At 43.8% G+C, this 72,089-nt stretch overlaps 2 protein-coding genes across 3 annotated transcripts; one reads left to right on the forward strand and one right to left on the reverse strand.

Moving 5' to 3' along the window:
* The first annotated feature begins 19,551 nt into the window (after nucleotides 1-19,551).
* LOC124677981 lies at nucleotides 19,552-52,672 on the forward strand. Of its 2 annotated transcripts, none has more exons than XM_047213915.1 (5): nucleotides 19,552-20,218; nucleotides 22,451-22,542; nucleotides 22,782-22,835; nucleotides 51,982-52,074; nucleotides 52,542-52,672. In XM_047213915.1, exons 1-4 carry the CDS (start codon nucleotides 20,047-20,049, stop codon nucleotides 52,009-52,011), a joined length of 348 nt encoding a protein of 115 aa, XP_047069871.1. In that variant the 5' UTR covers nucleotides 19,552-20,046; the 3' UTR covers nucleotides 52,012-52,074; nucleotides 52,542-52,672. The 2 variants fall into 2 exon arrangements, with proteins under 2 accessions (XP_047069871.1, XP_047069872.1); XM_047213916.1 differs by having other exon boundaries at nucleotides 52,546-52,672.
* Nucleotides 52,673-55,348: 2,676 nt separating this feature from the next.
* LOC124671500 (glycine, alanine and asparagine-rich protein-like) lies at nucleotides 55,349-61,819 on the reverse strand. The gene is made up of 2 exons (XM_047207868.1): nucleotides 61,796-61,819; nucleotides 55,349-55,960 (listed from the first exon to the last, which is right to left on the reverse strand). Exons 1-2 carry the CDS (start codon nucleotides 61,817-61,819, stop codon nucleotides 55,349-55,351), a joined length of 636 nt encoding a protein of 211 aa, XP_047063824.1.
* Between the last annotated feature and the right edge of the window lie 10,270 nt (nucleotides 61,820-72,089).

Here is a 72,089-nt window from a genome sequence, read left to right on the forward strand (position 1 = left end):
CCCATAGGAATGTTATATATTATTTTCAGATTTTTTCATTTTTTAAATATGCTTTGTGTGGGTTGATCCTATGATCCCACCACTGGTAGAAAAATGGCCTTTAGTCGCGGTTCGCAACTGCCATTAGTCGCGGTTGCGCAACCGCGACTAATTAAGCGCGACTAAAGGCCCCCCCCTTTAGTCGCGGTTGCTTACGAACCGCGACTAAAGGCCCGTCCACGTGGGCGGCTACCGTGCGCCTGGGCGAAGGACATTTAGTCGCGGTTGGTGTCCCCAACCGGGACTAAAGGCTATTTCGTTAATTTTTTTTAATTCATTTGGATTTCTAAATTTTTTTTCACTCCTTTTTTTTTTCCAGAATTTCTCTTATTTCAGTTATTTGCATAGCTTAGTCTCTATCTCTAACTACACTTATCTCTACTCAAATTACTTACTCTTGGTCAAACTTCCCGCTCGGTCACCCATCCTCCCACTACTCCACCTCTAGCACGCTTAACATCCGAGTTCCATTCCGTTCGCATCCAAGTGCTTCGCGTGCATGTATGTGATAGTAGTATCATATCAATCCTATTAACATGTTGATCGATGTCACATTTCTTTAGTGTTTGAATTTCAAATAATTCTTTTAATAAACAAAATTAATGATGTAATAATAATATTGAATAAATAAATAAACATTAACTTTTTAATTTGTATTATTTTTAATTTTATTAATTAATTAAATATTTTTTTTGCCAAACCTAAAATCTAAAAATTTGAAAATCTAAAAATTGGGTAAAAATGATAGTAATCTTTATGCAGAATGAAATTATTAATTTTAGGTTTTAAAAAATTAAAAAAATATATAATACTTAATTTATAGAAAAAACTAAAATCTTCCTGCTTTTGTATTTCCATTTGGAATTTTGAGAATCTAAAAATTAGCTAACCGGGTAAACCCCGGTGAATTCGGATGTAACTTTTTCCCAGGATTTTTTTGATATATTATACGTTTTTTTCGACGTCATATGCAAAAGTTATTGCGGTTTTACCATTTTTTAAACTTTTTTTGCAAAAAAAGTGGAAATTCGAATTTCTTAATTTCTCCGAATAGTAGGTTGCATAACATACAAGAATCTGAAAACAATTTTTTTTTTGAATTTTCTATCATTTTCTTTTGTATTTTACAAACCAAAAAAAGGCGATCCACGGGGGGGGTGCGGGGTGCGTGGGAGTACAAAAACTCGGAAAAACCTTTAGTCGCGGTTGGGGACACCAACCGCGACTAAAAGGTACCTTTAGTCGCGGTTGGTGTCCCCAACCGCGACTAAAGATCTTTCCGCCGGCCGCATCCTTCCATAGCCCTTTAGTCGCGGTTGGTGTTACCAACCGCGACTAAGGGGTACCCTTTCGTCGCGGATGGAGCATTAGTCACGGGTTGCCTCCCGAACCGCGACTAAAGCCCCCTTTAGTCGCGGTTCGAATATTTCCGGGACTAATGGGGGTGGACGGAAGCCTCTTTTTCTACTAGTGCACCTAATAGGAAGATCCTATACAAGTCTCTCCCGAATAGATCTTAATGTTTTGGTATGTTTATCTTAATAATTGTGAAGTCCTGCGAGATGGTTCAGTCATGGTTGAACAACAACATCCACATAGTGTACGACATTAGCCTATATGGTTTTTGTAGGACGCATCACCCACATCTTTTTCGAGTCTATATGTTCAGTATATAACACCTCTTGTTCTTCATTCATCTTTCGCTATCCCATTTGCGTGTAGTGTCACCTTGCAGTGTGTACAACTGCAAGTTAACCCCTAAAGGTAATATTTGCTCCAAAAAACAAGTAATTCTATGAAGTTCTCAAAATCTTGTTCGCAATGATCTTATACCATACTTTCGCAAAAAAAAAAATCTTATACCATAGCATATACTTCCCAAGGATTTGATAAACCTAGGTCTCTAGGAAAAAATAATTATACTACATCAGTAAACCAGATCGAAGCTATCACTTGTCATAGGCCTTCATTCATTTGCTTGAGATCTTGATGCCCTAATCCAGATCGAAGATATCACGAGTCATGGTTCTAGCTGTTAAGCCACCTGCGGGAGTATGTACTTGAGTATACTAGCTAAAAGTGTTTGTCCCTTTGATCTTGTTGCCATCAATCATTCAAAACTTACAAGGAGGGTATTATTTGAATTTTCACCTTTTTAGTGACATACTGGCTAGATTTTTGCTAATTTACGTACTATGAATAACTAGGACAAAGCCCGTGCGTTGCTACGGTTCGGTTTCATTGAATACTTTTTTTTTGATCCATGGAAGTAGACCGTCCAACGGTAAACAACATTATAACATACCCCTTACATAACGAAGATCATCTTAGTAACATAACAAAAAACCTTCAAAATTAAGTACGAAATTTTATCAGCTGTTGTTGACTTGTTTTTAGTAAACCTAGCAATCTGTGACACTATTTGTGCCACCTTGCATCCAAAATAAGGGAACCACTAAAATGCAATGTGCATTTTCAAATAACAATAAAAACCGACCTGAAACTCGCAACTCAGTTCTCTCTTCTACGCTTTAGTTCAGTTGACTTCTCTTGTTCCTCAATCCACTACTCCATCGACCTTGCATTTTCTAGATTTGCCCTTTTTTTCCAAAATGTGCTAGGTTTTCCTACGTTTCCAGTGAAAGCAACATCCCCCTTTCAGTTAGAAAGTTGATTCGAAGGTGTATCCTAAATTCCATCAATTGGTTGATCATGATTTAGCGAATTCGACGAAGTTGATGTTCTATATTGGCTTGGCCTAGATAGCATGAATGATGTGCGCGGGCAGGGCAGCAACATTGCACGCAAGCGTCCGCGATGGTTTTTGTCCAGCCCTCTTTGTCCGACTTGTCGGTCCCATGGTCGCCGCTAAGGTTTCATGTGTGGAGTCATCTTTCAGCTGCATCACGAGTTCTCGACAAGTGCCTTGTGCACGGCCACCCAACAAATAATTAGGTGCTTATTTCCCTAGACGTCAGGACGTACGTGGTCTGGTTACGGAATCGCTGAGACGCGAGTGTCATAGTTTAGACACAGATGAGACGAAATTATCTCAAGTATCAGACACTTGCGGACGGTGGCTGAAGGCAATGCCATGGCGGCGGCGATCAATTAACTCGTCGAGCGGTTAAGGGCTTGCCGCTCGAGGCTTCATGTAGTAGTACACATGAATTAGGATCGTACAACAGAGCTAGCTAGTTAGGCCTTCTTATTCGTGTGCAGTTGTGCACGATGGCATTGGACCATATATGCAACAGTCGTAGTATACATATTACTACCATTAATCGTGCCGCAATTAGTACTGCCCTCGGCCAGTACTTCGTTGATGGCGGGTATGTCCGCTCGGAACGCGTCGATCGTGGCATAGCTGTTTGCGAGCACTTTGATGGAGTTGGACGTCGACAGGATCACTTGCTGTGAGCGCGGGCGGGAAGCCGTCGTAAAGCTCGACCTTGTTGAGACATTAGCCAACCAGAGGATGCCAGACACCTCAGCGGCGGAAGGGGAAGGCAAGAATTCCTCGCGTTTTTCACTCATGGACAGGGTACGAACAGAAAGAGTGGACGACTCGTGCAACTCGCTTTATATGGCAGCGAGGCGAGGCGAGAGGAGCCTGCACCCGTGGCTCCGTGGCTTCTATGGAAGCGATGGAGGGAGAGGTAGACGAGGATGGATTTCGTGATGGTTTCGGTTGATAATTTCTGACGACACACGCCGGCCAACTTCACAGCGGACTCGCCATGGCCGTGACTCGGCAATCACCCTACCAGCTGCTCCTGCGGAAATAGTGGAAACGCATCGCCGCGACCCGGACAACGCCCCACCAGCTTCTCCTGCGGCAACAGCGGACAGACAAGCCATGGCCGCGACCCAAGCCGCCGCCAGATTCGGGAGAACGATGGGAATTCCACAGAGATTCGGATCTAACAAAAAAACACTTTAGCATGTTAGGCCTAGGAGAAAAATTATTTGGCCCGTTTGTGACACCAGGCAGCCACCTATTGCAATTTAATAGTAAAGATGTACCGTAACAACCCTTGTTGAGCAGATCTGGCAGGATCTCTAGCCATGGCCGGAGGTTAGCTGGTGCTAGGAGCATTATGGTTAGAGAGGAGTTTTTTAGATATCTTTAGTGTATATTGTACGCGATGGCTCGAGTCTCTTGCGAATTTTGTTGCTGCCTAGACTGTGCCTAAATTATGGACGCTAGGATTCATGTTTTTTTTTTCAAGAAAAGAATCTGTACCGGTTTCATAGGGGCATTAGTACCGGTTGAGCAACCGGTACTAATTATCCGGCACTAAAGGCCCCCCCCCTTTCGTACCGGTTGCTTACGAACCGGTACTAAAGGTGCCTCCACGTGGGCACGGAGGAACCCGTGGGGCTGGAGACCTTTGGTACCGGTTCGTAACACGAACCGGTATTAAAGCCTATTTCGTTTAATTTTTTTTTCCATTTTTTCTAATTATTTTTCACACCCTTTTTTTCACGGCCTCTTTTTTTTTATTTTTTCAGAATTACTAGTATTTCCGTTAGTCTCTAACTACACTTAATCTCTAGTCAAATTACTTACCCGTAGTCAAACTTCCCGGTCGGTCACCCATCCTCACACTACTCCCGCACTAGCACGCTTAACTTTCAAGTTCCATCCCGTTCCACTTCCAAGTGCTTCGCGCGCATGTATGTGATAATAGTATCATATCAATCCTATTAACATGTTGGTCGATGTCACACTTTTTATCGTTTGAATTCCAAATAATTATTTTAATAAATAAAAGTAATGATGTAATAATAATGTTGAATAAATAAATAAAATTAACTTTTTTAATTTTTATTATTTTTAATTATTTTTAAAAAAATTAATATTTTTTGCAAAACCTAAAACTTGAAAAATTGAAAATCTTATAATTTGATAAAAGTAATAGTAATATGTTAGGACTCAAAAAATCTTACAATTAATATTTTAATTTAAAAAAATAAAAATATATAAAATTTTAAATTTACGGAAAAAAACTAAAATCTTCCTGCTTTCATATTTTCATTTGGAATTTTGAGAATCTAAAAATTGGCTAACCGGGTAAACCCCGGTGAATTCGGATGTAACTTTTTCCCAGGATTTTTTGATATATTATACGTATTTTTTCGACGTCGTATGCAAAAGTTATTGCGGTTTTACCATTTTTCAAAACTTTTTTGCAAAAAAAGTGAAAATTAGAATTTCTTAATTTTTCCTAATAGTAGGTTGCATAACATAGAAGAATGTGAAAACATTTTATTTTTTGAATTTTTTATCATTTTCTTTTCTATTTTACAGTGTCAAAAAAGGCGATCCACGGGGGGGGGTGGAGCTGCGTGGGGGAGCAGAAAAACCTTTAGTACCGGTTCGTGTGTCACGAACCGGTACTAAAGGTCCTTACGAACCGGTACTAAAGGTCTGAGCAGTGCAACCGGTACTAATACACCCTTTAGTACCGGTTCGTAAGGAAACCGGTATTTATGGCTTAGATGGATGAGAGGTTTTCTACTAGTGCAAGTTCCAAACCAACCATAAAAAGATAGTAGGACAACCTCATCTTCTATCCACCAAAACAAAACAAAAACCATGAAGGAAGTATCAACATCCACTATACCAAAGCGAGTCACAAAAAGTTACAGACTTACGCTACGGTCCACTACATGTAGGATGCTAAGCGAAAAGAGAGAATGCAGGTCACCAGCAGGAGGTTGCAAGGTCCGAGCTATGCATCTATCCTTCTTCTCACAGGATTCTAGTCATGCTTCTGCCCAAAGACCTTCTATGCAACCTACGCCATCTTTGTAGCTCCGTGTAGTAGAAACTTTTACAACCAGTTTTTGGCAATTTTGGCCATGTTTTAATGAATTGACAGACAAATAGAATTACATTTATAGGATCCCAGGCCGAATTATTTGAAAAGACCACAAATTTCTTGTTTTCCAAACAACCCAGATAACAACCACATACCATATAATAATAAAAGCTTATCTATCTCTACCAGTGTGGGTATTAAACCAATTTCTATATAGACTGATTAAATAGACCCGTCGAACAAACTGAAACTTCATTTGAAATAGCGGTCCTGGGGGACATTAGGAAATAATTATCTTTCGTTCCAAGCAAGATCCCTCAGTAAAAGACTAATGTAACTTACTGATCCCTATATATACACTAACAACACTCCAAATATATATTGCTGCTGAGTCTCGTGATCATACAAAGACTCACAAAGTTCCACTTTTTCCACAAATTTTTCTTATGGTTCTCCTTAGTTAGAATCCTATTTCTAATCACCAACGAAGAGAAAACTTTGATCCTCAAAGGGAGCTTGAGGGTCCACATAACTTTATAATGTAAATTAACTTTCCTAGCTAGCAAAAAGGAATACATTGATTTGATAGAAAAAGTTCCAGATTTTGCTAGTATCCATAATACTCTATCCGGTACATCAGTTAACTGAACTTGGCTACAATCATCCAATAGTTTCATCCTCATTTCTTTGTTTTATTCATTTAGAAGCCTCCTAAATTTCAGGAAATCAAAGCCTCTAGTAAAAACAATATAAACTTCAACAAAATTACTATAGAAAAGATTGTGAAGACGTGGGAAACTTTGATAGAGTGGCTTGACCAATCCAACCGTCCTCTCAAAAAAGAGTTTTTCTACCATCACCTAGTTACTATCCTCTTACAATAGCTATTAACGATATCATTGATCGACACTAAGCCTAACCAAATTTGAGAGTGAGAAGAGAGTGAGAAGCACTTGGTTTGCATTGAGTGAAAGTACATTTCTTCAGATACTTTGCTCTAACCAACTCTTGCTAGAAAACATCTTTGTTTTGCAACCTCCAAATCCATTTACATAGGAGGATAACATTCCCGAGGTGCAGATTTGGAGGCCCAGATTTGTCACCAAAGGCCTCCTTGGTATTTTGGCTGGCAAACGTTCGACCATTTAACTAAATCATATTTCTTAACATTTAATTTTACTTACCAAAGCATACGAGCCTAGAAAGAAATCACATCTTTTCAAGATCCTTTAGGCGCAAAAAGTAAAGACACCATGTAGCTAGAAATATTACTTAAAGAAGCTTCCAATAAAATAAGCCTAGAACCAATTGATGTGATATTGGCCTTTCAGCTAGAGTTCTTCTTTTCTACCCTTTCCTCAATATCCTTCCAATCACTATCAAATAAACATTTATAATGCATAGGGACCCCCTAATATTTTAAAGGGGAATATCAATTTTTTACAATTAAAAAGGTGGGCATGCAATCTTGTCTGTCCACAGCAACACTAAGGAAATATATTTTACTTTTATGGAAAATAATTTTTAACCCCATAATTTGTTCAAAATTGCAAAGGATAAACTAAATATTTCTAGCGCTTTCCAAGATGTCTTCAATCATGAATATAGTATCAGAAACTTACTAGATGATGGCTCTTCACTCATCCAACAAATCAACAACCAAACCAATAATTAGTCTGTTTTTCCGAGCTCTCTTTATCAAGATAGTTAAACCTCATACGTTATGTTAAATAAAAGCGTAGAGAAATGGTCCTCTTACCTTAGGCCCTTTTCTCGTTTGAAAATAGGGACCTAACACTGGTAGAAAAATGGCCTTTGGTCGCGGTTGGCAACTGCCATTAGTCGCGGTTGCGCAACCACGACCAATTAGGCGCGACTAAAGGCCCCCCTCTTTAGTCGCGGTTCCTTACGAACCGCGACTAAAGGCCCGTCCACGTGGGCGGCAGGCGAGCGCCAGGGCGGAGGACCTTTAGTCGCGGTTCTTCTGACCAACCGCGACTAAAGGCCTCCGCAGGGTTTAGGGTTTAGCCCCCTCCCCTAAATCTGGTTTGTTTTTAATTTGTATTGTTTTATTTCTTTTGGGTTTTAATTTTGAAGGAGTTTCACATATTCTACCGTACTACATACATGCATATGAATGTACAATTTCAAACAAATTTGAAATTAGAACAAAAAGAATTCAAGAGGAATATACAATATATATTCGATATCGGATGACCATATACAATTTTGAACAAGTTTCCATACATATTTAGTGCATATAAAGTTCTACGTCCTCTACATAGTGTTCTCCTCTAGGATCGATGACTTCCCTCGCGAACCATCCAGCTAGTTCCTCTTGAAGTGGTCGAAGCGAGCTTCGGAGTAAGCGTCGTCCGGAGGTTATTCCTCCCGATGTTGTTCTCGAGACGGCTGCCGCTCGGTGGTGTATCTCCGGATCCTCTCACAAACATAGTATCCACATAGATTGGTCCCCGGTGGCTGAATATCCCCGGTCGCAGCCTTTGCCCTTTTAAAATGTAGCTCTTTTTTGAATTCACCGACCTTTTGATCTACGAACCGTCTCCAAACCCTACGAGGCAAGGAAAATTAAATGAACAAGAGAGTTATTAATTAGTTACTTGATATTAGGAAATGATGAACGAAAAAGGCTGATCGATATAGAGCGCAAACGAATGAAAATAGTTACTTTTGCATCATTTTTCTCATGTCGGCCCAATGCTTCGGATCCATATTCGGAGAGTCGTGGACGAGAACCGTGGAGTTCTGAATTTGAATTACTAGCAGAATCCGGTGGAACCTGCGGACACGATACATGCACGGTCATGCATAACTCATCGATTAGCCACATACCATGCATGGAGTAAACAAAAGAGAATGTGCTCAAGACAGAAACACTCACCCAAAATGGTAAGGAAATAGAATATCACTTTTGAGTTCCTGTTTTATAAGAAACCGCCATAGGTCATCCTCCACGTCTTTGGGGTGGTGTTCTAACACATATGAATTAACGATTTGTGGGTCAATGAACCCAACATCATGGACGCGCCTTATTCGCATTTCCCGCTTCTTTATTCTGCATAATAGCGTACACAACAAGATAGTTAGGACAATATATATATTTATAGTGCAGGCAATGAATGAGATGGGGTAGAAATTAATAAATCACTTACAGAACATAGCAACTGATGATAGATTTGTCGAGCTCGCGCAGATTGAACAGCTGGAACAATTCACTCCGATGAATTGTTATATAGTAATGTTTGAAGTGACGCTCAGGTCTAACTTCCGCATAAATATAGTCTTTGGCATTTTTAAGTTGTATGTAAGCCTTGTACCAATTTAGCAGACCTATCATTTGTCGAGGTAGATCCTCTTCCTGCGCAGGCTCGACGAGAGGCCCATTCCGCACATATGTAAATACTACGTCCTTCATTGCCACCTCATCAAGGCCTAACGCTACACGAAGAGTCAGACCTAAGTCTGCCGCTTGTTCTTTGGCTCTCGCTACAGTCAATCCCTGTGCTGCCGCAGCTGCTATGACATCAGGGGCATCGTTCGAACCTGCGGCTTTCACTATGAGCGGGGCGATCGACTGTTTACTTTGTTCCCCGAGTTGGGCAACTTGTTTCCCCCCGACCGCGAGTGCTTGACTACGAAGTTCACGTTCATAGTCGTCAGGCAGATTCTTCGCGGCTCGGGACGGTGTGTTCAAAAATGACTTAGCCCAGCTCTTTTCCTTGTCGAGAAAATACTTGCTTGGGCTCGGGCTCTCTTTTGTTCTTGCAGTCCGCCTGCCATTTCTCATGCTGAGCAGCCACGGCCGCTGCATTTTGCTCCACACTAAGTTCCCAAGGCCTCGGGGTGAGAGGCTTTAGTGATGGCTCTGGTATCTTTGTGGTTGCAGGTACATAAGGCTCCGGGTTAATAACCCAAGACTGCCTCTGCTTCTTCGCCGGAGGTGGATTGGGGGCTGGCGTCTGATCACCCGCCGGACGAGGACTGGGGGGCGGCGTCTGCTTACCCGCCGGAGGTGAATTGGGGGGCGGCGTCGGCTGACGTGAAGGAGGTGTAGGTGAACCACCACCACCGCCGCCGCCACCACCACCGGAGGGGGGTGGACTTGTTCGCCTTGGCGCCTCGCCTGGAAACTTGATAAACTTCTTTTGCCATAGAATGAACTGGCGCTTGAAATCTCCAAGTCTTCTCGCCCCTTCAGGTGTAGCAATGTCAATGTCCAGGTCCTCAAACCCTTGGACTATGTCCTCCACCGTGACACGAGCATAGCCATCTGCAATGGGGTTGTTGTGGTGGAGTGCTCCAGGTAAACATGGTAAAGCACTGGTGATGGCTACCTTCATGGACATGTTCCCGATAGGATAATACAGATGACATTCTTTCATCTCCTTTATATCGTCCACGGGGTAGCGAGGAGGCTCCGGTGCAGTAATTTCGACCACCAGAGGCTCCGGTGCAGTAATTTCAATCGTCGGTGCACCAGCCGGTGGGGCCTCCGTGGAAGCCACGCTGCTTCTTCTCTGCTGCTGGCTTCCGAGATCCATTGGATGATCTTCATGCTGCGCCCGAGATGCATCTCTTTCGGCTACTAGTAAACTCACGGTTTTCTTCATCACATCCATTTTCCATGCCAACCGCGCCACAACATCTGCATCCCGATCCATCTTTCTCTTACGGCTTCTGTAACCGTACGGGTCATCGTTACGGGGAACCCTATTTTCCACGGAATGTGCCCCATGCCTCGTACACGTCCTCCGTGTTCGGGATTCCCGAGGGCTTTCGTCGGCGCGTCGTTCTCTCGTTGAACTTGATCTTCCCCTCTTGAGCATCCCTCATTGCCTCAATAAGCTTTTCGGTGGGTTTAATTATTTTGCCCCGGTAAACACACTCTCCTGTCTCCGGGTTCAGCGATCCCCCATGCCCGTACCACCAGCTTTTGGCCCTTGGGTCCCATCCCTCCGTACCTGGACGGATTCCTCGCGCCCTCAGCTCGTTCTCCATCTTCTCCCACCTAGGCTCCCAAAGGCGATACCCTCCTGGCCCCATAATATGATTGTACTCCTTCTTAGCCGCATTTTCCTTATTTTTTTCGATAGTTCAAGGAACTGCTCCGATTTCTTTTGCTTCACAAATTCTGGCCAGTCATGTTTCGAGTTTCTCATATTGTCCTTTGAAATCCGGAGTCTTGTTCTGGTTGACATAGTCACGGGCTAGATTTTGCTTGAATTTCCGGAATGCATCGGCCATCTTTCCAAGAGCGAACTGTTTGAGTAGCTTCCTCCTCTTCTTGTTTTCCGCAATCTTGTTACCCTCCTCATCCAATTTGTGGTATTCCGGAGGTAGGACGACATGTTGCAGAAGCTTTTGCAAGCAATCTTTTTTTGTTCTCTTATCGACAAAAGTGAAACCAAGACGTGCCTTCTTTGGCTCATTCCACTCCTGGACGGTGATCGAGACGTTGTCTCTAACAACGGCTCCGCATTGGTTGATAAACTTGGTGGCGTTCTTCTCGGGCTCCAGCGGCTTGCCGGTTGCACTGTCGACAACCTCGATGGTATATATTTCTCCTTGTTTCAGCGTCTTGGTTGCGCCACGCTTTGACGACGTACTCGATTGTTTCGATGATCCGGCCGAGGGCTAAAATAAGAAAGAGAGTCGCGCGCGTTAGTACACACATATTTATTCAAATCAGTTAGTTTGTATCACCAGAGGCTCAATGTATATATATACCTCGGCGCCGGAGGTGGTTGCTACTTCCAATTGAAGATCGTCGTTTATCGATGTTTCTTCGGCATCATCTTGCTGACGGCGCCCTTCATCTTCACCGTCAAGGTTCAGATAAGAAGAGATATCATCTTCTTCTTCTCCGGTCGGCACATATGGAATATCGCCGTTTATGATGCCGAACATATGGTCTTCAGCGTCCAGATCATAGTTGTCCAGAATCGGGTCAGCTCTATCGTCCGCCATATGTCAGTCCTGAAAACATGTAGTAAAAACAAATTAATTGTGTATATGCATTATCACATCTCTTCTACATATAAAGAGAGAGGCGGTGACCGAGAGGGCGGTGGCGAAAGGGGGACGCAGTGACCGCGCGCGTGACCGAGAGACCGGTGGCGGTGATCGAGAGGGCGGTGGCGGTGTCGAGGACACATAACCCTCGCCGCCCCCTCTCGATCCCAAAATAAAATAATTCTTGTTAATTAAGTTAAAAAAATTGTTAAGTTAAAATTTTGTTAAGTCTAAATTTTGTTAAGTTAAAATTTTGTTAAGTCTAAATTTTGTTAAGTTAAAATTTTTCTTAAGTCAAAATTTTGTTAAGTAATTTTTTTGTTAAGTTAAATTTTTGTTATGTCAAAATTTTGTTAAGTCAAGATTTTGTTAATTAAGTATACAAAATTTTGTTAGTATACAAAATTTTAGTTACAAAATTACTATTTAGAACTATTATATTTTTAATTAGAGTTAATTTAAGTTTAATTAAGTTACTTAAAACTATTTTTCATTTAAAGTTACAATTTTTAAGTTAAATAAAAATTTGAAGTTACAAATTACATAAAACTATTTTTCATTTAAGTTACAATTTGTAAGTTACAAATTTGATGTTTTAATTTTTAAGTTAAAAAAATCAAAAAAAAAGAGAGAGGAAGCGCCGGCCAGGGCGCTCGGCTCCTCTCTCTGTAACGTCGCGCGCAGGAGGCCGGTCTGGCCGGCGGCGGCGCGCGGCGCGGTGGCCGACGACAGCGTCAGGCGCGGCGGCGACGGCGTCGAGCGAGGGCGCGCGGCGGCGCGGTCGGGCGAGGCGACGGGCGCGGCGCGCGCGTGGCGTCGGCGCGCGCTGCGGCAGGCGGCCGGGCGGCGTACGTGTAGGCGCGCGCGCGGCGACGACGTAGGGCGGCGGAGAGCGGCGAACGACGACGGCGAGGGCGGCGCGGCGGCGGCGGCGACGACGGCGAGCGCGTCGGCGGCGACGGCGGCGGTGCGGAGAGAGATCGACACGGCGGAGAAAGGAAGAAGTGAACCGCCAGGGCGCGCGCGCGAATTTATAACGGCGACCTTTGGTCGCGGTTGGGGACACCAACCGCGACTAAAGGGGTACCTTTAGTCGCGGTTGGCTACCCCAACCGCGACCAAAGATCATTTTTCGCCGGGTTTTAATTTCCCGCGGAAAAATAACCTTTAGTCGCGGTTGGCGAGGCCAACCGCGACTAAAGGTATTTTTCAAATATCTTTTCTTTTTCAAAATGTTAAAAGTACATATAATATATCAATAAATTCAGAAAAATAAAACTAATTCATTTCAAAATCTGAAAAATACAAATAATATATCAAAAAATTCAGAAAAATAAATCTAATTCATTTAAAAATCTTAAAAATACAAATAATATATCAAAAAATTCAGAAAAATAAATCTAATTCATTTAAAAATCTTAAAAATACAAATAATATATCAAAAAATTCAGAAAAATAAAACTAATTCATTTCAAAATCATAAAATACAAATAATATATCACAAAATTCAGAAAAATAAAACTAATTCAATTCAAAATGTTAAAAATACAAATAATATATCAATAAATTCAGAAAAATAAAACTAATTCATTTCAAAATCATAAAATACAAATAATATAACAAAAAATTCAGAAAAACAAACTAATTCAATTCAAAATGTTAAAAATACAAATAATATATCAAAAAATTCAGAAAAATAAAACTAATTCATTTCCCGCCACTTTCTTCCCGCCAGTTTTTTCCCGCCTCTTTCTTCCCGCCTCTTTCTTCCCGCCACTTTCTTCCCGCCACTTTCTTCCCGCCAATTCTTTCCCGCCTCTTTCTTCCCGCCAGTTCTTTCCCGCCTCTTTCTTCCCGCCTCTTTCTTCCCGCCAATTTCTTCCCGCCACTTTCTTCCCGCCACTTTCTTCCCGCCAATTTCTTCCCGCCTCTTTCTTCCCGCCAATTTCTTCCCGCCACTTTCTTCCCGCCTCTTTCTTCCCGCCACTTTCTTCCCGCCTCCTGTCTTCCCGCTCCCATTTTTCCCGCCATTTCTCACTACATATATGTAGCCCGGCAGCCAGCATTATCACATCTCTAATCTCTCATCAATCTCTCATGGCTTCCACCGCACCCACTCTAACCTACCAGCAGGTGGAGGAGCTTTGTGCCTCGAACTACCCTTGCCCACCGGGCTACCGCGTCCCCGCCGGCTGGAGCCTAAGCGCCGGCGGCGTGCCGGTCCCTCCCGTCCCTCGAGTGCTCGCGCGTCGGGCGGCCATCACGAACCACTACTACCTCGACCTCACGCCGGAGCAGCGGATGAATCCCCGCGGCATCCCGATAACCATCATACTTGGGACGCCTTCTTCATCAATCGGCGTGAGAGGGCGCTCGCCGGGTATGAGGAGGACGGTCCGCCTCCCGGGAACTTCCACGAGGCCGGCCGTCGGCTATGGTGGTACGGCCGGACTCTGCAGAGCGTCATGGACTACATCACGGCCAGCGATATCCCCCGCCCGCGCTACCCTCTGTTCCAGCCACGAGCGCCGCCCGACGACAGCAGCGACGACGACGGCGGCAACCTAGAAGGCGACGACTACCAATACAACGGCGGCGGCTATGAAGACTACGAGTATGCATATTATACGCCTAGGCAGGAGTATGACTGAATCACTCCAAATTTCATGTATCATCAGTGCTATCTCGAATCAATCGAATCATTCGAAAATGGACACGAAAACACATCACGGATAATATAATTCACGTGATCCATTCAACAAAGTTTGGTACAATAAATTATTACACATCATTTCTTCCCTTGTGTCCCTGCTTGCTTACGATTGTGCCGTATCCATGGAGCATCCTCATCATTTAACTTAATGCTTGGGTCGGTGTTCACTTTGAAGGGCGGAATTTCAGCAAACATATTATAATCTTCTGACATGTCTGTCTTGTCCTCCACTCCCACGATGTTTATTTTCCCTGAAAGAACAATGTGGCGCTTTGGATCATCGCATGATGTATTGATCGTTTTCTTATCTTTCTGTTTCCTCGGTTTGCTACTCATGTCCTTCAGATAGAAAACCTGAGCGACATCTTTCGCTAGGACGAATGGTTCGTCAAGGTAACCAAGATTGTTGAAATCCACCATTGTCATTCCGTATTGCTGGTCCACCTTTACCCCACCTCCTGTTAGCTTGAACCATTTGCACCGGAACAAAGGGACCTTGAAGGAGGGTCCATGGTCAAGTTCCCATATCTCCTCTATGTAACCATAATATTTTCAGCAAGTTTTCAAATGCCGAGTCAGCTACACCTGCCTGTGCCTTCCATTTCAGCAAATCCAGTGTGCAGCCCAGCTTTTTCAGACCATCATCGCATCCGGGGTACAACGCCTTTCTGTGATCCTCTAACATGCGATCCAAATTCTCCCTCTCCTTTTCAGTTTCGCAGCGACTCCGTGCATCAGCAATGGTCCGACCAAGATCATCAACGGGCTCATCACGTGCCTCTTCTTGATCACCTTCCCCTTCACCTTCCCCACCTTCAGCATCATCCATGAAAGTATCACCGAAATGATCAAGATAGCTCTCATCGATGTCATCCCCTTCTTCATCTTCTTCCATTATAACCCCTCTTTCTCCATGCTTGGTCCAACAATTATAGCTTGGCATGAAACCATGCCGAATCAGTTGCAGGTGAACTTCCCTTGAGGAAGAGTAACCCTTCTGATTCTTACAGTCAACACCTGGACAGATAACAAAACCCCCCTGCTTGTTCGCATTAGCCACTACGAGGAAATCTTTCAAACCCGTAGTGAATTCTCCGGAGAGTCGGCTAGCGTACATCCATTGCCGATTCATCTGCATTATTATAATACAAAATATATAATTAACCATCATGCATTTGTTAAACTAAATACAAATTAAACAATGAACTACACACATATGCATATTTTATCAATGACACATATATATGAAAGGTTCAAGTTGTTGCTAACCGCGATCGAGGAGGAAAAAATAAATGAGGAAGCTCGATCAAGTGTGGCTCCGACACTTCATATCATGTTTGTTTCATGCTCTTGGGACATTTCATCAAACACCTTGTGTGCATAAGAGGAGCCAAAAGCAAACCCTACACCCCCTTGTGAAGTTTGTGAAGAGAAGTGGCACCAAATGGCTAAGTGCTGTGGGCTGAGTGGTATATATAGGGGAGGGGCTTTAGTCGCGGTTGGCCTGGCCAACCGCGACTAAAGGCCTTTGGGCCAGGCTCGAGGACATTTAGTCGCGGTTGGCCTGGCCAACCGCGACTAAAGCCCCTCCCGTCCACCAGCTGGCCACCGAGGGCGCTGGGCCCAGGCCTTTGGTCGCGGTTCGCCACAAGGGCCGCGACTAAAGGTCTCATTGGTCGCGGTTCTTGCATATCCGCGACTAATGGGGCTGTCCGGAAGGCCTTTTTTCTACCGGTGTAACATATCATTGACCATTATACACACCGTCCCATTATTAACAAAAACCTTGGTCCATTTGATAATCAGGGACCGATTTCATGTCCAAAACAGAGAACATAAACTAAAAATTAATTTTGTCGTACACTTTCTCGAAATAAACTGGAAATCTCGCTATTCAATACGATAATATCATAACATGGAAATTTTGGATCAACAAGATTTTTGAGTATATCCACACTGATAGGGTCATCACCATATGTAACATTGAGTATTCTCACCCGCATTCTTGGTTGTACATTGTTCCTTATATTTAAAGTTAGCTTGAGGCACAACTTCTATCTCTTCTTCTGGAATTGGAATTATTGAGTTAGCAAGTTTCTCAGATTCTTCCTTCTCATTTGCTGGTTCTTAAAGAAACTAGGAGAATGTTTGCATGATTTATGAAAGAATATCAAAGCCAATTTAGAGATTTCCAATTAAATATTCTACCTTTCAAGTTGCTAAGAAAGTCTCAACACATATTTGACCAATATATATCATCCCAACACTCTTTGTTTCTATCATCGAAGTTGTACTCCACCCACCCGCCCGCCCAACTAGTTGGAAGGCACATGCGCCCACCACTGCCCCTGGACAGGACGCATCTGCATCCAAAATCCTCTGCTAGTTTTGAATCCACCACGACCCTTCCCCTCCAGTCGCCCTGCCCACCATGAACACCTTTGCGTACGAGCTAGAGCCGAGATTGGGTATGTGTGGTACACTCTTTAAACCTCCTGGAGTAGGCCACTCAACTTGCACTGCTGCCTCTGCCAAACCCGGGTCCGTAGCGCTATGTGGAAGCACTACCCAATCTCCCCGAAATTGGGTTATCTTCGTTTTCCCTAGATCCCACTTTGATTGAATAATTTTTGATAGGAATGAAGGTGGGTCATGCAATGGCGTTTTCGACACAGTCATGCCCGCCATACTCTCACTTTGGTAACCGCCATGGGCTAGCCCATCCATTTCAATATGCACCTCCCGCTCAGCCTTCTCCCCTCATCGGAAATGCCATGTCAATCCGCCACCACGTACACACAACACACAAGCCATGGCGCTGAAATCCATGGAATCTGAGTGATAGGGTTAGAGATCACCTTGGGATATATCCCATGCAGTACGGACGAAAGGAAAGAACGATTCCCCTCCTCGATAATCGGTAGATAGGGTGTGTAAGGGCCGACAGGGGTGTGCGCCCTTTCGGCAAGGATTCATGTGCTCTTAATTAATAATGTTTATGTGTGTAACTCATTGTGGGATCTACTGACTGCGGTTTTAGAAAGCGCAAATGGATCTTGGGATCCAAGGAGGAAAAACTATGAAAAATTTGAGACATCACAATATTATGATATCAAGATGACACAAATTTAACGTTCTCTATGATGTACAAGAATTTCATATATTTTGGAGGATTAGAATTTTTAAGAAAGCACGAATTAATGATTTGTAGGATTGTGTCCTATATGAATTTACGAAAGGGTTACTTTATATTACATTTGTGAAAATTTCCATCCACAAAAATCTCTTAGAAACAATCTTTTCTACTACATGATAAATTCAAAGAAAACGGAATCATCTAATTCAAATGACTACGAGTTAGCAATTCTGCATGTTTCCTATTTTTTCGTCTATGTTTGTTAAACAATCGTAATATATACTTCCTTCGTCTCGGTTTAACAGGCACGCGCGCAATTTAAGACAAACTTTGACCATTAATTTGATCAACAAAATATAAATTTTATGTCTACAAAATCTATATCATTAGATTCATATGCAAGAAAGCTTTCCAATGATACGATTTTTATGACATATATTTTATATTTTATTGACCAAAATAATGGTCAAAACAATTTCTAAACTGCGTGCGTGCCTGTTAAACCGCGACGGAGGGAGTAAGAAGGACTATTTGTTTCTCACCGTCACATCCATGCATAGTGTAGATGAGCATAGCTAGTTAATTAGGTGATGCTTTCTAACTTTAGGTGACGCCAGATGGCCAACTAGGATTCTTCTTGCATGCCTGTTTCAGTTATACGCGCGAGACAAATATTCTACTTTCTGCATGCGACAAAAGCTAGAGATATGCAGCAACTGAGTACTCACCAAATCAGCGTCAAAATCCATTGGAGAGAAAAAACGCTCCAGCTAGCTCCACACAAGTCCTCTTTCACTACAACATGGTAGGGTTTTAGGGGCACATTTTTAAGGGCACATTTTTTTTTGCCCTAAAAAGCTACAAATCAAGGCATATTTTTAAAGTGCCCTTATAGGACATACCAATAAGGGCACATTTTAGATGTGCCCTCAAATATATACCTTCTAGGGCACATCGAAAATGTGCCCTAAATGGTATGATCTATGAGGGCACAAATCCATGCGCCCTAAATAGTTTTTGAGGCATATATGAAATGTGCCCTCGTAGGTACACCTATGATGGCACATATTCAATGTGCCCTAATAGGTATAGCTATGAGGGCACAAATCCATGTGCCATAATGTATATACTTTTCGGGGCACATTTTCAAAATACCCTAAAAACACATTGCATATAAAGTATTTCCAAATATTATTTAGCAACAAAACATTTAATTTTAGTTTTTTCCCTGCAAACATAAAAACATAGTTTAGGATAAGATCTCACTTGCAAAAACACTGTAGCTATACCACTTGCAAGTATGCGTGTATGAGAAAGGAAAAAACATTGCGAGTTTTTTTTTTGCGAATTAAAACATTGCGAGTTGTGCGTACACTTGTTAATAGCTAAACCACAAGTTTCAAAATTCGAAAACGTGTGCCAACTGCATGCTTTTTTTTTTTGGAAATTAAACGCTGCGCCGGATACCAACTGCATGTTACGCGCTCGCTCGAAGTCGAAGCGTACAAAACCAAAAGAACAAAACACACCTCAGCTCCCTTTGACCCAGTCCACCATGACCCCCGCTTCTGCGATCTCTCCGTCCCAGCCGCCTCTCCCGCATCTCGCCGGCCGCCCCGCCGCTCGCTGCCTCAGCTCCGGCGCATATACCCCGGCCGATTCCCTCGCCGCAACTCCGGCGCCTCGACCCCGGCCGATTCCCCCACTGACCCCGCCACTGATTCGCTCCAAACCTGCCGTCAGGCGGAACCCTAGCGCCGCCACTGCCGTCGAGCGGAACCCTAGCGCCTAGCCCTCCGCGAGCTGACCGCCCTCGCCTCCGCCGCCGCCGCCTCCGTCTCCGACCTCGACTTCGCATACCAGCTCTAGCTCGCCGAGGCCATCCAAGCATCCCTCCTACTCGATGCCAGCTCCAGTAACCCCTCCTCCTCCTCCTCCTCTTAGCCCGCCCCCGCCCCTGCGCCGCCGCAGCCCTCGGACGCCTCGATCGCCCTAGCGGTCCACGCCGCCGACCTCGCGCGGGCCGAGGAGGACCACCGCTTTGCCAACGCCTGCCGCGTCTACCACGCCCGGGCCACGGCCTCCGCCTGCGTCGCCGCCCACGACGCCCTCTTCGCACGGGAACTCGCCCAAGTCCCGGAGGACCGGTGCGCCCACGACAGCGACAACATCGAGCGCCCCCTTGACCTCGGCGCGACCAAGCCCCTCTTCCGCGTCCTCTTCAAGGGCATGGCGAGCAAGGAGATGGTAAAGCCGCGGGACCGGGACCCCGGCCTCACGGTGCTCGCCGTGGCGCTATGCGGCTCGCGGGGGAAGATGGTGCTCAGGATACAGAAGCCCATGGAAGGGTTCGCCGGCGGACGCATGATGCTCGAGCTGATGGCGCTCACGGAAGGCCTTCAGGCGGCGGTCCGGTTGGTGATCCAAAGCCTCACTATCGTTACCGACTACGGGGTGCTGCACAACCATGTATGCCATATGATGCAAACCCCTCTGAATCTTTGCATTCATCATCTCTTTTACTACAGCGACTAACCCACCTCTAAATCTTTACATGTATCGTCTTTTTTACTGTTTCTTATCAGTTACTTGAAGGGCTCAGATTTGTGTATGCTGGTTAATGCAGGATGTTCTTGTCACATTGAAAAATCGATCTCATTGTAGTATATATTTTGCCGATGCTGTTTAGGATAATGGATAGTTTCAGTGGCTGTTAAACTGTATTGTTTTACTAATGGATTGACATTTTGGAGGTTACATACAATGTTCAGAAGAATAATCTGGAGGAACCATAATCCATAATCTAATGATTCTATCATCTCATAATTGGATAATCCCATATTTAGCTAATATTTAAGAACTGGGGTCGTAATCCATTTCCATTATATCATGGCAGAACTGATATGTAGTGTTCTTATTGCATGGATATACAGTTAGACTCTACACCAAAAGAAGATCCCCTTCTTTAGCTAAATGTAAACCTAAATTTGTAGCGCTGTTTGGATTGGATGTTCCATATTATTTGTTTTACAGACTTGGGTTTCATTATATGCTGCATTTGCTTATTATAATGAGCTGAGCTGAGTCCGTCTTGTTCTCTATTCTACATAGTGGAGTAGAAATGAACTAAAAAGTTTATTCATGCACAAACTCACTGGTAGAAAAATGGCCTTTAGTCGCGGTTCGCAACTGCCATTAGTCGCGGTTGCGCAACCGCGACTAATTAAGCGCGACTAAAGGCCCCCCTTTAGTCGCGGTTGCTTACGAACCGCGACTAAAGGCCCGTCCACGTGGGCGGCTACCGTGCGCCTGGGCGAAGGACCTTTAGTCGCGGTTGGTGTCCCCAACCGGGACTAAAGGCTATTTCGTTAAATTTTTTTAATTCATTTGGATTTCTAAATTTTTTTCACTCCGTTTTTTTTTTCTTTTTTTCTTTCAGAATTTCTCTTATTTCAGTTATTTCCATAGCTTAGTCTCTATCTCTAACTACACTTATCTCTAGTCAAATTACTTACTCTTGGTCAAACTTCCCGCTCGGTCACCCATCCTCCCACTACTCCACCTCTAGCACGCTTAACATCCGAGTTCCATTCCGTTCGCATCCAAGTGCTTGCGCGCATGTATGTGATAGTAGTATCATATCAATCCTATTAACATGTTGATCGATGTCACATTTCTTTAGTGTTTGAATTTCAAATAATTCTTTTAATAAACAAAAGTAATGATGTAATAATAATATTGAATAAATAAATAAACATTAACTTTTTAATTTGTATTATTTTTAATTTTATTAATTAATTAAATACTTTTTTTGCCAAACCTAAAATCTAAAAATTTGAAAATCTAAAAATGATAGTAATCTTTATGCAGAATGAAATTATTAATTTTAGGTTTTAAAAAATTAAAAAAATATATAATACTTAATTTATAGAAAAAACTAAAATCTTCCTGCTTTTGTATTTCCATTTGGAATTTTGAGAATCTAAAAATTAGCTAACCGGGTAAACCCCGGTGAATTCGGATGTAACTTTTTCCCAGGATTTTTTTGATATATTATACGTTTTTTTTCGACGTCGTATGCAAAAGTTATTGCGGTTTTACCATTTTTAAAACTTTTTTTGCAAAAAAAGTGGAAATTCGAATTTCTTAATTTCTCCGAATAGTAGGTTGCATAACATACAAGAATCTGAAAACAATTTTTTTTTTTAATTTTCTATCATTTTCTTTTGTATTTTACAAACCAAAAAAAGGCGATCCACGGGGGGGGGTGCAGGGTGCGTGGGAGTACAAAAACTCGAAAAAACCTTTAGTCGCGGTTGGGGACACCAACCGCGACTAAAGGGGTTTCCGCCGGCCGCATCCTTCCATAGCCCACCAACCGCGACTAAAGGGGTACCCTTTCGTCGCGGATGGAGCATTAGTCGCGGATTGCCTCCCGAACCGCGACTAAAGCCCCCTTTAGTCGCGGTTCGAATATTTCCGGGACTAATGGGGGTGGACGGAAGCCTCTTTTTCTACTAGTGACTAGTAACTGTTCTTGTAGTTCATCGAGAGACAATGGCTTAGCGTTGCAATGTTGGGTTCTGAACTTTCAGCTTTCAAATCTTTTTGTTGATCTTCAATACATCCAGTATAACTCTGCTAGGAGTATACTTCTATTGCATATACTCCTTGCTCAATATTGGTTGTTTGCTCGTACAGCAGCGAGAGAAAGCTCGGTTCATAATTCAGTGAAGTCGAGATCGCAATGCATCAACTTCCTGGTTACCTCGCTCAAGAAGAACCGACAGAACGTGAGTCCTCTTGAACTTTTGCTCCTGACTTTCTCATTTATTTCTTCATCAGCATCTAGTGATATACGTAGACTAGCAGGCAATACTCCCTTTCGAACTTTTGAAATCTGCCAAGGAGTATTCGAGTATGCAAGTTAGGAGCATGCAGTGCTTGTATTGTGCTCTGCTTGTAGGAGTACTCCCTTTCAATATTTGCAATTACTCCTTGTTAAATTAACTGAATTAACAATTGAATTCAGATTACTCCTGTACTTGTGCAAGGACAGGAGAAAGTTGGATGCACTCCTGTACTTGTGAGTGTGCACTTGTGAACTGCAATTTACTCTGCATTTTTTGAAACTTTTGCATAATTTAACCTAGCATATTCAGTAGCTCACTTGTTTCTTTGGTGCCGCTGTATATTGTTTTACTTGATGTTTATTTTTGTTAGCAAAAGAGACTTGTTCTTCTTACTCATCCTTTAGTTGTTCATTTTTGACAGGACAAGGTTTCATTGGCAGACCACTATCATGTCCTCTCTTTTCCTCTCTCTGTAGCATAAAATGTTGGAGTACCTGTGATTGTTCTAAATTTATTTGTGCTGGAATGCTTGTGCTTAAATGCCTGATATGATCATGTGACCCCTGATACATTGTCCCTGTGAACGATTGTTTTCCTTCTTCGAGAATTATGAGCCTGCTGCAAATCACTACACATTAGCATGATTTGGTTACTGTCAAACTAGAGTATCTGCTCTTATCTGCTTGTGCTTGTGCAAATCTGATGATGATGCTTGTGTTTGTAAGAACTATGCTTGCAAATCTGCTAATGTTCGTGCTTATGCTTGCTTGCAATATTCACTACTAGGAAAAGGCTTATAGCAGCACTCCTTACCGCCGGCGAGTACGTTTTGAAAATGCCGGCGGTAAGACCTTCCAGGGTGGCCTAACCCTACCGCCGGCGAGTTGAACGGAAGGCGCCGGGGGTGCGGGCTTTACCGCCGGCGAACACGAAATGGAAAATGCCGGGGGTAACGAGGGGCTGGGCGGGCCACCCAGACAGCACTTACCGCCGGCGTTTTGCGCCAAACCGCCGGGGGTAGCGGGCTGTACCGCCGGCGAACCCGATAATGGAAATGCCGGGGGTAACGAGTGGCTGGGTGGGCCACCCATCCTGCACTTACCGCCGGCGTTTGTGGGCCGTATGTGCCAGCGGTAATAGGCCCTACCGCTGGCAAACGCACATGTAGGCGCCGGCGGTAACCTGGGATATGCCATAAATCGACCAGCCACCTACCACCACCTTCACACATTCATATGCTATGGCAAATCAACCCAAACACTAGTTAGCTCATTCCCCCACCCATTTTAGCTATTTCAACCAATAAAATATGATGTATTTGAGCAAATCATGGACTACCTAGCCCCTCTAGCATGATTTGCATAATCTAGATCTAGATCTATCTCCTCCCACCACCTTTTCCACTAGATCTAGCTAGAGCTCTCCATTTCTTAGATCTCTAGATCTCTCGAGCATAAAGTCGACGTGTGGCCTCTCTCCGGTGCTTTTGGACGTCGTGTCAACTAATAGGTATATAACTAATTAGTGGAATGTTCATGAGTTGTTGAAAAGTCGCGGTTATGTCACTAGTAAAATTGCAAAAGGCGCGGTTCCATATATGTAAATGCATTGTTTTGCATTTGTTTACGCGTGCAGGAACATTGAGTTGACAATGTTTTGCCGGAATGTTGATTAACTTCCGTTCCGGCGAATTTTGGAACTCCGAGCATGACAATATTTAGCAAAGGTCATGCCGAATTTTTTCCGTGAAAACCGAGACGGCGGTGTAATCAATTATCTTGTCTTGTAGGCGGCGATGGTCATCGAGATGAGGGAAAGCGTCGTGGATAGATACGTGGAACGCGCGATGGCCGACATGTATCTAAAAAAGCGAAAGGATATAATGTGTCCTTGTCGAAGATGCAAGCTAGGATCGTTGTTTGACCCCTTGTCAGGCATAGTGAATCAACACCTGCTCGGTATAGTTTCATGGAGGGGCATACTCGGTGGATGAGTGATGATGGAGGTGATGATATCGATGGTGATGGAGATGATGATGGTGGAGATGATGATAACGAAGGTGATGGAGAGGATGCCCCACACGACAATGGAGACGAGGTTGAAGAGGATGGCGCACACGTTGATGGTGATCAAGAAGGCCGGGAAGAGCATGCGGCCGACGAGGAAATGAGTAGAAATACCCCGCTAACCGCGGCCGTGCAGGACCGTCATGTTCAAGAACTTCTTCTCAGCAACACATCGACCGACCCCAAAATCGCTGGTAGACGGAAGGCTAAGCTATATCAACTCGAGGTAGACTCGAGAACTCCGTTGTACGATGCAGCTCGTGGGACGGAGGAGAGCCGTCTGAGATACGCTCTCGATATTATGGAGATGAAGGCAAAGCACAAATGGACGGACACAAGCGTGGACGAACTCTTCGGATACTTGAAGATCCACTTTCCTAAAGATAACACGTGTGCCGGTAGCCTACAGGAGGCCAAGAAAATCGTGTGCCCTCTCGATTTACCGCACCAGAAATACCACGCATGCATTAGTGATTGCGTAATATATCGGAACGAGCATGCCAATATCGATACATGCCCACAATGTGGCGAATCTCGATACAAGAGAGGGACAAAAAAATCTCCTCGAAAAGTTGTGTGGTACTTCCCGCTCACGCCCCGTCTGCAGCGGTACTTCGTGGACCCCAAGGAAGCAAAGCTCATGCGCTAGCACGCGGAAAGAAAGGAGGCGGTGATGCGTGATGTAGAACGGGTTGAAAACCCAGTGCTAACACACCCTTCGGATGCAAGCCAGTGGAAAACATTAGACGATGAGTATTACGAAGAATTCGGGAAAGAACCAAGGAACATCAGGTTGGGTGCGAGCACCGACGGACTCAATCCGTTTGGGAACCAAAGCGACAAGCACAGACACTCGGCCCGTGTTTGTATGGATGTACAACCTCCCTCCATGGCTATGCTCGAAGAAGAAGTACATACACATGAGTATGCTAATCCAAGGGCCGACGCAGCCAGGGAGCGATATCAACCTGTATCTGGAGCTATTGAAGGAGGAGCTAGTCACTCTGTGGGAGGAAGGGATAGAAACTTGGGACGCCTACGGACAAGAAACTTTTCGTATGAAAGCCGCACTGTTGACGACTGTGCAGGACTATCTTGGATACGGATATATCGCGTGCCAGGTGTGCCACGGACACAAGGCATGTGTGAGATGCATGGAAAAGACGCCGTTTTTACAGCTGGGTAAGGATCCCGGGTCTTCAAAAACCGTCTACATGAGGCATCGAATGTGGCTTCCCAAGAATGACCCGTGGAGGAAGCGTGGAGACCTGTTCAATGGGAAGGATGAGGTCGAGGGACCTCCACCTAGGCGAAGCGGCGAAGAGATAGATACTCTGTTGAAAAGCTGAAAGAGCGCCCTCCGGCGGGTAAGATAAAGATCCAGAAGCGGAAGAAAGGAGACAAGAGAAAGAAAAAGGAACCCGGGCCGCTCTTGGGGGTATGGAAAAGGAGGTCCGTGTTTTGGGACTTGCCGATCTGGAAGATCCTCGGTACGCCTCATAGCCTTGATGTCATGCATATCACGAAGAACGTGTGCGAGAGCTTGCTTGGCACTCGTGCTCAACATGCCGGAGAGGACCAAAGACGGATCGAAAGCAAGACACGACCCGATGGCCCTTCATATCGAAAAGAGCTTCATTTTGCGCAGGTTGACCAGGAAGCGAGGAGGAGGAGACGGATGGTCGCAAACGCAAAAGGGTGGCCAGGCAGCGCGAAACTCCTCGCCCCTCCTGCTTCACTCTAAATCCCGATGAGCTCGAACAATTCTTCAAGTGCCTGCTAGAAGTCAAATTTCCCCTAGGCTACGCAGGGCTGATACGCAGATGGCTCGACCTGACGAAAAAAATCTTCAGCGGGATGAAGTCTCATGAGCTGTCATGTCATGATGACGCGGATACTTCCGGTTGCTATCCGAGGGATAATGGAACCGCACGTTCGTGCGACGCCGGCCGACTCGTGTAACGTCTTTGACGTCATCACTCGAAAGTCGATAACCGTCAAGAAACTCGGGAGGCTGCAGGAAGAGATCGTCACCATCCTATGCGAGATGGAGATGTACTTCCCGCCCGCATTCTTTGACATCATGGTCCATCTGCTGGTGCATGATGACCCACAAGTATAGGGGGTGTATCGTAGTACTTTCGATAAATAAGAGTGTCGAACCCAACGAGGAGCAGAAGGTGTTGGCAGCAGTTTCGATGAGGGATTCACTGTAAATGCTCACAAACAAGTATTCAAGGGGTTTTGATGTAACCAGATAAATAAAGTACAAGTAAATAAAATGCGAGAGAAATAATTGCAGCGAGTGGCCCAATCCTTTTTAGCACAAAGGACAAGCCGGTTTGTTTACTTATAATGACCAAGCGTTCTTGAGGACACACGGGGATTTTAGTCTAGTGCTTTCGCTTCATGTGGCTAATAATCTTCATTGTTTTGATAAGTGTTGTGTGGGTGAACCTATGCTAATGCACCGCCCTTCCTAGGACTAATACATACTTGTGATTATACCCCTTGCAAGCATCCGCAACTACAAGAAAGTAATTAAGATAAATCTAACCACAGCCTTAAACTGCGAGATCCTGCGATCCCTCTTGCATCGATATACTAACGGGGGCTTAGGTTTCGTCACTCCGGCAACCCCGCAATTAGCAACCGAATACAAGATGCACTCCCCTAGGCCCATAAATGGTGAAGTGTCGTGTAGTCGACGTTCACACGACACCACTAGAAGAATGACACCACAACTTAAATATCATAACATTGAATATTACTCAACCATAATTCACTACTAGCATTTAGACTTCACCCATGTCCTCAAGAACTAAACGAACTACTCACGAGACATCATATGGAATACAATCAGAGGTGATATGATGATGAATAACAATCTGAACATAAACCTTGGTTCAATGGTTTCACTCAATAGCATCTACAACAAGTATAGAATAACACCGGGAGAGTTTCCCCTATCAAACAATCAAGATCCAACCCAAATTGTTACAGCGGTGACGAGGTGCAGCGGTGGTGATGGCGGTGTAGATGGTGGAGATGATGATGATGATGATGGAGATGATGTCCCGCTCGATGACGACGGCGATGGCGTCGATTTCCCCCTCCGGGAGGGAATTTCCCCGGCGGATTCCTGCCCGCCGGAGAGCTCTTTTCTCTCTGGGTGTTCTCCACCCCGCCGAGGCGGCTGCAACCCTTCGTGAGGTCCTCTCTCGTGGCTTAGGTTTTCGGGACGAAGGAGTACGCGAAGAAAAGGAGGCGAAAGGGGCTGTGGGGCCCCCAGACCACAGGGTGGCGCGGCCAGGCCATGGGCCACGCCGCCCTAGGGTCTGGGCCCACATTGGCTCCTCTCTGCTCCCCCTTCTGGCTCCCTCCGTCATCTGGAAAAATAGGAATTTACGTGAAATTCCCTTCCACAGTTGATCTTCCGAAATATTGCGTTCTGACGGTGCTTTTTCCAGCAGAATCCTGGCTCCGGTGCTTGATCCTTGATGTCTACGTTCCCCCTCCTTTCCTGTAGACAGTGTTGGGCCTCCAAGAGCAGAGGTTTGTAGAACAGCAGCAAGTTTCCCTTAAGTGGATTACCCAAGGTTTATCGAACTCAGGGAGGAAGAGGTCAAAGATATCCCTCTCATGCAACCCTGCAACCACAAAGCAAGAAGTCTCTTGTGTCCCCAACACACCTAATAGGTGCACTAGTTCGGCGAAGAGATAGTGAAATACAAGTGGTATGAATGAATATGAGCAGTAGTACGGCGCCAGAAAAGTGCTTGCTGGCGTGCAGTTGATGGTAGTAATATTGCGGGAAGTAAACATGCAGTAGTAACGCAGCAGTAGTAACTCAGTAAAACAGTAAACAAGCAGCGATAGCGATATTTAGGAACAAGGCCTAGGGATTACACTTTCACTAGTGGACACTCTCAACATTGATCACATAACAGAATAGATAAATGCATACTCTACACTCTTGTTGGATGATGAACACATTGCGTAGGATTACACGAACCCTCAATGCCGGAGTTAACAAGCTCAACAATTAATGTTCATATTTTAGTAACCTTATAGTGTAAGATAGATCAAAAGACTAAACCAAGTACTAACATAGCATGCACACTTGTCACCTTCATGCATATGTAGGAGGAATAGATCACATCAATATTATCATAGCAATAGTTAACTTCGCAATCTACAAGAGATCATGATCATAGCATAAACCAAGTACTAACACGGTGCACACATCTGTCACCCTTACACACGTGCAGGAGGAATAAAACTACTTTAATAACATTGCTAGAGTAGCACATAGATAAATTGTGATACAAACTCATATGAATCTCAATCATGTAAGGCAGCTCATGAGATTATTGTATTGAAGTACATAGGAGAGAGATGGACCACATAGCTACCGGCACAGCCCCGAGCCTCGACGGAGAACTACTCCCTCTTCATGGGAGCAGCAGCGTTGATGAAGATGGCGGTGGAGATGGCAGCGGTGTCGATGGAGGAGCCTTCCGGGGGCACTTCCCCGTCCGGCGGGTGCCGGAACGGAGACTCCTGTCCCCCGGATCTTGGCTTCGCGATGGCGGCGGCTCGCGGAAGGTTTCGCGTACCGTGGCTTCCTCCGTCGGGGTTTTTAGGTCGGGACCTTTAAATAGGCGAAAGGGAGCCTCGGAGGGGCACCGGGGTGCCCTCACCACCGGGTGGCGCGGCCGGGCCCGGCCCGCGCCCAAGTGTGGTGTGGGGCCCCCAGGCCCATCTCCGGCCCCTCCCGGGTGTTCCGGATGCTTCCGGGCAAAATAGGAACACGGGCGTTGATTTCGTCCAATTCCGAGAATATTTCGTTACTAGGATTTACGAAACCAAAAACAGCAGAAAACGAGAACCGGCACTTCGGCATCTTGTTAATAGGTTAGTTCCGGAAAATGCACGAATATGACATAAAGTGTGCATAAAACATGTAGGTATCATCAATAAAGTAGCATGGAACATAAGAAATTATCGATACGTTGGAGACGTATCAGCATCCCCAAGCTTAGTTTCGCTCGTCCCGAGCGAGTAAAACGATAACAAAGATAATTTCTTAAGTGACATGCCGTCATAAACTTGATCATATTGTAAACATATGTAATGAATGCAGCGATCAAAACAATGGTAATGACATGAGTAAACAAGTGAATCATAAAGCAATGACTTTTCATGAATAGCACTTTCAAGACAGGCATCAATAAGTCTTGCATAAGAGTTAACTCATAAAGCAATAATTCAAAGTAGAGGCATTGAAGCAACACAATGGAAGATTAAGTTTCAGCGGTTGCTTTCAACTTGTAACATTTATATCTCATGGATATTGTCAACATAAAGTAATATAACAAGTGCAATATGCAAGTATGTAGGAATCAATGCACAGTTCACACAAGTGTTTGCTTCTTAAGGTGGAGAGAGATAGGTAAACTGACTCAATATAAAAGTAAAAGAAAGGTCCTTCAAGAGGAAAGCATCGATTGCTATATTTGTGCTAGAGCTTTGGTTTTGAAAACATAAAGAGAGCATAAAAGTAAAATTTTGAGAGGTGTTTGTTGTTGTCAACGAATGGTAGTGGGCGCTCTAACCCCCTTGCCAGACAAACCTTCAAAGAGCGGCTCCCATTTTATTTTATTTTTGGGTGGCACTCCTTCCAACCTTTCTTTCGCAAACCATGGCTAACCGAATCCTCGGGTGCCTGCCAACAATCTCATACCATCAAGGAGTGCCTTTTTATTTTAGTTTTATTATGATGACACTCCTCCCCACCTTTGCTTTCTCAAGCCATGGCTAACCGAATCCTTCGGGTGCCGACCAACAATCACATACCATGGAGGAGTGTCTATTTTTGGTTAATTAATTTGGGACTGGGAATCCCATTGCCAGCTCTTTTTGCCAAGTTATTGGATAAGCGGATGAAGCCACTAGTCCATTGGTGAAAGTTGCCCAACAAGATTGAAAGATAAACACCACATACTTCCTCATGAGCTATAAAACATTGACACAAATCAGAGGTAATAACTTTTGAATTGTTTAAAGATAGCACTCAAGCAATTTACTTTGGAATGGCGGAGAAATACCATGTAGTAGGTAGGTATGGTGGACACAAATGACATGAATATTGGCTCAATGATTTGGATGCATGAGAAGTATTCCCTCTCGATACAAGGTTTAGGCTAGCAAGGTTATTTGAAGCAAACTCAAGTATAAAATGGTGCATCAAGACTCACATATAAACATATTGTAAGCATTATAAGACTTTACATCGTCTCCTTGTTGTTCAAACACCTCAACCGAGAAAATATCTAGACTTAGAGAGACCAATCATGCAAACCAAATTTTAACAAGCTCTATGTAATTATTCATTAATGGGTACACGGTACATGATGCAAGAGCTTAAACAAGATCTATATGAGCACAACAATTGCCAAGTATCACATTATTCAAGACATTATACCAATTACTACATGTAGCATTTCCCGTTTCCAACCATATAACAATTAAACGAAGCAGTTTCAACCTTCGCCATGAAAATTAAAAGCTAAGAACACATGTGTTCATACGAACCAGCGGAGCGTGTCTCTCTCCCAAACAATCATTTATTCAAACAAAAACAAAAACAAAAACATACAGACGCTCCAAGTAAAGTACATAAGATGTGACCGAATAAAAATATAGTTTCAAGAGAAGGAACTCGATACTTTGTCGATGAAGAAGGGGATGCCTTGGGCATCCCCAAGCTTAGACGCTTGAGTCTTCTTAGAATATGCAGGGGTGAACCACGGGGGCATCCCCAAGCTTAGAGCTTTCACTCCTCTTGATCATAATATATCATTCTCCTCTCTTGACCCTTGAAAACTTCCTTCACACCAAACTTCAAGCAAACTCATTAGAGGGTTAGTGCATAATCAAAAATTCACATGTTCAGAGGTGACACAAACATTCTTTTCACTTCTGGACATTGCATAAAGCTACTGGACATTAATGGATCAAAGAAATGAAATCCAACATAGCAAAAGAGGCAATGCGAAATAAAAGGCAGAATCTGTCAAAAACAGAACAGTCCGTAAAGACGAATTTTAAGATGGCACCAGACTTGCTCAAATGGAAAAACTCAAAACTAATGAAAGTTGCGTACATATCTGAGGATCACGCTCGTAAATTGGCAGATTTTTTCGAATTTTTTACAGAGACTTGTGCCCAGATTCGTGACAGATAGCAATGTTGTTTCTGCGCAGCGATCCCAAATATAACATCAACTTTGACATAGAAACTTTACTTGGCACAAAAACATGATAAGGAGAGGTTGCTACAGTAGTAAACAACTTCCAAGACTCAACAAAAGAAAAATTGCTGTAGCAAAATAAACACATGGGTTATCTCCCAAGAAGTTCTTTCTTTATAGCCATTAAGATGGGCTCAGCAGTTTTAATGATGCACTCGCAAGAAATAGTATTTGAAGCAAAAGAGAGCATCAAGAAGCAAATTCAAAACACATTTAAATCTAACATGCTTCCTATGCATAGGAATCTTATAAATAAACAAGTTCATGAAGAGCAAAGTAACAAGCATAGGAAGATAAAACAAGTGTAGCTTAAAAAATTTCAGCACATAGAGAGGTATTTTAGTAACATGAAAATTTCTACAACCATATTTTCCTCTCTCATAATAACTTTCAGTAGCATCATGAGCAAACTCAACAATATAACTATCACATAAAGCATTCTTATCATGAGTCTCATGCATAAAATAATTACTACTCCCAACATAAGCATAGTCATTCTTATTAATTGTAGTGGGAGCAAATTCAACAAAGTAGCTATCAAATATAGGAGGTATATTGTAATCATAATCAAATTTATCCTCCATAACAGGTGGTAACAAAAGACTACTATCATTATAATCATCATAAATGGGAGGCAAAGTATCATCAAAGTAAATTTTCTCCTCAATGCTTGGGGGACTAAAAATATCATGCTCATCAAAGCCAGCTTCCCCAAGCTTAGAATTTTCCATAGCATTAGCAACAATAGTGTTCATAGCATTCATATTAATATGTTCCATGGGTTTTTTAATTTTCGCATCAAACCATCCATGTCTTAAATCAGGAAATAGAATAAAAAGGTCATTGTTGTCCATTATGCCTCACTAGTGTAAACAAGAAACCAAATGTCGCAATTGCGAGTCTAAAGGAAATAGCTTCGAGCACACACACAATGGCGCCGGAAAAGTACTGTTACTCGGAACCGGAGTATAAGTGCCTTTTACCTTTCCTCCCGGCAACGGCGCCGAGAAAAGTGCTTGGAGCGTAGTTGACGAGGGAGGAAAAGTGCTTAGTTGCCGGGCTTGCCAATGTGTGAGTGCCGTTTACCTTCCCTCCCCGGCAACGGCGCCAGAAAAGTGCTTGATGTCTACGTTCCCCCTCCTTTCCTGTAGACAGGTGTTGGGCCTCCAAGAGCAGAGGTTTGTAGAACAGCGAGCAAGTTTCCCTTAAGTGGATTACCCAAGGTTTATCGAACTCGGGGAGGAAGAGGTCAAAGATATCCCTCTCATGCAACCACTGCAACCACAAAGCAAGAAGTCTCTTGTGTCCCCAACACACCTAATAGGTGCACTAGTTCGGCGAAGAGATAGTGAAATACAAGTGGTATGAATTAATATGAGCAGTAGTACGGCGCCGAGAAAAGTGCTTGTCTGGCGTGCGATTGATGGTAGTAATATTGCGGGAAGTAAACATGCGGTAGTAACGCAGCAGTAGTAACTCGATAAAACAGTAAACAAGCAGCGATAGCGATATTTAGGAACAAGGCCTAGGGATTACACTTTCACTAGTGGACACTCTCAACATTGATCACATAACGGAATAGATAAATGCATACTCTACACTCTTGTTGGATGATGAACACATTGCGTAGGATTACACGAACCCTCAATGCCGGAGTTAACAAGCTCCACAATTAATGTTCATATTTTAGTAACCTTATAGTGTAAGATAGATCAAAAGACTAAACCAAGTACTAACATAGCATGCACACACTGTCACCTTCATGCATATGTAGGAGGAATAGATCACATCAATATTATCATAGCAATAGTTAACTTCGCAATCTACAAGAGATCATGATCATAGCATAAACCAAGTACTAACACGGTGCACACACTGTCACCCTTACACACGTGCAGGAGGAATAAAACTACTTTAATAACATTGCTAGAGTAGCACATAGATAAATTGTGATACAAACTCATATGAATCTCAATCATGTAAGGCAGCTCATGAGATTATTGTATTGAAGTACATAGGAGAGAGATGAACCACATAGCTACCGGTACAGCCCCGAGCCTCGATGGAGAACTACTCCCTCTTCATGGGAGCGAGCAGCGTTGATGAAGATGGCGGTGGAGATGGCAGCGGTGTCGATGGAGGAGCCTTCCGGGGGCACTTCCCCGTCCGGCAGGGTGCCGGAACAGAGACTCCTGTCCCCCAGATCTTGGCTTCGCGATGGCGGCGGCTCTGGAAGGTTTCGCGTACCGTGGCTTCCTCCGTCGGGGTTTTTAGGTCAGGGACCTTTAAATAGGCGAAAGGGGAGCCTCGGAGGGGCACCGGGGTGCCCTCACCACCAGGTGGCGCGGCCGGGCCCGGCCCGCGCCCAAGTGTGGTGTGGGGCCCCCGGCCCATCTCCGGCCCCTCCCGGGTGTTCCGGATGCTTCCGGGCAAAATAGGAACCCGGGCGTTGATTTCGTCCAATTCCGAGAATATTTCGTTACTAGGATTTCTGAAACCAAAAACAGCAGAAAACAGGAACTGGCACTTCGGCATCTTATTAATAGGTTAGTTCCAGAAAATGCACGAATATGACATAAAGTGTGCATAAAACATGTAGGTATCATCAATAAAGTAGCATGGAACATAAGAAATTATCGATACGTTGGAGACGTATCAATCCTCCAATAATGATGAAACATGCAAAATAGATGAAATAACATAAGTATTGTGTCCCAATATGAAATATATCAATGAATAACAGCAAATTATGATACAAAATAGTGATGCAAATTGGACGTATCAACTCCCCCAAGCTTAGACCTCGCTTGTCCCCAAGCGAAACTGAGCTCGATAAACAAGACCACATGTTTATGGAGTGAAGAGTCGATAAATAAAATACGGACAAGAAGCATCATATTCATTCACACAAGACATTGTAGTAAACAACTTCCTCATATAACTCATCTCAAAATAAGTAAAGAGAAATCACAAGTAAAGGTGCATAAGAAATCATAGTTGGTGATGGCAAACTTTGTTCTTGGTCAGAGAACTACTAACGGATTGTACTTCTAAGCAAAGCTTTCATATTAGAATTTATAGCTGAGCCTTCATATTTAAGCATGACAATCTCTTCATAATCATTGATAACTTCAAAGTCATATTCATTCAGATAAAATTGGTACTAAACAAGAAAGTATAAAAGACATGATTAACTGAATCATAGCATAAATGATTGGTTCACAACAACTCAATTGCTTGCTTGAGATAGAAGGAAATAGGTTTACTGACTCAACATAAAAGTAAAAGACAGGCCCTTCGCAGAGGGAAGCAGGGATTAAATCATGTGCTAGAGCTTTTCAAGTTTTGAAATCATATAAAGAGCATAAAAGTAAGATTTTGAGCGGTGTTTGTTGTTGTCAACGAATGGTAGCGGGCACTCTAACCCCCTTGCCAAACGAACCTTCCAAGAGCGGCTCCCATGAGGGACGACATCTCTACCAAGCAAGGTAGATCATCCCCCTTCTCTTTTGTTTACACATGTATTTTAGTTTTATTAAGGATGACACTCCCCCAACCTTGGCTTTCTCAATCCATGGCTAACCGAATCCTCGGGTGCCTTCCAACATTCACATACCATGGAGGAGTGTCTATTGCAAAATTAAGTTGCTTACTCGATAAATCGAGCAAAACATGTGAAGAGAATTATTAATGAAAGTTATTAATTGGGGCTGGGAACCCCGTTGCCGGCTCTTATTGCAAAATTATTGGATAAGCGGATGTGCCGCTAGTCCATTGGTGAAAGTCCGCCCAACAAGATTGAAAGATAAAACACCACATACTTCCTCATGAGCTATAGAACATTGACACAAATAAGGAGTAGTATAGTTTGAATTATTTAAAGGTAGCACATGAAGTATTTACTTGGAATGGCAGAAAATACCATGTAGTAGGTAGGTATGGTGGACACAAATGGCATAGGTTTGGTCTAAGGTTATGGATGTATGAGAAGCATCTCCTCTCGATACAGGTCTTTGGCTAGCAAGGTTTGATAGCAAGCATAAAGGTTGAGGGAAACAAACAAATATACATATGATAGAAACAATCATGCATCTTTCCCATAAGCACAAGCAATTTTAACTTCAGAATATTAAACTCATTAGCATAGAGATAATAGAGTAATATATCTAAGTGTATTTCTCTCTTCTATTCAAACATCCGGGTGTTGTTGCTATTGACCAATGCTAAGTTTGCCAAAACCAAATAGATTTACTTGATGCTCCCAAAGTGATATCAATACTCATGTCAAGAGTAATCATATAATGGAGATTGCAAACTAAAATAAGGTGTGCAAAAAGTAAATGATAAGACTTCTCATTAATATTCCATAACGATAACTCACACCAACGGATACATAGATAACTAACTAAGAGAGATACTTCCACATTGCATACTATTCCATATGATAACTTCCCTACTCATGATATGACACTACTTGATAGTAAAAGATAAAGGTAGTGATGATGTGATACCGCGGCACTCCCCAAGCTTGGAACAAACCAAGGGGATGCCAATACCGATGATGAATTACTCCTTCGGTGATGATGGTGAATCTTTGTCGTCATCGGACTTCTATGGAAGAGGCCCTCCATCAACAAAAGACATCTTGGTCTCCGGAAACCCGAAACTAGCAAAGCATGACTTATGCGCTTAAACCCGTTTTCATACTCACGGCTTTGATTATGAACATCATAGAGTTGAGCTTGGAGTTTGTTGGTGGTGTCGTGAAGTGAGAAGATATCGTCCCACAACTTTGCAGTCTCCTTCTTGTGCCCATCAATGAGTTCAGACACAATCTTGTGAAAGATATTCACTTCACGCTCAGACCATCTTCTTGTAGTTGAAAACCTCTTATTCCAGCTTTCTCCATCCTGTCTTCCAAACTCCCTTCTCCCTTAGGACCCTGGACATCTTTGATCCGCAACTCTCCATCCACGAGCAGCAACTCTTTGGGGTGCATCTTCAGCCTCGTTCATGTACGGGTTGACGACGTCCTCAAAGAAGCTCAGTCCTTCCGAGTTCCCGACGAGGACATGGTGGATCTAGATCCGGCGCATCCCGGCGTAAAACAGCTCGAAACAAAACACGGCGAGAAAACGATATTACGGACCTCCGGGGGTCCGGGGATTATATAGCAAATATTTTTACGACAAAAGGAAGGTTCCAGGCCGAAAACGAGTGGAAACGGGACGCCGAGGGGCCGTCACCATAGGTCGGCGCGGCCAGTAGTGGGGCCCGCGCGGCCTGTGGTGACGGGCCCTCGCGCGTCTTTTCCACTCCGTTTCGATTCCGTAATTTTTCATATTTTCTAAAAACAGCAGAAATAATGTTCGGAAAGGTAAACGCAGACTTTTTATTACCTGTACTGTTACCTATTCAAAGTCGAGTTCTGGCGGACTGTCAATTTGTTCTTTGATGAAAGCCTCCGGTGTTTCCACTTGAATAATATCAACATCAACATTATAAGAATCACCCGAGATATAATGCTTGAGTCTTTGTCCATTCACCACTTGTGTGGCATTGCCTTGGAGAGAGCTAATTTTAATTGCTCCTGAACGATACACCTCCTCAACAACATATGGTCCTTCCCACTTCGAGAGTAATTTCCCTGCAAAGAATCTGAGACGAGACCGATACAATAGGACTTTATCTCCAACATTAAATTCTCTTTTGATAATCCTTCTATCATGCCATTTCTTAACTTTTTCTTTAAAGAGTTTAGCATTTTCATAAGCCTCACTTCTCCATTCATCTAGAGAACTTAATTGCAGCAATCTTTTATTACCGGCTAATTTAGGATCTTTATTTAGTTCTCTAACAGACCAATAAGCTTTGTGCTCTAGTTCTAAAGGTAAATGACAAGCTTTTCCATAAACCATTTTATAAGGTGACATTCCCATAGGATTTTTATAAGCAGTTCTATAAGCCCATAGTGCTTCTTTCAATTTGCTAGCCCAATTCTTTCTAGATTTATTAAGAGTCTTTCCTAAGATAGCTTTAATCTCTCTATTTGATAATTCTACTTGGCCACTAGTTTGAGGGTGATAAGCGGAAGCAATTCTATGATTAATACCATACTTAGCAAGAGTTTTTCTAAAACCTCCATGGATAAAATGAGAACCTCCATCAGTCATAATATATCTAGGTACTCCAAATCTAGGAAATATAACATCTACAAGCATTTTTATAGAGGTCTCACCATCAGCACTTTTTGTAGGTATAGCTTCTACCCATTTAGTAACATAATCAACAATGACAAGTATATGAGTGTTACCGTCCGAAGAAGGGAAAGGACCCATGAAGTCGAATCCCCAACAATCGAATGGTTCAATAACAAGAGTATAATTCATAGGCATTTCATTGCGTCTGGAGATATTACCAACTCTTTGACATTCATCACAAGATAAAATAAACTTCCTTGCATCTTTGAAGAGTGTTGGCCAATAAAAACCTGATTGTAAAACCTTTTGCGCGGTTCTATCTCCAGCGTGATGTCCTCCATAAACACTTCCATGACATTTATTCAATATCTCCTGTTGTTCATATTCAGGAACACATCTTCGCATAATACCGTCTACTCCTTCTTTATATAAGTGTGGGTCATCCCAAAAATAATGCCTCAAGTCATAAAAGAATTTCCTCCTTTGCTGAGCTGAAAAGGTTGGAGGCAAATACTTCGAAACAATAAAGTTAGCATAATCTGCATACCAAGGGCTCTCTCGTGAGCTCACCTTTATTACATCCAATTGTTCATTTGGAAAATTATCATTAACAGGAACAGGATCATAAGCAATATTTTCCAATCTAGACAAATTATCAGCAACAGGATTATCAGCACCTTTCCTATCTATAATATGTAAATCAAATTCTTGCAAATGAAGTACCCATCTAATAAGCCTTGGCTTAGCATCTTTCTTTGTCATAAGGTATCTAATTGCAACGATGATCAGTATGAATTGTAACTTTTGAATCAACAATATAGGGTCTAAACTTGTCACAAGCAAAGACTACAGCTAACAATTGTTTTTCAGTTGTAGCATAATTTCTTTGAGCAGCATCAAGAGTCTTACTAGCATAATGAATAACATTTAATTTTTTATCTACCCGCTGTCCCAGAACAGCGCCTACAGCAAAATCACTAGCATCACACATAATTTCAAAAGGCAAATTCCAATCAGGAGGTTCGACTACAGAGAGCAAGTTGTTAAGGCTTTCTTTAGAGTTTCAAAAGCTTCCTTACAATCATCATCAAAAACAAAAGGTACATCTTTTTGAAGAAGATTAGTAAGAGGCTTTGAAATTTTAGAGAAATCTTTAATAAATCTCCTATAAAACCCAACATGACCAAGAACACTACGAATACCTTTAACATCCCTCGGATAGGGCATCTTCTCAATTGCTTCAACTTTAGCTCTATCAATTTCAATACCTCTCTCGAAATTTTATGTCCCAATACAATTCCTTCATTAACCATAAAGTGGCATTTCTCCCAATTAAGAACAAGGTTAGTTTCTTCACATCTACGCAACACTTTATCGAGGTTTCGCGAGCAATTATCAAAAGAATTCCCATAGACGTAGAAAAATCATCCATGAATACCTCTACAATACTTTCGCAAAAACCATGAAAAATAGCAGACATGCATCTTTGAAAAGTAGCAGGAGCATTACATAAACTAAAAGGCATACGCCTATAAGCATAGGTTCCATAAGGACAGGTAAATGTGGTTTTCTCTTGATCTTTAGCTTTAACAGCAATTTGTGAAAACCCAGAATAACCATCAAGAAAGAAAAAATGAGTATTTTTAGATAACCTTTCTAGCATTTGATCAATAAAGGGTAAAGGGTAATGATCTTTCTTAGTAACTTTATTAACTTTTCGAAAATCAATGCACATTCTATACCCTACCACTATTCTTTGAGGAATAAGCTCATCATTATCATTAGGCACAACAGTCATTCCTCCTTTCTTAGGTACACAATGCACAGGACTAACCCATCTACTATCAGCAATAGGATATATAATGCCGGCTTCAAGAAGTTTTAATACCTCATTTCTTACCACCTCCTTCATCTTAGGAATTAGACGACGTTGATGTTCAACAACAGGCTTTGCATCTTCTTCCATATTAATAGCATGTTGGCAAATAGAAGGAGAAATCCCTTTCAAATCATCAAGAGTATAGCCAATAGCTCTCGGTGTTTCTTCAATATTTCCAATAACCTTTCTTCCTCAATCTCCGAAAGCTTAGAACTAATAATAACAGGATATATTTTCTTATCATCAATATGAGCATATTTAAGATTATCGAGTAAAGGCTTTAAATCAAAAACAGGATCTTCCTTTGGTGGCGGTGTTGTACCCAAATCTTCCACCGTAAAATCATGCTTGAGAATAGGTTGGCGAAGAAAAATTTCCTCAAGCTCATCTCTTTCTTTCCTAAAAGCTTCACTTTCACTATTCTCCAAATGTTGCTGCAAAGGATTATTAGGAACAAGAACAATAGATGCACACTTGCTCCATTTTAAAATCATTACTAGGCAAGTCAGCTTTATAAGGAGTTTTGGTAAATTTAGAAAAGTTAAATTCATAAGGTTCACCAGCAAATCTAGTCAAAATTTTCTCTTTCTTACAATCTATAATAGCTCCACAAGTATTTAGAAAAGGTCTACCAAATCAGCAGGATATTTAATCTTACCACATAGAACTTCCACATCTCGAACAATACCAATTGGAGAAATAGTTTCTCTATTATCCAGATGAATAACCACATCAATATCTTCAAGTTCACAAGAACCAATTTCGTGCATAATCTCCGTGTAAAGCTCATAAGGAATAGCACTAACACTTGCACCAATATCACATAAACCATAATAGCAATGATCTCCAATTCTAACAGATAGCATAGGAACACTAACTTGTTTGGGTTTATTAGGATGTGAAACAATATTAGAAGCATCTTCACGTAAAATAATATGACCATCCTCCACATTTTCAGATCACAAGATCTTTAACTATTGCAACGACAGGTTCAATTTTAATTTGTTCTTCAGAGTTCTTTAGGTTTCTTTTCACTTTTATTAACCGCACTAGATATGACAGAGTACTCCTTCATTTTAGCAGGGAAAGGAGTTTTTTCAATATAAGCTTCAGGAATAACATTATCAACAGTTTCAATCACTACACATTTGTTTACAGATGAATCAACTTTATCTTTATACGGTTCATGATACTTATCAAAATTCTTCTTAGGCAATTCATAATGAGAGGCAAAAGCTTTATAAAGATTTGCAACAACTTGGGAATCAAGACCATATGTAGCACTCATATTACTAAATTTATCAGTATCCATAAAAGCTTCAATGCATTTATAATCATAAATTATACCTGATTCTCTATCTTTGTCATTCTCCCATCCTTCAGTATTTTCTTGGATCCGATCAAGAAGGTCCCTTTAAACTCTTCATTCTTGCGTGTAAATGATCCAGAACAAGAAGTATCCAGACAAGGTCTTGTCTTGAAAAGAAAGTCTTGCATAGAAATTATCAATAATAACATTACCAGAAGCTCATGAATGGGGCATTTGAGCATTAAAGACTTCAATCTCCCCCAAGCTTGGGCAATACTCTCTCCATCATGAGGCCAAAAATTATATATGTGGTTCCGATCTTTGTGAATTTCACTTGGAGGATAAAATTTGGAATAAAATAAAGGCACAATGTCCTCCCAATCAATAGAATCACCATTCTTCAGCAATTTATACCAATGCGCCGCTTTACCAGACAGTGATATAGTGAATAGTTTCTTTCTAACTTCATTCATAGAAATACCTGCACATTTGAATAACCCGCATAATTCATGCAAAAACAATAAATGATCACCAGGATGGACAGTTCCATCCCCTTCATAGCGGTTATCCATAACACGTTCAATAATTTTCATAGGTATTTTATATGGTACTACTTCCTCACCTGGCGCTTCATCCACTACCGTTGCATGTAGTAGTAGATTTCCCAAATAGAAATTGAAGAGAAGATCTCTCCATAATGATTTATAGCAACGAGCGTAAATAAAATCAGCACAAACAAGTAAAGGTTTTCCTTACCAATTCCACTTACCAATAGCGCTTCACTCCCCGGCAACGGCGCCAGAAAATAGTCTTGATGACCCACAAGTATAGGTGGTGTATCGTAGTACTTTCGATAAATAAGAGTGTCGAACCCAACGAGGAGCAGAAGGTGTTGGCAGCAGTTTCGATGAGGGATTCACTGTAAATGCTCACAAACAAGTATTCAAGGGGTTTTGATGTAACAGATGAATAAAGTACGAGTAAATAAAATGCGAGAGAAATAATTGCAGCGAGTGGCCCAATCCTTTTTAGCACAAAGGACAAGCCGGTTTGTTTACTTATAATGACCAAGCGTTCTTGAGGACACACGGGGATTTTAGTCTAGTGCTTTCGCTTCATGTGGCTAATAATCTTCATTGTTTTGATAAGTGTTGTGTGGGTGAACCTATGCTAATGCACCGCCCTTCCTAGGACTAATACATACTTGTGATTATACCCCTTGCAAGCATCCGCAACTACAAGAAAGTAATTAAGATAAATCTAACCACGAGCCTTAAACTACGAGATCCTGCGATCCCTCTTGCATCGATATACTAACGGGGCTTAGGTTTCGTCACTCCGGCAACCCCGCAATTAGCAACCGAATACAAGATGCACTCCCTAGGCCCATAAATGGTGAAGTGTCGTGTAGTCGACGTTCACACGACACCACTAGAAGAATGACACCACAACTTAAATATCATAACATTGAATATTACTCAACCATAATTCACTACTAGCATTTAGACTTCACCCATGTCCTCAAGAACTAAACGAACTACTCACGAGACATCATATGGAATACAATCAGAGGTGATATGATGATGAATAACAATCTGAACATAAACCTTGGTTCAATGGTTTCACTCAATAGCATCTACAACAAGTATAGAATAACACCGGGAGAGTTTCCCCTATCAAACAATCAAGATCCAACCCAAATTGTTACAGCGGTGACGAGGTGCAGCGGTGGTGATGGCGGTGTAGATGGTGGAGATGATGATGATGATGATGGAGATGATGTCCCGCTCGATGACGACGGCGATGGCGTCGATTTCCCCTCCGGGAGGGAATTTCCCCGGCGGATTCCTGCCCGCCGGAGAGCTCTTTTCTCTCTGGTGTTCTCCGCCCCGCAGAGGCGGCTGTAACCCTTCGTGAGGTCCTCTCTGTGGCTTAGGTTTTCGGGACAAAGGAGTACGCGAAGAAAAGGAGGCGAAAGGGGCTGTGGGGCCCCCAGACCACAGGGTGGCGCGGCCAGGCCATGGGCCGCGCCGCCCTAGGGTCTGGGCCCACAGTGGCTCCTCTCTGATCCCCCTTCTGGCTCCCTCCGTCATCTGGAAAAATAGGAATTTACGTGAAATTCCCTTCCACAGTTGATCTTCCGAAATATTGCGTTCTGACGGTGCTTTTTCCAGTAGAATCCCGGCTCCGGTGCTTGATCCTCCAATAATGATGAAACATGCAAAATAGATGAAATAACATAAGTATTGTGTCCCAATATGAAATATATCAATGAATAACAGCAAATTATGATACAAAATAGTGATGCAAATTGGACGTATCAGTGCATATAGTGGACGATATCGAGGATCTTGGGCCCGCGTTCCTTCACAACATGATGGCGTTAGAAAGAATGAACGGCTTCATCAAAGGATATGTTCGTAACAGGGCACATCCGGATGGAAGCATCGTCCGAGGCTTTCTCACCGAGGAGTGCATCTCTTTCGCAAGAATTATTTAAACGAGGACGACCCACGTCCGGTTGGATTGCCCGCCAACAAGCACCTCGGCAGATTCGAGGGAGTAGGCCACAACGCCGGCAGGAGGGAACTCGACGCCGATCAAGATGATAGGAGAACAGTACTTTAACAGGGCCCACTTAGTAGCACTACAACACATGAACGAGGTAGAGCCTTGGGTGGATCAGCACATAAACATGATCAAGAGCAGGGCTGACAAGCCGATGACGGAAGAAGAGGTATTTAGAGCGCACAACTCCTCTTTCGCGAGCTGGTTCCAAGACCAGATTGATGCCAATCCCCCACCAATGGCAAGCGACGTAGACAAAATGATATTGGCCTTGTCTTATGGGCCCGCCCCCAACCTCATGACTTATCAGAAGTACGACATCAACGGTTACACATTCTCCACAGAGGAGAGAGACAAAAAAAGCGACTACCAGAACTCGGGTGTGACGATGGAATCGTACACGGGTGAAGAGAAGAAAAGGTACTACGGAAGGATCGAGGAAATCTGGGAGCTCGACTACGTCGGGGAGAAGCTACCGATGTTTCGTGTCGAGATGGGCTACGGACGTCACAAAAGAAGATGCGTATGTCACCACCATGCGATGCCCCCAAATCCAAGACCAAGAACCCCACCGCGCAAAATGAGCCTTGGGTATTGGCTAAGCACGTCGAGCAATGCTTCTTCATAATTGACCCGTCAAGGCCCAGCCGTGTTGTCGTAAGGAGAGGAAAAAGGGCCCTCGTCGGAATGGATGGAGTGGCCGACGAGCAAGACTTCGACGGCCTCGTCGGAGACCCAATGATGGAAGAACCCGATGAAGACGATAGAACCTACACACTAAGAAGAAGAAGGACGACGCTACCTAGGTCAAGTGTTCCTCCGTACACAAGGAGTCGCGACGATACCGGTGGGGTCACAAGGACCAAGCGGAAGGGACTTTGAAGTCATTTGTGTATTTATAATAATTATCTCTCGAACAACCATTATATTTGTCCTTAATTCATGTTTATCCTAAATTTATGTCATGGCTTTTTATTGGATATCACCAAAAAGACTTTGAAGTCATTCAAGAATTAAAATCATAAATTTATGTCATGGCTTTTTATCGGATGTCGCCAAAACAGAAAGGAAAAAAAGGTGGCTTTTTTTGCACCCACAGGGATTCGAACCCTGGTGCTTCAGCTGTGAACAACAGAGTGGCACCACTGTGTTACTAGATCGGTTTTGATTAATCTGCAGGTTTACAGAACTAAAGGTACCACGCCAGCTGGGAAGGAAAAAAAAGTTACCCCCGGCGAATTAGACGATTTCGCCGGTGATAACTGCACTTGGGCCCACCTGTAAGCGTCAGAAATGGTACCACCGGCGTTTTCACCAATTCGCCGGGGGTAACTGCACTAGGACTTAGCCAAAAAAAACCCTGGCCGTCCCCGTCGTCGTCCCCAAATCCCACCGCGTGCCGCCGTCGTCCCCAAATCCCCCTGCCGCCATCGATCTGCCGCTGTCGTCGATCCGCCTCTCCCTGCCGCCGTCGATCCCTCCACCGCAGGTGCGCCCCTCTCCCCTGCCTCTCTCTCTCCCCCTTCCTCACTGTCGCCGCCTCCCCTCTCCTCCTTCCCCCACGCACCCCTCCTATTCTCAGCTTGCATCGCCCTCCTCTGCATCCGCATCAAGGACGGCGCCGCCTCTGCATCCTCCGCCTCCGAGATCTCCGCTCCGCCCCCGCCGGCCGACCATCGAACTAGTGCTCCCCCAGCGGTGACCTTCCCCACCGACGCCGACCTCCAGCTCGTACCCCGCCGACCTCGTCCTCCCCAACACTCCATGATCTACCTCCCCTTCTGCTAGTCAATTTGTTGCAGATGTGCTATGGATGTGAATAAAATCAATTTTGCTGATCTATTATTTGAATTGGTACCACTCTATGAACATATGTTGCTGATTTGTATTTGTTCCTGATTTATATTGGCATGAACCAATGTTCCTGATTTTCTTGATTCATTTTTTAACTCATTCTCTACTAAAAAGCACCATATATAAAATGTCAGTTCTAACTATCTATATGTACAATCTGACAAAGAAAATGAAGATATATTAATTTCCTACACTTCCTTTACTAGCATCCTGCTACTGACTGATTATGTTGAAATGTACGAATTGAAGAATTTTCGAGACTCATCAGTCATAATGTTATTTCAGCCTGATGGTGAAATGTTTTTTTTATAGTATTAACTGGCTACTATCCATAATTACGATATGTTTGTTTTTGAAAAACCAGAAAAGGCTATGCTAATATGAGAACTTCACTGGTTGATGTCATATTTATAAAGAAAAGGCTATGTTATTGGTGTTCTGTATGATGCTAGTATTTTGCATTCCATCTCTGAACACATGTGTGTTGATTGTTGAATTGTTTGTCGCTGATCCTAAGCTAGTAATTAAATTCAACACAAAATGAATAGCAGGTCATGTTGTTTCCATTAGTTCTAGATTCATTCATACTAGGCTTGGTTAGAATACTGATGGAGTTGTTCCCTACATTTCTGTAGCACTGCATTTCAACATCACTGCTCCCTATATTCCTGTTTCTTCTATCTTTGTTTTGCTCTCAGTACAATCTTAACACCCATGCTTGGATTCAGTTAACACCCAGACTTGAATTCAATTATAGTTTGTAGAATTATTTTTGAGGATGATGAAACTGAAACAAATGCAACTCTGTATAACTGAAACAAGTACAACTCTGTAATTCTGTATAACTGAAACAGTTTTAACTCTGTTTACTAATATACTTTGGCTGCACGATTAGTTACTACTGGCTGTTTAATTACTTAGTTCATTACTCATCATTATTGTGACAGTACTTTTGAAGCTACTGTATGCTAGACATGAGCATAGGTGTCTGCAGGTACATTGAGTGCCAATGTTTCGTCGGAATGTCGATTAACTTCCGTTTCGGCGAATTTCTGGCACTCCGGCATGACCATTTTTAGCAAAGGTCATGCCGAATTTTCGCCGTGGATTTACACCATTTTTAGTAGTGTTAACAGAATATACTTGGCAATTTTTAGCTGGCATGGCTCACATGGCATGGCCCACACAGTGACACTGGCAATCTAAAGAAAAGTTAACCACAAATTGTTAATTCTTATATTTTACTGCTTGCACAGTATTTGATGAACCAGGATAGTACTGTAAATTGTCCAAGCTTTTATTTTATTGCTTGCACAGTATTTGACATTGACATGGCATTGTCTTGCTTCTAGATTGGCAGTGCACTAAGGAATTTAGTATGGCTATCACATAGCATTAACATTGTCTCTGTACTGTCCATGATGATGTACTGTCCATCTCTATGGTTCTTTCTTTGACTAATACTGGTTCCAAATACATGGCAGAAGCACATAGCTAGCGATGTCGTCTTCTGCAGACCCCAACGAAGACGTTGACGGGTCTTCTCAGCGGAAGTTGGATGAGCACTACAGGCTCATGGTCTCGGATCAGCTGGAGGACCTTCCAAGGGGCAGCGATGACGAGTCCTCGGAGGAGGGGGAGGATGAGATGGACAACGATGGTGAGGATGAGAGGGCCGCTGCCGACGAGACCACCGACAGTGGCGTTGCCGGGGGTAGCTCGGATACTACTACCGAGGCCAAGAGGAAACGGAAGCAGCGGCGCCCAAACAGGGTCGGCACCACTCGTGACATAATCACCGCGGTGGACGCCAAGACCGGGATTCCTACTGAGCCCAAGCATGTGGCGAAGGGGTACGGCCTCCAACTGGGAGCAATCCTTCGGGACGTCGTCGACGTCAACGAGACGAAACTCCGAACCAAGAAGAAGCAAGCATCTGCAGGCCCAACTCCTTGCGCGGCTGCACGCACGGTATGAGTTCCCTGTGGAATACGGGAACGAGGATACCAAGGATAACATCGTGAACAGACGAGCCCTCTCTAAGTTCTCCAAGAACCTCAGCGGTTATAAAACCATGCTGAGGGGGATGCTTGGTAACAATGAGACTTGGGAAGAGATCCAGCGCCACTTCCCGCGGATGACGCTAGAGCAGTATAATAAATTCTTGGAAAACGAGGAGCTCGAGTACACCAAAAGACAATCGACCTCGGGGAAGGAGCTGGCGGATAAGAACATCGGTCACCACAATCTCGGTTGCCGTGGCTTCGAAGGCAAGCAGCCGGTATGGGACAAGGAGGACCAGGCCTACATAAATGCTGGCCTCGAGCCCCCTTTTGCCAAGTACAAAGACCCACTCTTCAGGGCATATCTCAGGTCCCGATACCATAGAGAATTGGCTGGGAAACGTGTCACGAAACCTGATGTGGTGGTGGGAGTTGAGTTGGTCGCCGACGCGAAGGTGATGGCACTTGAGAAAGCAGTGGTAAGCAATTTACCAGCTTATTAATTTGATACTGCTCACCAAGTCCATTACATTCTAAAATTGTTCATGTTACTTCTGGCGATTGACGGAACAAGCAGCCGCCGAATCAGGCTGGCTCCTCGTCCCGGACGTCGACCGGCAAAGTCCCGTGGGACACGCCTTTTATCGGGGGTCTGAACACCGTGAAGGCGCGGCCGCTTTGGACAAGCCCCACCGTGTCCCCGGCACCGGAGGAGGTCGCAAGCTTGCCGACTATGGCTTGGACGTGCCCGCAAGCACTAGGGAGTCGCGGCAGGCGCAGAAGGACCGGGAGCACGAGGCTCTTCTGAAAAAGGTGGCCGACTTGGAAACAACCATGGAGCAACGCGTCAGTGCCGAGGTTCAGCAACGCGTCACTGCCGAGGTTGCTAGCAAGGTCGATGACGCGCTGGCCAACAGGGTCAATGAAATCATCCCTGATCTTGTGCTGTCGATGAAGAATTACTTCGACGCCGGCGGTAAGGGACCGATGTCGGTTATCAGCCTAGGCGCCGAGCAATCTCGGACAACCGGCCTCCAACTAGACACGCTCAATGCACACCCAACTTGGTGACTCCACCCGCCAGCAATGTCGGCGCTAGAGAGGATTCGCCGGACCTGGGGGCCCCGGTACTAGCCCCTCAGTCACCCGCACGCCTGGCCTCGGTCCTTCAACGCGAGCCGAGCTCGACGCCCTCACGGTAATTAATTTAGTCTCTCAAGCTCTACAAATTAGTTACTTTGTCGTCGCCCCTCTCTGACCTACACATGTTTTCACAGGCGAACGCGACTCCTTGCACCTTGCTACCGAATGTGGACAACAAGTTGAAGGCTGTAGCGAGCGGCAGTGTCATCCTGCCAACACGGCGGATTTTCCAGCTGCGTCGGGATGGATGATAGCGTGAGCCGGGTTCGCGTGAACCGGTCGTTACCGGGATGCCAAGACCTCCATCCTCCTTATCAACCCCGGAAACGGAAACCCCGCTCACTCTCGGGGACCTCAAGAATCACATCCTTCTATGGCCGAAAGCCCTAATTCGGCTGAACACCGCCGCCTCAGGTTCGGAGGCAAGCTATGACATGGTCACTCCTCAGGATGCGACGGATGCCCCGAGCCAAGCCAAGGTCCCAGCTCCAACGACTGCTTTGACGGCAGGCAAAGGCAGGGCCAGTCCTCCACCGGCTTATGATCATTTTGAGCCCGATCATAGTCAGCCCGATAGTCAGCACGAGAGTCAGCACGACAAGGCGTTGGACATCGATCAAGCTCCCATTGATACGTTCATCGCCGAGCTCAACGCCGACGCGGTTTCTCCTTACAAGCCACCCGCCGGTCATATCCTAAAGAAGAAGTTGTTCCTTTCACAAGAAACGCCCGAGCAGGAGGACACTACCGCCTTCACCGCTCCGCCCCGAGTTGGGCTTACCCCGAGGACACTCCTTGGTGCGACCACGGAGGGTATGAAACAAAACGCCACTCCCGGTTGCGGTAAGAAGAAGGGCGGGAAGCGGAAGAAGTCGGGAGATGTTGCCAAAAGCAAGATAGTGGTTAATGACAAGTTGCCGACCCCGTGGAGGAAGTTGCATCACATAGGCCAGCCGATGCTGCCGGCACACGTTGTAGACAAGTTGACGCCGGATATGAGGAACGTGCATGAAACTATTCTAATGAAGGAGAAGCTACTTCTTAAAGAAAGAAATCCCTCGTACCCGATTTTGATAGCCAAGGTGCCCACTGGCTTTGGCTTTGTCAACACATACCCTGCGGACTTGATGTTCATTCGGTACGAAGACATCTTCAGGCTCTTGCACATGCAACAGCTAGACCGAAACTTGGTCCGCCTCGTATCGCTCAGCATGGCGCACGATATCGCCATGGAGAACACAGCGCACATCGCTATCATGGACCCCTTCTACATGACTCCAGCTACCACCCAGAACGAACAAGCGTTTCTCGCGAAGTATATCAAGGATTTCTTGGTGTTAAACAAGGATAAGAAATGCTTTGTCATACCATATTTCCGCGAGTACGTATTTGGTTACTAAAGTGCCCTATATTACATTCTTTCATGAATTTCCTTAATAGCTGAGTATGATGGTTTATTTCCATTTTGCGCAGACTCAAGTACTGCACCCTCCTCCTCTTTCACCCGTATCATTCCCATGTCACTTATCTCGACTCCGGGCTTGATAAGGAGAGAGACTTCACCGACGTTAAGTCTACACTTGATAAAGCCCTCAGCGGCTTCATAGCTGAGATTGGCGTCGACAAACTCAGGCATGAGAAGAAAGTTAAAGGTTGCCATGTGTGCAACCACATAACCAAGTTCCCCTGCCTCAAGCAATCGGCGGATGACAATGGGATGGAGGCATGGTTTGCCATCCTACAGATGAGGGCGGTTGTAAGGTCTCAAAACGATCTCTTGTTGCCATCTGGTCTTCAAGGCAATTTCGTCAACATGTCGGACACCACCGATGAAAACGTGAGAGCCGAGTTCCGTGCCATCCAGCGGACCATTTGCACAATACTATGGAGGGATGTCGTCATGAATGGTGGCTTGTTCAACTATGGCCCCGCACTTTCTAATTTCGAGATAGAAGGCCGATTAGAAGATGGATGTGACGAGAGAACATTCAACACGCTCGAGGGCATCCTTCCCTTCCCGCCGAAGCCGACTTGACTCAAAAACTTTTGTCCTTTGCAAATGTTAGTCATAAAATTACTTAAGTCTTTTTTATGTTTGTTCTTTTGCACACCTATATGTTATATCTCTCTCTATGGATGTACTAACAACTTACATTTCTTTTTTCTGTGTTTGCATAGATGACGTACTATGTCGTCTACCACGGCAGGGTTCCTGGAGTCTACGAGGACTGGGAAGACTGTAGGAGGCAGGTCCACCGTTTCAGCGGCAACAGCTACAAGGGGTACACCACTTTGGAGGAGGCGGAAACTCGATACGCCAACTTTCGAGCGGGACAGAGGAGGGAGATGTGGAGGACCCCTTTCATCGTGATGCTGCTTGCCGCCACCGCCTCTCTAGTTTATTATGTCATTGTTGTTTAGCTAGGTCATCGACACTGGACTTATATGTATTTCTGTAACATGTGCTACTTCGAGTCGTGATGTTTGAACCATATGGTGAACTATCTACTATCTAAACTTGTGTTATTAATGCATGCATGTTATGAACATTTGGGACTTTCTATATAACTGTGTATTCTGTGTATTCTATGTATGCTGGTGTATACTGTGTATTCTGTGTGTATTCTGGTGTATACTGTGTATTCTGCTGTATATTTCGAGTTTTATTTTTTTAATCCTGTAATCAATACCACCGGCGCCCCGAAACTGTACCCCTGGCGAAATTCAAATCGCCAGCGCTGCAGCAGATTACCCCCGGCGAATTTGCAAACCGCCAGGGGTAAGTCCTTACCGCCGGCGACTTGGGGAAAGCGCCGGGGATAACGGCAATTACCACCAGCGATTTGGAAAACGCCGGCGATAAGACATTACCACCGGCGAGGTGGTCGCCGGCGAATGCGAAAACGCCGGCGGTAAGGCATTTTTGGACGCCGGCGGTAAGGCATTTCCTAGTAGTGATTTGAGTTACTCAATTCTTATTCTTAGTTTCTTGTGCTGAAATTGTTATACTCCATAAAGTAAATTTGCTCTGTTGCTGTGAAGGCTTATCGGTACTTGGTTAATACAAGATGAGTGGATGTTTAAGATGGCGTCGTCGTCTTCCATCGTGCCATCACACACAAGCTCAACCTCATGGTATGTTTCCTAACCTGATACTCTGCTTATTCATGCTTATTTTGGTCAGCTGAAATTTGCTTGTGTACTCCATATTTTTCCTTGTGATGGAGTACTGAACTGTTGTAGATAAATTGTGTTAAGCTGAATTTTGTGAAACTTAACTGAAAATTAATTGAAAACAAAGATGCTTGTTCTATAAACAAAATATTTTCTCAGTCACCCATAGTCTTGTTGCCTTGCTTCTGTGTAAACCATAAAAATATTAGGACAATTTTCAAGCAATTGTTTCGTGTTTATGCCCTTAGATGATGCAAGCTTGCCATTCACAGTGATCATGCCGTTGTTCAGCATGAGCTAAAATTTTGGCTGATTGACAAGTATGAATGGAGTATTGTTCTTTCTGTGTGAAAATACAAAGGTCTAAAACTACTGCAGTATCACTGAATACTCTTCTTTCAACTCAACTCTTATTTACTCCTTGCAAGGCAGGGCTAGGGAGCTTATTGAACTCAGATGGAGGGTGGCGCGTGCGCATGGAGGACCAGAACAGCGGCAGCGGGAACAAGACACGCCGGAGCAGCGGGAAGATGACGTCGTTGTCGCCGGAGCAGCGGGAGTATTGGTAAGCTTTTGCGTGTTGATTAACAGTAGACGATGCCAGTGTATTATCAGCACGTGATTACTCCTTGCTTTTAGGCATATACTCCTTGATCATCTTTCTGTTCTGATTGTTGCTTCTGTCATTTGCCAACATCTGCTTGTGATAACACAAACAACATACTCATGGCTAATGTAGCATAAAAAGCAAGAGCTGGATACTCCTGGCAGTGTCAGTTTTACAAATAAAATTACTTATGCACAAACCCTTTACATACTGCAAAATTGCCTTCCCAACTTCTTACATTTTTAGGCGACCTGATGGCCGGAGGGGATCTAGGCGACCTGATGGTCGGAGGGGATCTAGGCGACCTGCTGGCCGGAGGGTATCTAGGCGACCTGATGGCGGGAGGAGATCGGGGCAGAGGTGCTGGACTGGAATGTCCTGCCATGCCGGAGCATATCTGGGCGACTTGAACAAAAGAAGATGTAAAGGAACAAACTCTAGTTTGATTTTCATAGAATTGAATTCTGAGACTGTGTGTGAACTGCATTCTGTTTAAAAACTGTGATGATGTGAATTGAATTATGCATTTGTAAACTAAATTTTCCATTTGAAAACTTTATTACTGATTTAGGCTGTAATGTGAATTTTAAAACTGTATTTTGGATGTGCCGTATAAATAATTCAGGGCACAATTTAGATGTGCCTTCTAAAGTTTTCGGGGCACAATTTTGATGTGCCCTCTAAACTTTTCGGGGCACAATTTTCATGTGCCCTCTAAACTTTTCGGGGCACAATTTTGATGTGCCCTCTAAACTTTTCAGGGCACAATTTTGATGTGCCCTCAAAACTTTTCGGGACACAATTTTGATGTGCCCTCTAAACTTTTCAGGGCACAATTTTGATGTGCCCTCTAAACTTTCTGGGGCATTCTAAAAATGTGCCCTCAAATGTTTTCGGGGCATCTAAAAATATGCCCTCAAATGTTTTTGGGGCATTTAAATATGTGCCCTCAAATGTATACTTATAAGGGCACATTTTGTATGTGCCCTTAATACTTTCCGAGTAGCAAGTAAATTTGGCACATTTTTATGTGCCCTTATAAGTTTTTAGGGCACAATTTATACATTTAAAGGCACATAAAAATGCCCCCAAAACCCTACCGTGGTGTAGTGTTTGTACATGACTTTCAAAAGCTGGCTAGCTGTCGATCGCTGATAGCCTTGTACGACATGGTAGGAATAAAACTGGAGTTTAGTATTTCAATGAAATGAGTAGACGTTTTTATCTTAAAAAAACGAAATGTCACTATATATACGTTAGAAAAAATATGGGACAGCTTAGACATCAATGCATTGTCGAGGATCTGCGACTGTTTTGATCGATATGAATATGCTACTAGTAAAATTTTGGCAAATTATATATGCAATCATGAAAAAGGTGTTTTACTTTTCTTGTTATTTCAACAATATATCTGAGTAATATGTTTATATATCTTCAGTTCAAGTTCAGAACGGGTGACTATAAGTTCTTTTAGGACACATGTATTTTGAGATGATAAAAAATACAATGATGTTTTTTTTAGGGAAAAAATATACTGATGTTGTTTAGCTAGCACAAGTATTATGCTACCGATTAATAGTTCTGAGTGGACTAAGTATATCTAATATTTTTGTAATTTATAAGGACGGAACATTAAGATTTAAGAATATGGAGGGAAAGAGTTGCTAATCGTTGGATTTGAAATTAAGCAACAATGGTTGATAACTGCGAGGAACGCACGTTGAAACCTGACAACTCCTGACTGATCTGCTCCACAAAACCAAACGCTCAATATTGGCATTTAAGAGGAGCTAGGCTGTAATTTTTTAGGTTGTCAATGGTTGTATACAAAAAGAAATATTGGAAATTAGGAGGTGTCTGATCCATGAAGAAGATGATTAACTATCCTATTAAGTTATTCAACCATAGAGGCTCCAATTCTCGCTTATATCGTTTTGGCTAATTTACTCAAGTATGGTATAATACTAGCACAAATAATTCAAGCTAATATCAATATAACTATGGGAGTGACTTTCCCAAGAGCAACTTAAAATTATATATTTCTCACCCAGCCGCTGATAATTATTCCATCAAGTTCTTCGCGTATCTTTTGCAGTTGCACGAAAGTCATTGTCTAGATCGGATGAGTCTCGGCGGCGATTCAGAACCATTTATTTCTCGATCTTCCGAGATATATATAAAAAATGCATAATACTACAATAATGAACTATCTCCAAACAAGTTACAACACAATTACCCACAGCAAGTAATTCAATCACAATGCTACAATTTCCAGATGCAACAGATCGAAAATAACAAATTCTTTTATTTAATCAAATACAGCGGTACATCATGAGAACTTTGCATAATCGGACTCACAAACATGTGAGGACTGAGGAGTAACACATCAAGCACACACACCGAAATCCATAAGCAACGCATGTAAGGATGCGTGCATGCATGTACGTGGAGCTCTAGGAGTTCACTAGTACATGTTCTCCGAAATCAATTCAAATCACACATAAGAAAAGCAAATGATGATTATGCAAAACACACAATTGGGTAGGAGGTGGTACTTGAAATAGCCAATCATGTACGCATGCTGGCGCGTGTCCATGCACGTGCGGCGCGCGGATGCACCGGCCGGGTTCAGTTGGGGCACTGGAAGCCGGAGGGGACGTTCCTGCCGCAGTTGTTGAGGACGAGGCTGAGACTGATAGGCAGGTTCAGGTTGATGCCTAGAAGGTTGAGCCTGAGCGCCGTGCACAGGCACACCGCCGCCTCTAGGTCCACCAGCCCCTGTAACAGCGAGCAGCACGGCAGCACAGGCGGACTCCCCAGAGTCACGTTCAGCAGCCCGAGCACGTTCGCGCAGACGCCCAGTTTCAGCGCGTCCACCGGGCACTGGGTAGCGTTGTTATTCCCGCCGCCGCCATTGCCGCCACCTCCGTTTCCGCCACCACCGTTTCCGCCACCACCATTTCCGCCGCCACCGTTCCCGCCTCCACCACCATTGCCGCCGCCACCACAGTTGCCGCCACAGTTGCCGCCTCCCCCGCCCCCTCCTCCGCCACCCCCGTTTCCGCCGCCACCTCCGTTCCCGCCGCCACCACAGTTGCCGCCGCAGTTGCCGCCTCCCCCTCCCCCTCCTCCGCCACCGCCACCACTCCCACCCCCGCCGCTGCCCCCGCTTGGAGGGCAGGGACGTCCGGTGGCATTGGCGAAGGTGAAGAAGAGAATGTTCAGGGCCAGGAGCGTACACTACTAGAAAAACAGGCTTCCGGTGAGCCCCATAAGTCGCGAAGGTAAACGAACCGCGACTAATGGTACCTTTAGTCGCGGTTCGGGAGGCGAACCGCGACCAAAGGCCTGGGCCCAGGGCGCTCGGTGGCCAGCCGTTGCACGTGGGGGCTTTAGCCGCGGTTGGCCGGGCCAACCGCGACTAAAGGTGCCCGAAGGCCTTTAGTCGCGGTTGGCCTGGCCAACCGCGGCTAAAGCCGCCCCCCCTATATATACCCACCCAGCAGCCAACACTTAGCCATTTGGTGCCATTTTCTTCACAAGCTTCACAAGTGGGTGTTAGGTTTGCTTTTGGTTCCTCTTATGCACATAAGGTGTTTGATGAAATGCCCCAAGAGCATGAAACAAACATGATATGAAGTGTTGGAGCCACACTTGAACTTTCTCATTTATTTTTTCCTCCTCGATCGCGGTTAGCAACTTGAACCTTTGATGTGTCGTTGATAAAATGTGCATGTGTGTGTAGTTCATTGTTTAATTTATATTGTTTGTAGCTAGTTAGTTTAACAAATGCATGATGGTTAATTATATATTTTATATTATAATAATGCAGATGAATCGACAATGGATGTACGGTAACCGACTCTCCGGCGAGTTCGAGTACGGGTTTGAATGATTTCCTCGTAGTGGCTAATGCGAACAAGCAGGGGGGTTTTGTTATCTGTCCATGTGTTAAATGTAAGAATCAGAAGGGTTACTCTTCCTCAAGAGATGTTCAGCTGCACCTGCTTCGGCACGGTTTCATGCCAAGCTATAATTGTTGGACCAAGCATGGAGAAAGAGGGGTTATAATGGAAGAAGATGAAGAAGGGGATGATTTCATCGATGAAAGCTATCTTGCTCATTTCGGTGATACTTTCATGGAGGATGCTGAAGGTGAAGGGGAAGGTGAAGGGGAAGGTGAAGAAGAGGCACGTGATGATCCCGTTGATGATCTTGGTCGGACCATTGCTGATGCACGTAGTCGCTGCGAAACTGAAAAAGAGAGGGAGAATTTGGATCGCATGTTAGAGGATCACAGGAAGGCGCTGTACCCCGGATGCGATGATGGTCTGAAAAAGCTGGGCTGCACACTGGATTTGCTGAAATGGAAGGCACAGGCAGGTGTAGCTGACTCGGCATTTGAAGACTTGCTGAAAATGTTGAAGAATATGTTTCCAAAGAATAACGAGTTGCCCGCCAGTACGTACGAAGCAAAGAAGGTTGTCTGCCCTCTAGGTTTAGAGGTTCCGAAGATACATGCATGCATCAACGACTGCATCCTCTACCGCGGTGAATACGAGAATTTGAATGAATGCCCGGTATGCACTGCATTGCGTTATAAGATCAGAGGCGATGACCCTGGTGACGATGTTGAGGGCCAGAAACCCAGGAAGAAGGTTCCCGCCAAGGTGATGTGGTATGCTCCTATAATACCACGGTTGAAACGTCTGTTCAGGAACAAAGAGCATGCCAAGTTGTTGCGATGGCACAAAGAGGACCGTAAGTCGGACGGGGAGTTGAGACACCCCGCAGATGGAACGCAATGGAGAAAGATCGACAGAGAGTTCAAAGATTTTGCAGCCGACGCAAGGAACATAAGATTTGGTCTAAGTACGGATGGCATGAATCCTTTTGGCGAGCAGAGCTCCAGCCATAGCACCTGGCCCGTGACTCTATGCATCTACAACCTTCCTCCTTGGTTGTGCATGAAGCGGAAGTTCATTATGATGCCGGTGCTCATCCAAGGTCCGAAGCAACCCGGCAACGACATCGATGTGTACCTAAGGCCATTAGTTGATGAGCTTTTACAGCTGTGGGGCAGACCTGGTGTCCGTGTGTGGGATGAGCACAAAGAAGAGGAATTTGACCTACGAGCGTTGCTTTTCGTAACCATCAACGACTGGCCTGCTCTTAGTAACCTTTCGGGACTGTCAAATAAGGGATACAATGCATGCACGCACCGCTTACATGAGACTCAAAGTGTACATTTGCCAAATTGTAAGAAGAACGTGTACCTTGGGCATCGTCGATTTCTTCCGAAAGGTCATCCAGTAAGAAAGAAAGGCAAGCATTACAACGGCAAGGCTGATCACCGGCCGAAGCCTGCGGAACACACTGGTGCTGAGGTATTTGATATGGTCAAGGATTTGAAAGTCATCTTTGGAAAGGGTCCTCGGCGGACAATCAGTTCCGAAGGGAGCTGACGGGCACGTAGCCATGTGGAAGAAGAAATCTATATTCGGGAGCTAGAATATTGGAAAGTCCTAGAAGTCCGCTCCGCAATCGACGTGATGCACGTTACGAAGAATATTTGCGTGAACATCCTAAGCTTCTTGGGCGTGTATGGGAAGTCAAATGATACAAAGGAAGCACGACAGGACCAAGCAAAGTTTGAAAGACCCCGATGACCTCGTATCCGGAACGGTTTCAAGGTCGTGCCAGCTACGCTCCGACCAAAGAAGAGAAGGTCATCTTTTTTGAATGCCTGAGCGAGTATGAAGGTCCCGTCGAGATTCTCGTCCAATATAAAGGGAATAATAAACATGGCGGAGAAAAAGTTCCAAAACCTGAAGTCTCACGACCGCCACGTGATTATGACGCAATTGCTTCCGATTGCTTTGAGGGGCTCCTGCCGGAAAATGTTCGAGTAGCCATTGTGAAGCTATGTGCATTCCTCAATGCAATCTCTCGAAGGTAATCAATCCGAAGTTCTACCACGGTTACAGTAACGATGTGGTCCAATGTCTTGTCGCTTCGAGTTGGTGTTCCCGCCATCCTTCTTCAATATTATGACGCACCTCCCGGTTCACCTAGTCGATGAGATTTCCATTCTCGGTCCCGTATTTCTACACAATATGTTCCCTTCGAGAGGTTCATGGGAGTATTAAAGAAATATGTTCGTAACCGTGCTAGGCCGTAAGGAAGCATCGCCAAGGGCTATGGAAATGAGGAGGTAATTGAGTTTTGTGTTGACTTTGTTCCCGACCTTAAGCCGATTGGTCTTCCTCAATCGCGGCACGAGGGGAGACTAAGTGGAAAAGGCACGATCGGAAGGAAATCAACGATATGTATGGACGGCCATTCTCCGATCGAAGCACACCACACGCTTCCGACCAATTCCAGCTTGGTGGCTCCGTACTTTGAGAAACACAAGAATATTTTACGCTCGGACAACCCCGGGAAGCCTGAATCCCGGATTAGGAAGGCCCACATGGAGACTTTCGGCAGCTTGGTTGAGAAAACATTTAATGAGTGACAATAAGGTTGTAGATCAGCTCGTACATGTTGGCCAAGACACCATCTTCGACTATAACGACTTTCCAAGGGTACGAGATAAATGGGAATACATTTTACACGATCGCCCAAGATAAAAAGAGCACCAACCAAAACAGTGGTGTCCGCTTTGATGCAAGCAACCGAGAATGGGCAAAAGGTCACATATTATGGTTACATAGAGGAGATATGGGAACTTGACTATGGACCCTCCTTTAGGGTCCCTTTGTTCCGGTGCAAATGGTTCAAGCTAACAGGAGGTGGGGTAACGGTGGACCAGCAATACGGAATGACAATGGTGGATTTCAACAATCTTGGTTACCTTGACGAACCATTCGTCCTAGCGAAAGATGTCGCTCAGGTTTTCTATGTGAAGGACATGAGTAGCAAACCGAGGAAACGGAAAGATAAGAAAACGATCAGTACATCATGCGATGATTCAAAGCGCCACATTGTTCTTTCAGGGAAAAGAAACATCGTGGGAGTGGAGGACAAGACAGTACATGTCGGAAGATTATAATATGTTTGCTGAAATTCCGCCCTTCAAAGTGAACACCGACCCAAGCATTAAGTTAAATGATGAGGATGCTCCATGGATACGGCACAATCGTAAGCAAGCTGTGGACACAAGGGAAGAAATGATGTGTAATAATTTATTATTGTACCAAACTTTGTTGAATGAATCATGTGAATTATATTACCCGTGATGTGTTTGGTGTCCATTTTCGAATGATTCAATTGACTCGAGATAGCACTGATGATACATGAAATTTGGAGTGACTAAGTCATACTCCTGCATACATGAAAATTGGAGTGACTAAGTCATACTACTGCATACAGGAAATTTGGAGTGACTAAGTCATACTCCCGCATACATGAAATTTGGAGTGATTTAGTCATACTCCTGCCTAGGCGTATAATATGCATACTCGTAGTCTTCATAGCCGCCGCCGTTGTACTCGGTAGTCGTCGCCTTCTAAGTTGCCGCGTCGTCGCCGCTGCCGCTGTCGTCGCCGCTCGTCGGGCGGCGCTCGTGGCTCGAACCGAGGGTAGCGCAGGCGGGGGATATCGCCGGCCATGATGTAGTCCATGACGCTCCGCAGAGTCCGGCCGTACCACCATAGCCGACGGCCGGCCTCGTGGAAGTTTCCAGGGAGGCGGACCGTCCTCCTCATACCCGGCGAGCGCCCTCTCACGCCGATTGATGAAGAAGGCGTTCCAAGTATGCTGGTTATCGGGATGCCGGCGGGGATTCATCCGCTGCTCCGGCGTGAGGTCGAGGTAGTAGTGGTTCGTGATGGCCGCCCGGCGCGCAGCACCCGAGGGACGGGAGGGACCGGCACGCCGCCGGCGCTTAGGCTCCGGCCCGGCAGGGACGCGGTAGCCCGGTGGGCAAGGGTAGTTCGAGGCGCAAAGCTCCTCCACCTGCCGGTAGGTTAGAGTGGGTGCGGTGGAAGCCATGAGAGAGTGATGAGAGATTGTAGAGATGTGATAATGCTCGCTAGCCGGGCTACATATATGTAGTGAGAAATGGCGGGGAAAATGGGAGCGGGAAGACAGGAGGCGGGAAGAAAGTGGCGGGAAGAAAGTGGCGGGAAGAAAGAGGCGGGAAGACAGGGAAGAAATGGCGGGAAGACGAGGCGGGAAGAGGGGTCGGCGGAAAGAAAGAGGCGGGAAGAGGGGGCCAACGAGAAGACAAGAGGCGGCCGGGAAGAACTGGTGGGAAGAGGGAAGATTTTTAAATGAATTAGTTTTATTTTTCTGAATTTTTTGATATATTATTTGAATTTTTAAAATTTTTAAATGAATTAGTTTTATTTTATTGAATTTTTTGATATATTACTTGTATTTTTAAGATTTTTAAATGAATTAGTTTTATTTTTCTGAATTTTTTGATATATTAGTTGTATTTTTAAGATTTTTAAATGAATTAGTTTTATTTTTCTGAATTTTTTGATATATTATTTGTATTTTTAGCATTTAGAAATGAATTAGTTTTATTTTCTTGAATTGTTTGATATATTATTTGTATTTTTAACATTTATAAATAAATTAGTTTTATTTTTCTGAATTTTTTGATATATTATTTGTATTATTAATATTTTGGAATAAATTAGTTTTATTTTCCTGAATTTTTTGTATTTTTAAGAATTTTGAAAATGATAAGTATTATGAAAAAGACCTTTAGTCGCGGTTGGGCTCGCCAACCGCGACTAAAGGGTATTTCCGCGGGAAATCTCGAAACCGCCGAAAAATGAGCTTTAGTCGCGGTTGGGCTCACCAACCGCGACTAAAAGGCTACCCTTTAGTCGCGGTTGGTGAGCCCAACCGCGACTAAAGCTCAATGCCTATAAAACGAGCGCGCCCGCGCGCCGGTTCACTTCATCTTCTTCCTCTCGAACGCCGACAGGCTGCGCCGATCGACCTCCGCTGCCGCCGCGCGCCGTCGACTCCACGCGCCGCCGAACGTCTGCGCCCTTCCTCCTCTCGCCGACCGCCGCCGCCCTCGATCGTCGACGCCGTCGCCGCGGAAGTACGTACCTGTGTGCCGCCCCCCGCCCCCATGCATGCTCCTCGCCGCGCCGCCCCCTGCTCCTCGCCGCGCCGCCGCCGCCGGAGGGAAGAGAGAGGGAGAGGAAGGCGCGCGGCCGGCAGATCGATACCGGCCGGCGGCCGCGCCGCGCGGGGGAGAGAGAGGCAGGCCGGGGTCGCGCCAGTACACGGCGCCCCTGCCTCTCGATCTCTCTTTTTTTTGTTTTTTTTTTAACTTAGCAAAAAAAAAACTTAGCAAAAAAAAATAACAGCATATTAATGTATATAATATTTAACGGGGCAAAAAAACTTAACATGCATGAAAAACGGCATATTAATGTATATAATATTTAACAGCAAAAAAAAACTTAGCAAAAAAAACGGCAAAATAACTTAACATGCATGAAAGGGGCGCCGGCCGCCGGATTTTTTCTGTTTTTACTTTTTTTTGTTCTTTTTAATTTTAACTAGTATATTAATGTATATAATATTGTATACTTAACAATAATTTTACTTAACAAAATTTTGACTTAAGAAAATTTAACAAATATGTAATATATATAGTATATTAATGTATATAATATTGTATACTTAACAATAATTTTACTTAACAAAATTTTGACTTAAGAAAATTTAACAAATATGTAATATATATAGTATATTAATGTATATAATATTGTATACTTAACAATAATTTTACTTAACAAAATTTTGACTTAAGAAAATTTAACAAATATGTAATATATATAGTATATTAATGTATATAATATTGTATACTTAACAATAATTTTACTTAACAAAATTTTGACTTAAGAAAATTTAACAAATATGTAATATATATAGTATATTAATGTATATAATATTGTATACTTAACAATAATTTTACTTAACAAAATTTTGACTTAAGAAAATTTAACAAATATGTAATATATATAGTATATTAATGTATATAATATTGTATACTTAACAATAATTTTACTTAACAAAATTTTGACTTAAGAAAATTTAACAAATATGTAATATATATAGTATATTAATGTATATAATATTGTATACTTAACAATAATTTTACTTAACAAAATTTAGACTCTCCGTCACCGCCACCGCTCTCTCGGCACCGCCACCGCTCTCTCGGTCACCGCCACACCGGTCTCTCGGTCACGCGGTCACCGCGCGTCCCCGCTTTCACTCGCCACCGCCACCGGTCTCTCGGTCACGCGGTCACTGCGTCCCCCTTTCACCACCGCCACCGGTCTCTCGGTCACGCGGTCACTCGCGTCCCCCCTCTCGCCTCCCTCGTCGCCCTCTCTCTTTATATGTAGAAGAGATGTGATAATAATGCTGGCATATACACGATTAATTTGTTTTGACTACATGTTTTCAGGACTGACATATGGCGGACGATAGAGCTGACCCGATTCTGGACAACTATGATCTGGACGTTGAAGATCATATATTCGGCATCATAAAAGGCGATATTCCATATGTGCCGACCGGACAAGAAGAAGATGATATCTCTTCTTATCTGAACCTTGACGGTGAAGATGAAGGGCGCCGTCGAGCAAGATGATGCCGAAGAAACGTCGGTGAACGACGATCTTCAATTGGAAGTAGCAACAACCACCTCCGGCGCCGAGGTATATATATACATTGAGCCTCTGGTGATATACAAACTAACTGATTTGAATAAATATGTGTGTACTAACACGCGCGACTCTCTTTCTTATTTTAGCCCTCGGCCGGATCGTCGAAAAAATCGAGTACGTCGTCGTCAAAGCGTGGCGCAACCAAGACGATGAAACCAAACGAAACATGCACCATCGAGGTTGTCGACGAAGCAACCGGCAGGCGGCTGGAGCCCAAGCAAGAACGCCACCAAGTTTATCAGCCAATGCGGAGCCGTTGTTAGAGAGAACGTCTCGATCACCGTCCAGGAGTGGAATGAGCCAAAGAAGGCACGTCTTGGTTTCACTTTCGTCGATAAGAGAACAAAAAAGATTGCTTCAAGAAGCTTATAGAACATTTCGTTCTACCTCCGGAATACCGCAGATACGATGAGGCGGGTAACAAGATTGAGGAAAACAAGGAGAGGTGCAAGCTAGTCAAACAGTTCGCTCTTTCTAAGATGGCCGACGCATTCCGGAAATACAAGCAAAATCTAGCCCATGACTTTGTCAAGGAGGGCAAGACTCCGGATTTCAAAGGACAATATGAGAAACCGCAACATGATTGGCCAGAATTTGTGAAGCAAAAGAAATCGGAGCAGTTCCTTGAATTGTCGAAAAAAATAAGAAGAATGCGGCCAAGAAGGAGTACAATCATATTATGGGGCCAGGAGGGTATCGCTTTTGGCAGCCTAGGTGGGAGAAGATGGAGAACGAGCCGAGGGCGCGAGGAATCCGTCCAGTGCACGGAGGGATGGGACCCAAGGGCCAAAAGCTGGTGGTACGGGCATGGGGGATCGCTGAACCCGGAGACAGGGGAGTGTGTTTATCAGGGCAAAATAATTAAACCCACCAAAAAGCTTATTGAGGCAATGAGGGATGCTCAAGAGGGGAGGATCAAGTTCAACAGAGAGAACGACGCCCTGACAAAAGCCCTCGGGAATCCTGAACACGGAGGACGTGTACGAGGCATGCCCGGGGACATTCCGTGGAAAGTAGGGTTCCCCGTAACGATGACCCGTACGGTTACAGAAGCCGTAAGAGAAAGATGGATCGGGATGCAGATGTTGTGGCGAAGCTGGTAACGGAAATGGATGTGATGAAGAAAACCGTGAGTGTACTAGTAGCCGAAAGAGATGCAGCTCGGGCGCAGCATGAAGATCATCCAATGGATCTCGGAAGCCAGCAGAGAAGAAGCAGCGTGGCTTCCACGGAGGCCTCACCGGCTGGTGCACCGACGATCGAAATTACCGCACCGGAGCATCCGGTGGTCGGGTTACTGCACCGGAGCCTCCTCGCTACCCCGTGGACGATATAAAGGAGATGAAAGCATGTCATCTCGTATTATCCTATCGGGAACATGTCCATGAAGGTAGCCACCGGCAGTGCTTTACCACCTGGAGCACTCCACCACAACAACCCCATTCCAGATGGCTATGCTCGTGTCACGGTGGAGGAGATAGTCCAAGGGTTTGAGGACCTGGACATTGACATTGCTACACCTGAAGGGGCGACAAGACTTGGAGATGTCAAGCGCCAGCTCATTCTCGTGGCGAAGAAGTTTATCAAGTTTCCAGTGCGAGGCGCCAAGGCAAACAAGTCCACCCCCTCCGGTGGTGGTGGTGGTGGTGGCTCACCTACACCTCCGGCGGGTAAGCCGACGCCGCCCCCAACTCACCTCCGGCGGGTAGCGGACGCCGCCCCCAGCCCTCGTCCGGCGGGTGATCAGACGCCGCCCCCCAATCCACCTCCGGCGAAGAAGCAGAAGCAGTCCTGGGTTATTAACCCGGACCCTTACGTACCTGCAACCACAAAGATACCGGAGCCATCACTTAAGCCTCTCCCCAAGAGGTCTTGGGAATGTAGTGCCGAGGAAGTCGAGGCGGGCGCGGCTGCTGATTTAGAGAAATGGAAGGCGAGCTGCAAGAAGAAAATAGAGGGCGAGCCCAAGCCAGTATATTCTGATGAGCAAAAGAAGTGGGCTAAGACATTTTTGAACACACCGTCCCAAGCCGCGAAGAATCTCCCTGACGACTATGAACGTGAACTTCGTGTGCAAGCACTCACGTTACAGAGGAAGCAGGAGGCGGAGAAGCAGGAGAAGAAAGCCTTGGAGGAGGCCCAGAAAAAATTAGAAAGGGGGAAACAACAAGTTGCCCAGCTCGGGGAACAAAGTAAACAGTCGATCCCCCCGCTCATAGTGAAAGCCGCAGGTCCGGAGGACGAAGCCCCGATGTCATAGCAGCTGCGGCAGCACAGGGATTGACTGTAGCGAAAGCCAAAGAACAAGCGGCAGCCTTAGGTATGACTCTTCGTGTAGCATTAGGCCTTGATGACGTGGCAATGAAGGACGTAGTATTTGGATATGTGAAGGATGGTCCTCTCGTCGAGCCTGCGCAGGAAGAGGATCTACCTCGACAAATGAAAGGTCTCGCTAAATTGGTACAAGGCTTACATAAAACTTAAAAACGCCAGAGAATATATTTATGCGGAAGTTAGACATGAGCATCACTTCAAACATTACTATATAACAATTCATCGGAGTGAATTGTTCCAGCTGTTCAATCTGCGCGAGCTCGACAAATCTATCATCACCTGCTATGTTCCGTAAGTGATTTATTAATTTCTACCCCATCTCGTTCATTGCCTCGCACTATAAATATATATATTGTCCTAACTATCTTGTTGTGTACGCTATTATGCAGATTGAAGAAGCGGGAAATGCGAATAAGGCACACCCATGATGTTGGGTTCATTGACCCACAAATCGTTAATTCATATGTGTTACAACACCACCCCGTAGACGTGGAGGATGACTCGTGGATGTTTCTTACAAATCAGTGAACTCAAAAGTGATATTCTATTTCCTTACCATTTTGGGTGAGTGTTTCTGTCTTGAGCACATTCTCTTTTGTTTACTCCATGCATGGTATGTGGCTAATCGATGAGTTATGCATGACCGTGCATGTATCGTGTCCGCAGGTTCCACTGGATTCTCGCTAGTAATTCAAATTCAGAACTCCACAGCTTATCGTCCACGACTCTCTGAATATGGATACGAAGCTTTGGGCCAACATGAGAAAAATGATGCAAAAGTAACTACTTTCATTCGTTTGCGCTCTATATCGATCGGCCTATTACATTCATCATTTCCTAATATCAAGTAACTAATTAATAACTCTCTTGTTCATTTAATTTTCCTTGCCTCGTAGGGTTTGGAGACGGTTCGTAGATCAAAAGGTCGGTGAATTCAAAAAAGAGCTACATTTTAAAATGGCAAAGGCTGCGACCGGGGACATTCAGCCACCGGGGACCAATCTATGTGGATACTATGTTTGTGAGAGGATCCGGAGATACACCACCGAGCGGCAGCCGTCTCGAGAACAACACCAGGAGGAATAACCTCCGGGCGACGCTACTCCGAAGCTCGCTTCCGACCACTTCAAGAGGAACTAGCTGGATGGTTGGCGAACCAAGTCATCGATCCTAGAGGAGAACACTATGTAGAGGACGTAGAACTTTATATGCACTAAATATATGTATGGAAACTTGTTCAAAATTGTATATGGTCATCCGATATTGAATATATATTGTATATTCCTCTTGAATTCTTTTTGATTCTAATTTCAAATTTGTTTGAAATTGTACATTCACATGCATGTATACCGTAGAATATAATATGTGAAACTCCTTCAAAATTAAAATAAAACACAAAAGAAATAAAACAATACAACTTAAAAAGTAACCAGGGGTTAGGGGAACCAGGTTAGGGGGGCTAAAACCCTAAACCTGCGGCGGCCTTTAGTCGCGGTTGGCGAGGGAACCGCGACTAAAGGTCCTCCGCCCTGGCGCTCGCCTGCCGCCCACGTGGACGGGCCTTTAGTCGCGGTTCGTAAGGAACCGCGACTAAAGGGGGGACCTTTAGTCGCGAATAATAGGTCGCGGTTGCGCAACCGCGACTAATGGCAGTTGCGCACCGCGACCGAAGGCCATTTTTCCACCAGTGGTAGCGATCACTTGCACTTTCTTCGCCATGGCTGCCTAGCTAGCAACAATTGCAAGTTGTGGTTGTGTGTGGTAGTGCAAGGGCAGCTCGGGTGGTATTTATAGGGAAGCCAAGGGTGCCGATATCATTGCTTCTCCATGCATCTGAAGAGCGAGCTATAGCTACGCGTGGATGCAAGGTGATCATGTGAGGGGAATTGTTTGGACTGAGTAAGCCAGTTTCGTCGTGTCGACTCGAGCTGGTGGCAGATGACAAGTACAGGAGAGAGACAAGCTGACAAGGGAGTGGTTGCTCGCATGCTTGAGTTTCTTGAGTACGTATCGTTTTCCGTTAGCTCAAGTCACTCCCAACTTTCCAGTTAATTTGGCTGTGTACTTGCGAGCTTAGCTGGATCCAGGACGCATGTATACGTACGTAAATGGTTTATAGCCTGTGTCGTTCTCGCCGATTCGATCCTCGGCTGTCGTCCAGTTAGCTACCTAGCGAGCTAGCTATAGGATTATAGCTAGGTAGCCATCTCGTGACATGTACGTACCATGTAAGGAAGGATGCATGCATGGCCTAGCTTGCACTCTGGGTCGTCACGTCGTACATTTCCACCAATTAAGCACTACATGTATCACATGCATCGTCGTGCTAACATAACGAACTTGTAATCTACAGTCAACATCGAGTTGTATATTCGCAATTTTTCGCTTGCCCCCTACTTCTTCATCCCCTTACCGTGTGAACATCGCCATTTTTCTTTTGTGCATGAGTCAGTTAAACCTTCTCCATCTTTGGCAGTGCAAAAAGGAAAATATAGAACTCGCAAAGAAATCTCATTTTGCAGTATATATACCATCATGATTCATGAATGAGGCCAAAACCATCATGATTCATGATTTTGCTGGAAATATTAATACTGAACCTTTTTAATCATGAGGAAGAAAACAAAAATAAACTCATTGCATAACTTATTATGATAAAATATTTTTGGGGAGGGCCGCGCGGGGGGGGGGGGTGGTTACGAAATAAAACTTGATCGAAGAATATTGCTAGAAAAATTAGTTCGAGGTATCAAATATTTTTACACAAAAGGGTGGGGACTTGAATACCCAAAGGGATGAAGTACTCCACATTATGGTACGATAGTATACATACAACAGAGCAACTTGGTTCCTGCATGCTACAATCCCAAAGACTAGGAAAATAACCATATATTGCAATTTGGCGAAAATATAGAAAGTTCTTGTGGGAAATATATAATTAAAAGATACGATCCTCATTTTCGCTAGGAAAGAGACTATTTCCGACCGGGAGGACTCACTGCATCGGTATTCAGTTTCCTGCGAACTAGTGGCACATTACAACCTCATACAGGTGCTCTCTTTTTTTATCTCGCCCCGCAGCACCGGTCCATTGTTCAATCCACCAATCTTATTAGATCTTGATCAAATGAAACATCTGATTTAGCAAACCTTATTTTACTTCTTTATTTCATACAGGTATCCTTGCACGCCAAAATTTAGAGCACCTAAGCAAGAAACACGAGGAGAGAGATTCAACAGTCACTAGCTAATATATCTTTCGGAATCTGGACGCAAAAATAAAAGTCTAATCCTCTGCCTAATTAAATCCTTATTCAAAGTAAACATTCTACTGACTATTTGTAGTATCTTTTACCATTGAAATATTTTTACACAAAAACAGTAGGGCAAACACTTTTTGTCATTTTTATACATTTTAAAAAGCGGTGGGTATATTTACATTCTTAAGTCAAGGGATATATTATGATTGATGTAAACAATAATGAAATCTTGATAGTACTTTATTTAAGCTAGGTTGGCATGATCAAGCTTGAATGTATACAATTATTTATTTATAATGCGGATAATAATAATTCCAACAATAAAAACAACAACAATTATAATAATAGTGCTAGATTTATTATTTATGATGATACAAAATGTTTCAATTCATGTAATATAGATCATCTCGACAAAAAGAAGTGCATATAGCAATTTGCTTTATTATTTATAAATTATTTTAACTACAACGAGTTTAATTTCGTAATACGGGGTTTCACTTTCATTTATATGTAAGGACATCTAACTTCTAAGTGTATAACTTAAGATGACGTGAGTCATGGAAATACAAACAGCGAGTTATTCTCGCCATTTTTATTTTTAGTGTCTCAAACTGTAGACAATCAATTTTCAAGTAAACACGATAATTGTTTTAAGGTTTTCCATAGATATTGTTTAAATAGAAATATTTTAAACCTTCTAAGATCTAAGTGATTATTGCAATCACACAATAAATTGACCATTTATAACATGATAAAACTATATCTTCCTTATTGCAATTGGTGTGGTCATATTACATGACATGAAAATTACGTGCGAGCAGAGCCTAGAACAAGTGGGGAGAACAAGACACAAACACTACCTCTACTTCTGAATAATTATTTTTGTAGAAATTTCAATTTCCATATTTTCCAACTGATAGATATTAAGTGGAAAAAATAAATTTTAATATTATTTACGACAAATGTTATCTGTTTTTCATGATCACAAAACATCAATATTTCCTACCCAAAATTAAAATTATGAATATCAACAAATAATTAAATAATTTCTCGATCAGTTTCAAAAAATTCAAGTTGTCGCTCTCACATTTACGAGAGCCACTATGCTAGTTAAGTTAATTAGTAGTCGACTGAGATCTACTCGCTTCCATAGAAAACTATATGGTTTAAACTATGAAAGGCCATTTGTTTGATTTTATAGGTTACCTAAACTTACCAATATGTTTTCGCTTGATTGTGTGAAGTATAAAATATATCTATTATATAATAAAAGCAATATAAGAGGTTCAATAGTGCCACCATGTTAATCCACATCATCTTAATTCTCTAGACGGTTAGATGTAAAAAAAAATGAATATGACTTAACTAGGACAAGGTAATTACGTAAAATGTTTTTTGATGTGTAATGAGACGTGCCAATCACAAGATTCTATATGGCTATATTTAACTAGGATCATGCATATATGTGTAACGAGACGTGTGGTTCCTAGATAGTTAAAGAAAGAAGGAAAAAGTCCAAAACAAAAAGATAAAAAGAAGTACAAGTGCATGTAACGAAATTTGTGTCCAAATGAGAAGACGTGAGGTAAAATGAACATCCATCAATATGAATTTTCAACGAATGACATGATAACTATTCGCTTAAGGATTAAAGGCCTTTTCCCATATGGGTAATAGAAATTATTAGAACAATATTACTTAATTTTAGAAATACAACTTAAAATTTTGAATACTATGTATTCCTATATAGGTAATATACATTTATTTGTAAGTTATCTTAAACACATTGAATATCATGCTCTCGTATTTGCGAGGGCTACCTGCTAGTTGCAATAACAACGATTGTGCTAGTTCTCATATTGTTTGGAAAAAGTACCTCCCTAATTTTGGAGGTCTTGTATAATAGCAAGAGCTTTGCATTTAAATGCAATGACATTTTCTCTCTTTTGATCTCGTTTATCTCTTGCTCTGGAAATTACACAGCTTCGAATAAGCACTCTTCGTTAGTTACCTTATCTTATGCCAAGGAAATCTCAACGGTTGTTTTCTGGGTGCGTGTGCTTGTACGAGTGTGTTTACGAAGTGAGTCTTAATCAGAGAGCTTTTTAATAGGGTCTTAATTAGATATGAATCGAGTCGTTTGATTATTGACTAGCAAATACCAGCTTCTGTGAGTTGTTCATGATGTACTGGATATTTGCTTGAAAATCCTCAAGATTTCGTTCCCAGACACATACGGGCCAATCCTGACTCTCGCGTACATTGGGTGGGGGGGGGGGGGCTTGCATAGTCACGGGACGCACGAATCAAACCAAATCTTGGACCGATCAAGATGATGATATGGACTTATCCTGATTTATCGCATGCTCGCAACCATTTGCTTTGGTACGTCGCCGGTCGATCCCTCGCTATCCTGCAGGCTTCTTAACGGAAAAAAACAATCACCGCCTAACGAACCCCGTGCACCAACCGATCGATCCATCCTGTTGCTGCCCGTGAGTCCGTGACAGTTACCAGCTGCTTGCTTCTCTCTTTTAGCTAAAATCCATAGAACTGGTTTTTGGTACGTCGTGCATGCAGGTATGTGTGCGAGTATTTTTTTTTCCTTGTAAAAACTGTGTGTATGGCCTCGACGAACTATGCACATCTACTAGTGTCGGCAGTGTCCGAGACGCCTTTGAAGGATATAACTGGGTGGCTGCCATTTCGGTTGAGGCTTTCACCGTCGATCATATAGAGCAATACGTTCGTTTTTGGATATTCTTTGGGCTCTTCAACTACCTCCAGGCACGGAAGACTCCATTGTTTGGATACTGACTCCCAATGGGTGCTATACGGTCAGCTCTGCCTACAAAACCCAGTTCTTATCCGCTTTGCCTTGCTCCTTTGGTAACATCGTTTGGAAGACTTGGGCCCCGACAAAATGCCGTTTCTTTGCATGGCTTGCGGTACAAAACCACCTCTGGACTGCCGACCGCCTGGCCAAAGGAGGATGGCCGCATCAATCTACTTGCCAGCTATGCAGATGCTCTCCTGAAACGGCTCGGCACTTGCTTTTCGAAT

Source organism: Lolium rigidum, chromosome 7 (assembly GCF_022539505.1).
Source record: "Lolium rigidum isolate FL_2022 chromosome 7, APGP_CSIRO_Lrig_0.1, whole genome shotgun sequence".
NCBI classification, from domain to species: domain Eukaryota; kingdom Viridiplantae; phylum Streptophyta; class Magnoliopsida; order Poales; family Poaceae; genus Lolium; species Lolium rigidum.

Excerpts from the sequence above, each read along its gene's own strand:
- LOC124671500 (XM_047207868.1), bottom strand. The coding sequence starts at position 61,819 with ATGGGGGCGGGGGGCGGCACACAG. Across the intron at positions 55,961-61,795 it reads GGGCGGGGGGCGGCACACAG|TGTACGCTCCTGGCCCTGAA; the intron begins GTACGTACTTCC and ends TTTTTCTAGTAG.
- LOC124677981 (XM_047213915.1), top strand. The coding sequence starts at position 20,047 with ATGCGGCTCGCGGGGGAAGATGGTGCTCAGGATACAGAAGCCCATGGA. Across the intron at positions 20,219-22,450 it reads ACGGGGTGCTGCACAACCAT|CAGCGAGAGAAAGCTCGGTT; the intron begins GTATGCCATATG and ends TTGCTCGTACAG. Across the intron at positions 22,836-51,981 it reads TTGGATGCACTCCTGTACTT|GCTTATCGGTACTTGGTTAA; the intron begins GTGAGTGTGCAC and ends GTTGCTGTGAAG.